The sequence below is a fragment of the Urocitellus parryii genome, chromosome X (assembly GCF_045843805.1).
Source record: "Urocitellus parryii isolate mUroPar1 chromosome X, mUroPar1.hap1, whole genome shotgun sequence".
NCBI classification, from domain to species: Eukaryota; Metazoa; Chordata; class Mammalia; order Rodentia; family Sciuridae; genus Urocitellus; species Urocitellus parryii.
The window spans coordinates 70,284,366-70,356,454 of record NC_135547.1 but is presented as its reverse complement, the minus strand read 5'-3'; the positions used below and the strand labels follow the sequence as shown (position 1 = coordinate 70,356,454).

Sequence of the window (72,089 nt, the reverse complement as noted above, 5' to 3'; positions counted from 1 at the left end):
AGCAACTTTGTGAGGCCCTAAGCAACTTAGTAAAACTGTCTCAAAAAAAATAAAAAGTGTGGATATGCCCCTGGGTTCAATCCCCCTTACCAATTCAAATTTATCTGAGTGCCCTGTGTTTTATTTACTAAAACTGGCACTCAGATAAATTTAAATTTGAGATAAACAAAAAATACATTTTTAGTATAAGTATGTGTCATGTAATAATCCTGGGTATTAATTTTTTAACTTATCTCAAATTCAAATTTAACTAGGCATCCTGTATTTTAATTGGTAACCCTGGCCCTAGTGGAGTTGGCATCAGCTTAGCTACCCCTTCCCTTCAAACTCTCTGTATTGGTGTCCTCTTCCTTCCCTTCATGTACTGATTGATTTATTATTATTCTTAATCTCAGATTTCCTTATTGCTATAGTCTGAATGTTCAGGCCTTTCCAAATTTTACATATTGAAACTCTAACACCTAAAAAGATGGTTCTACAACAATAGCTAGAAACTTCAATACACATATTCAATAATATGATAATTAGATAGGAGATTAATAAGGAAATAGAGGGCTTGAACAACATTAAAATTTAACTAGATCTAAAAGACATTCTCTGAATACTCTACCCAAACATCAGATATATATATTATTTTCATATGAAAACAGGATATTCTCTAGGATAGATAATACTCTAAGCCAAAAAAATAAGTTTCAGTGAATTTCAAAAGACTGAAATCCTGCAAAAATGCCTTCTTTGATCAAAATGAAATAGATACAGATCAATAATAGAAAGAAAATTGGAGAAATTCACAAATGTGGAAATTAAGCAACACACTCTTAAAAAGTCAAAGAGGCAATTGTACAGATATTATAAAATACCTTAAAATAAATGAAAATTAAAACACACCACATCACAACATATGGAATATAGCAAAAGCAAAACTCACAGGGAAAGTCATAGTATAAGTATCTACATTAAAAAAAAACATATATCTCTGGGGCTAGGATGGGGCTCAGTGGTAGAGAGCTTGCCTAGCATGTGTGAGGCACTAGGTTAGATTCTCAGCACCACGTACAAATAAATAAATTAAATAAATTCATCAACATCTAATAAAAATATTTTTTAAAAAAGACATATTTCAGCCAGGCACAGTCACACATGCATGTAATCCCAGTGGCTCAGTAGGTTAAGGCAGGAGGATCATGAGTTCAAAGCCAGCTGCAGCAATGGTGAGGCACTAAGCAATTCAGTGAAATCCTGTCTCTAAGTAAAATACAAAAAATGGCTGGGTATGTGGCTTAGTGGATGAGTGCCCCTGAGTTCAATCCCTAGTACCCCCGCCCCGCATAAAGGTAAAAAACTATATCTCAAATAAATAACCTACTTTTATTGCTTTGGGAACTGTAAAAATAAGAGCACATTGAAACCAAAGCTAGCAGAAAGAAGGAAAAAATACTGATTAGAGCATAAATAAATGACATGATAAATATAAAAACAATAGAATGAACAAAACTGAAAGTAAGTTCTTTGAAAAAAATGATATTGAATATCTTTTCTTGTAATTAGTTGACATCTATATATTCTCTTCAGTGATTTCTTTGATGCATTTGCTAATTTGATTTCTTTCTCTTAAAGTCTGAGGGATCTTCATATATTGTAGATATTAATTCTTGTTGAATACATGGTTTGCAAATGTTTTAGTCTATAGCTTGTCTTTTCATCTTCTTTCACAGAGAAAAGGGTTTCAATTTTCATAAAGTCCATTCTATAAACTTTTCCCTTTATAGGTAATACTTTTGGGGTCAAACTTATAATTCTTTGCTTGGACTAGATCCTGAAGAGTCTCCTAGTTTTATTTTTCCTACAAGTTTTATATCTTATATTTAAATCAATTATTGATTTTGAGTTAATTTTTGCATATGATTTTTGCATAGTTAAGTTGAAATTTATTTTTTACCTAAACCAATCTATGTATTATAGGCTAGTAATAACTCCAATGATAGAACTTCTACTGGTTTTTTAGTTCTTTCAGTCTTCTGATGATGAACTTGAATGTGATAATAGAAGTGGTATTTTAGGTCTAGCTACAATTTTCCTGAAGGAATCTCTGTGTCAGTTCCCTACAACTTGTTTTATCATCTTGGTTTTGCTACAGGAAGACCAAGAATACATTATATTCTGACTGATTTAAATTTTCTTTACTATTTTCTAGAGGGAATGACCATAGCAGACCCCTTATTTACCAGTGTTTCTGACTATAGGACTTTCACTAATGATTCTTACAGTTAGGAAATAACTTTTCAAAAATGGACAGGAATAGAAGAATCCAATTTATCTAGTCAATGATATCTCTATACAAAGCATAACTCCCTCTGAAAAGAAACATGTACTTCTTGTTATCCAGTAAATAAGCAAATTTTTCTGTAAATTTTTCTATAAATTCCCCAACTAACAATGCATTTGGGAGGCAGATTTGAACTTCTAGCTCCTGACCTCCTTGCCACTTCTTTTTGCAAAAATATGGCACCATAGTGTTAGTTTTTATGTGTGTTGCACAATAGCCCTTGCTTAATAACACTTCTGTGTAATCCCAGAGCTCACTATTCATCCCTCCATTATAACACTGCATGCATTGTATTGTCATTGTTTATTTACTGGCCTGTCTTCAATTAAGCTATGAACATCCTAAAAGCTGGAACTGTTTTTATTTCTCTGGATCTCCAGTCCCTAGAACAAGGAGGGTACTTAATAAGCATGAATTGATATGAAAAGTTAGGAAAGAAGACATCATTTCTTGACTACCTCCCCGCCAAGAAACCCAAATCATTCAAATAACTTTCCAAAAAGCTAATCTAAATTTTAAGAAGGCAAAATTAAAGTATAATTAAATATTTAATAGCATTCAATAGAGCTAGCATATTAATTTTATTTGTTCTAATTAGTTATACATGACAGCAGAATGCATTTCTGTCATTGTACACAAAGGGAGCCCAGCTTTTCATTTCTCTGGTAGTACACAGTATAGAGTTGCACCATATGTGCAGTCATACATGTACCTAGGGTAATGATGTCTGACTCATTCCACCATCTTTCCTACCCGCATGTCCCTTCCCCCCCTCTCCCTCCCCTTTGCCCAATCAAAAGTTCCTCCATTCTTCCCATGCCACCTCCCCATTATGGATCAGCATCCACTTATTAGGTAGAACATTGGGTCGTTGGTTTTTGGGGATTGGCTTACTTTGCTTAGCATGATATTCTGCTTGTCTCACATGCACAAGGCCCTGGATTCAATCCCCAGCACCACAAAAAAATAATAATAATTTCTATCTAATTTAGGATAGAGTTGAGATGTATTTTTATGTGCTAATATGCCATATCTAGAATTCATCTGATATTATTTAATATGAATAGTATGTCACGTAATCAATATGTGAAGTAAAAGTATGGTTACTTTATAGAACTGGGAACATGATTTTCCTTTTTTTTTTTTTTTTTTAACTAGGGATTGAACCCAGAGGCACTTTACCATTGAGCCACATTCCTAGCTCTTTTATTTTTATTTTATTTTATTTTTAAATTTTGAGATGAGGACTTGCTAAGTTGCTTAGGACCTCACTAAGTGGCTGAAGCTGGCTTTGAACTTGCAATCTTCCTGTCTCAACCTCTGGAGCCAATGGGAATATAGGCGTATGCCACCATGCCTGGCTTATTTTCAAATTTTTAAATGATGTCGATGTTTAAATTTGTTTTAGCCCTAATGTTGTGATAGATTAGTCATAGCAATGGCGCACGCATTTGGTAATTTCTAAGTAGATATGTGTGATTATGCTTTCAATCCTTTTGATTTAGAGGATGATAGGGGAGTTGGTAGGGGAACTAAGCTGCCAATGATGAAAAACAAGGATGTGATCAGAGCATTAATCAAAGAATATCCATTTTAATAATAATAGCAAACACTTCTATAGTGCTTACTATGCTGCTTAAAGTCAGTTCTAAATATTTACTCAATTTAATTTTAATTACAATGCTAAGAGGTAGTTACTATTGCTATCATCCTCATTTTCCAGATAAGAACACCAAAGCCTAGAAAGGGGAGGTGATTTGCCCATAGGTCAAATTGCTAAATTTAGCTGGATGTGGTGGCACACTCCTGTAATTCCAGGGACTCAGGAGGCTGATGATGGAGGATTGCAAGTTTGAGACCAGCCTCAGGAACTTAGCAAGGCCCTAATCAGTTTAGTGAGAAATAAAAAAGGAGATTTTTGAGGGCTCAAGAAAGGGATATCTGCATTTCCATCATCTTCCAATCTGTTTACTTGCTGATGTCTGATGCTTCATTCATTGAAATTAATTTCTTAGTCTTGAGATTTGATCCACTGTTTACCATGCAACAGACCCTTCCATGGGATACACTAAAACTCGGGTGTTATTTTTATTTTCCCAGTCTGTTTCATTTTTGCATTGAGTGTCAGTTTTCATTGTACAGTTTCTATCTTTATATAGATGAATCTGTCCACCTTTTCTTTTAGGATTGCTTATCTGTCATCATAGCTTTATAAGTTATCATCTTCTAAATCTTTACTATACTTGATTCCATTTTTTTGCCCTGGACTCAGGGAATACAATGTCTCCAACCTTCATATCAAATACTGAATTATTTTAGGATTTCTAAATGAAGACTCCATAACTGTCTTTTCAAGCATAAATCAAGAAAATGTATTGTTTCTAAACTCTGCTCTTATTTCTGTTCACTGAATTCTGTCCAATTTTGTTTGCTCAAAGTCAATCTGATATTTGGGGAAAGTGGAAAAAGGAGGATTAGCATGTGTTGAATGCCTATTATATTGCATTCATTGTTTTAGGTGCTACCTCATAATTTATCTTTTTTTAATTTAATCCTTGAACAGCCCTATGAGGGAGAGGAGGGCCCCATGGGTAGTTCCACAGTATTAGAACATTTTATAGGAAATGAACCTGGCAAGATTCAGCCCAGGCCCATATTCTATCTAGGTGATAAAAAGCAGGCTGTTAGAAATGAGGATATGAAAGTAATTTGAGATCGACAATTAGTTTTGGTCACTCTCAAACAAGTGAGAATTGAAGGACTGGGGAGGGAGTGGTGCCAATTTTCCAAGAAAGATAACAAAAAAAAAAAAAAGAGACTCCATGTCAATACCTTGGGAATTACTTCTATTTTAAAGTCAGAAGGGGAAAAAGCAAAAGGAGCGAAAGGAGAATTGCATTCCTTTAGCAGGCAGTGAGGGCATAATGTGGCTTAAAAGCCAATGGAAAGAACCCCATATCTGTGCAATATCATCTTGCTGAGTATGGCTCTGACTGTCTTCCTGGGAGGCATGTGCCTAAGGATACCCAGAGAGACAGTATCAGAGTGTGGATTTTAATCCAAGTTCCTGAAAGTAAACATGTCTTCTCCTTTCTTGAGTTTTGGAAGAAGCTGTTGATAGTTACTAAGAAAATTCAACAGATATACACCAGGCTACTTTTATAATTGGGTTCTTCAGACTAGGGCTTACAGACTTGGAGAAGGGAAAAGTGGGGTTCTCCCACTTCCACTGACAGATCTTTGTTCCCTGTAGTTTGCACTTGGGGGATCTAGGTCAGTGATATTGGGTAAGTGAGAGAGAATAGAGGAATGAAAATTCAGTGACATAAAGCCATCAAAAATAGCAAGAATCTCAGTTGAAATACTGCCAGAGAATACCTAACACAATCTATGTAGGCAGATGCAAATCATGTTAATCACCCACAATTCCCATCTACTGGGGTAATTTTAGGTAAGGCTCCAATTACCACTCCCCTCACAGTTGAAGGGTTGATCACATGGAGCACATGATAATTTTCTGGGAGATTGTTAAGAATGGCATTACTTATTTAGCCTTTTAATTTCCTAACCCAGTCAAGTCAATTTCCATTTCTGATCTTTATTTTTTTCCATATATTACATGTAGGGACACTTCCAACTCTAACATCTATGTTTCACTTCTAGTCTTTCCTGTCTCAATCAATGGCACTACTCTATTTCTCAATCCAAAATCTAAGAGCTATTTTATTATTTTTAAATTAATGTTATTTGTTTTAAGTTTTATTTTTGATTGATACGTAATTTTTGTACATATTTGTGGGGTATACTATGATATTCAATACATGTATACACTGTGTAATGATCAAATCAAGGTAACAATCATATCTGTCCCCTCAAACTTTTATCATTTCTTCATAGTAAGAACATTCAAAACCCTCTCCTAATTGTTTTGGAATATGCAACATATTATCATAAATTATAGTCATCTAACTGTGCAAATAGAACACCAACACTTATTCCTCCTATGTAAGTATGACATTGTATCCATTATAGGAATCCCTTTAGCTGCCCTATCTCTCCCTCTGTGCCTCCTCATTACATTCATGATCTAGTCATATCAAAAATCTATTTTTTTCATATCTACTGGTACTTCTGTAATTCCAGCTACCATTACATCTCTCCTGGACAATTGTAATAGCCTTCTTTACTGGTTTTTCTGCTTCCACTCTTACCCCAAGTACAATCTATTCTTACAACAATCAGAAAGATTTGTGTGTCGTGGAGGGGGTATATTTTTTTATTTTCCTCTTTTATTAGTGCATTGTAGTTATATATAACAGTTTGCTTCATTTTGACAAAATTGTATATGCATGAAGTAATCAACTTCATAAATCATACTCCATTTTAGTCCCTGGTGCCCACTCTTTTTACATCTCCTCCTTTCCCCAATTCTCCTTCCTCTACTCTACTGGTCTTCCTTTTCCTTGTTTATTTATTTATTTAATTATTTTTGATTGGTTATATGGTGGTGAGTAAAATAAGCCAGACTCAGAAAATCAAGGGTTGAATGTTTTGTTAATATGTGGAAGCTAGAGTAAAATGAGGGGGGAAAAAGTGGGGGTTTGATTGGATATAATAAAAATATAGGGAAGATCAGTGGAATACAAGGAGATTGAGAGAAGAGGGACAGGAAAGAGAAGGAAATGTAGAATGAATTTAACAAAATCATGCTATGTGCATAAATATACCGGTGATCTTTACAAACTAAATCATGTTGCTACCCTGCTTATAATAGAATACTAACTCATCACCAGGGTTTACAAGATCCTGTTTTTTTTTTTCCCTGCTTATTTCCTCACTCTATTACTGCTCCCCTCAATCAGCCAATCCTGAATATTTTTCCCCAAATCAGCATTAAGCATGTTCCTGCCTCAGGACTTTTGTAGTGTCTATTCCCCTTGTCTGGAGTAATCTTGCCCTAGATCATTATATGAATGACTCCTTCCAAGGTATCTGCTACAATGCCGTTTCTTGCAGAGAGGCCTTTTCTGACCATTCTGCCTAAACCATTCTCACTTCTACTACAACCCTATTCCATTGTCCTTGTTTAGAGTTTTTATTGCCTTATCTCCACCAAATATTATCATATATATTTTTGTCTTTTTGTGATTATCGGTCGAGTTTTCCACTTAAAATATAAATTTCATGAGGATGGGCATCTTAAGGAATCAATAGAACAGACTGACTAAGACTGTGATGGCTTCTGGAACCAAACTAAATTCAAATCCCCGTTTTGCCTCCTACTAGCTGTGTATCTCTGGGCAAGTTACATGATTTATCTGTGGCTTAAAAATTCCTCTTCTGTAATATGAGAACAATATGGATGTCATAAGGTTATTGCAAAAAAATAAACTAACAGCACATGTAAAATGCTATATTCCTAGAGCCTAGAAAAGTGTCTGTCATGTATTAATTACCCAATAGGTGTTTGGTGAACGAATTAATTAAAACTTGATACCTCCTGCTCCTCTCCTCTCTTTCTGCCTAGTTTTTTTTTTTTTTTTTTTTAACTGAAATTTTTCTTCAGGAAGCTTTTCCTTGACTGTCTCCTTGGACTAAGTTGCTTCTCTTCTAATGCATGTTCACAGGAAGCTAGACTTCTTATTCCAAGCCCTGATCACTTGATGTAGTTATATATTTATGTTATCTTTTTAGTAGCTTGTTTCTTCCACTAAACTTGGTGAGGGCAGGGCCTTATGTCTATCATATCTACAGTGGGATCTCTACTGTCACATATGTATCTGACACATAATAGATAATAAATATTATTTGGATGAATGACTTTTTTCTCTTAGAAATGCTGATTAAGAAACATGGTATTTGGGCTGAGGATGTGGCTCAAGCGGTAGCGCGTTCACCTGGCATGTGTGCGGCCTGGGTTCGATCCTCAGCACCACATACAAACAAAGATGCTGTGTCCGCTGATAACGAAAAATAAATATTTAAAAAAATTCTCTCTCTCTCTCTCTTTAAAAAAAAAAGAAACATGGTATTTAATTCAGTACTTTTTATATTCGTTATTTTTAGCTATCCATGACAGCAGAATGTATTTTGGCATATTATACATACATGGAGTATAACTTATTCTAATTAGGATCCTATTCTGCTTGTACATGATGCAGCGTTACCCTGGTGGTGTATTCAAATACAAGGCTAAGGAGTTATGTCCGATTAATTCTACTGTCCTTCCTATTCCCATTCCCACTCTCTTCCCTTTGTTTCCATTTGTCTAATCCAATGGACTTCTATTCTTCCCCTCCACACCCACCCTTATTGTAGGTTAACATCCACATATCAGAGTGAACATTTGGCCTTTGGTTTTTGGGGATTCACTTATTTCACTTAGCATGATATTCTCCATTTCCCTTCATTTACTGGAAAATGGCATAATTTCATTTTTTCTTTTTAGCTGAGTAATATTCAATTGTGTGTATATACCACATTTTCTTTATGCATTCATCTGCTGAAGGGCATCCAAGTTGGTTCCATAACTTGGCTAGTGTGAATTGAGCTTCTATAAACACTGATGTGGCTATATCACTGTAGTATGCTTATTTTAAGTCCTTTGAGAGTAGACTGAGGAGTGGGATAACTGGATCAAATAGTGGTTCCATTCCAAGTTTTCTAAGGAATCTCCATATTGGCCTTTTCATAGTAATTGCACTAATTTGCAGTCCCACCGGCAATGTATGAGAGTACCTTTTTCCCTACATCCTTGCCAACATTTATTATTACTTGTATTCTTTATAATTGCCATTGTTGACTGGAGTGAGATGAAACCTCAGTGTAGTTTTAACTTGTATTTCTCTAACTGCTAGAGATGTTGAACATTTTTTCATATATTTTTGACCATTAATATTTCTTCTTCTATGAAGTGCCTATTCGGTTCCTCTGCATATTTATTGATTGGGTTATTTGGGGTTTTTTGGTGTTAAGTTTTTTTGAGTTCTTTATATTACCTGGAGATTAATATTATATCTGAAGTACAGGGGTAAACATTTTCTCCCATTCTATAGGCTCTCTGTTCACATTCTTGATTTTTTTTGCAGTGAAGAAATTTTTAGTTTGATACCATTCCATTTACTGATTCTTGATTATACTTCCTGTGCTTTAGGAGTCTTGTTGAGGAAGTTGGTTCTTAAGCTGACATGATAGAGTGTTGGACCTATTTTTAATTCTAGTAAGTGCAGGGTCTCTGGTCTAATGCCTAGGTCCTTGATCCACTTTGAGTTGAGTTTCGTAGCACTACTTTTTGAAAGGCAATTCAGAACAAAGGCTGTTGTATCTCTGCCTCCTCTCATAGTTGAGTTCACTATTGAAGCATAGAGATAGACTGTGCATTCAAACATTCTGGTGTCCCCTTTTAAATCTTGATCTATTTCCTGAAAGTAAAAACATGTCAAAAATAGTTTGGCTTAAATTTTTTCTAATGTTTTTGTATTTTACGGCCAATATACCTGCCTTCCTTACTCATTTCTTAGCAGTAACAATGATGTTGACCCTGAAAGAACTAAGTTTTTTTTTTAATTCCTGCTACCTCAAATCAGTTTTTCTAATTAAATCATATATTAGAACTCAATGGTTGGCACAGTTCCTAAATATTGTTTCATCCATTACAAATTTCTGATCAATAGAGAACTGAACACTTAGTATGAGAAAGCTACAAGCTTGACATTGATATACTGTTTCAAATGTTGCTTCAGAAGGGGCAGAAGGCTATGGTTTCTTACTTCCCCCCTCATGCCCTATGACATTTTTCTCCCTCTCATTGCTAGCCTGGTTTCTTACAAACATAGCAAGGAATGGGTGAGACAACATTTCCTAAGGAGATCAAAGAGCTAAGGAAAACCCATAGAAATTAAAAGGCTTATCATTTTTCTTTAATTGGACATATTAATTGGTACAAATGGCATGGACCTTCATCCAAGTTCCAGGCCTCTTCTCCCAGACTAACTGCCATCTCCCTTCAATGTCCTTGTATTGGAAGCACAGAGTATGATTTGCCCTCTTAGAGCATTCTGTATTGGAGTACATCAACCAGCTGAAATAATAGAGGCATTCAGAATCCATGGGAGCTATAGCAGTTTATTATAGGCTGTATGGAGCCATAGGAAGATTGCATGAATCAGGTGTTCTGTTTCTGTCAGCCAAAGTGGGTGACATTGAATAAATCTTTTGCATCTCTTGTCCTCAATTTCTTCATGTGAGAAATAGGAATTTAGTGAGGCTTAAAATATATTTGCCAAATTACTGTGAAAAATCAGACTGTTATCCCATAATATATTTAATTTAAACAGATATATTACCACATCTAGACCCTTACCAGACCCATAGACATGGCAAAAGGTAAAGATTGATAAAGGAAGTGGATGGTGGGAAAAAGACCATTCCCAAACTGCTTCCCACACATATCCATATATACTGTACGCTTTTCCCCCAAATAGTTTACTCACTTTTCAAGCACTTTATGTTCATCCAGCACCTCATTTTACTTTTGATCTCTGTATTGTTTTCATATGCATTTCCTTCAATAATCTGCAGGTAATTGGTCCAAATTGACCTCAGGTCTTTGCTTTGTAACTTAGTGTGTGGCCCTGACACATTTTCTTTTCCTATCAGAGTCAATTTTCTACCTTGTTAAAAAGAATGCATCAGCCAAGGTTGGTAGAGCATGCCTAGAATCCTAGCACTCAGGAGGATGACAAGTTCAAGGTCATTTTGAGCAATTTAGCAAGACTCTGACTCAAAATTAAAAGCAAAAAGGGCTGGGGATGTGGCTCAGTGGTCAAGTGCCTCGGTTCAATCCCCAGGACCAAAAAAAAAAAAAAAAAAAAAAAAAAAAGCACCTGCTTATCCCCTTCATGGTGACAGTGAAGATGAAATGATAAACTATACATATAGCACATAGTTCTCAGCATAGCAGCCAGTATGGGCCAGGCTCTTATATGGACTTCTTCCTCTTTCTTTTCTATTATAGGACATTGTGGGGCCAATTTATGGATCCAGGTCCACAGGTATTGTGAGCAACCAGTTAAATGATCCTTAAGTGCCATCTGGATAAGGACCTTCAAAACTCGTAGAAAAATGTTAGGCTCCATACCAGGAAGAATTTCCTGTTATGAAACTTATTAAGTCTGGAGTAGAGAGAAGAGAAATTCTTCAGCTCCTTCTGTGGAGAAGATTTAAGTCATGTGGACATCTAGAATGGCTTGAGATCCATTACTCCATGATGTATAGAACAGCTGTTTTCCTGTGTTACTAAACCCATGTTACTTCATTTTATAAAGCACTAATTTGCCATAATCGACTTCATTTTGAATTTAAGTGCCAAAGTAGAATGACCCTCCATCTTTTTTCATACAAGTAAACAACCAATATCTGCCTAGTACAACCATAAGTCACAAGTTGATAACTGTGGTAATAAAAATGTCTACCTATGAGGGGATGGGATTGTGGCTCAATGGCAGAGTGCTTGCCTTGCATGTATGAGGCACTGGGTTTGATCCTCAGCACCATATAAAAATAAATGAAATAAAATAAAGGTATTGAGTCTGAGAAACTGATGTGACCCCATTTTTGAAAATAAATAAATAACAGCAGCTTCTACCTCAAGGCCTGTCCTAAGGAAGGGGGCGTGACCCTTATCCTTGGAAAAAACCCACAGAGCCTTTCTAGGCAGATAGCTGCCCTGCTGAGTTGTTTGTAAGTAAGTAATAGGAGAGATCTGTGGCGCCAGGTGTCTCTGACTTAGTTAGGCTAGGTGAGGACACATAGCAGCCCCAATCAGCATGAGACAGGGAAAATACCTGGGATGCCAGATGACCCCCAAGTAGTTTATGGTAGTTGATAACATGTTGGGAAACCACGAAGTTTAGCATGTACACCCCTTATGGCTTAAACCATGTTTCAAAGGAATCCCCCTCCTGTACTAACCAATCACCCCTACCCAACTTGTTCCCGCCAGTGAATGTGCTAATCTATGTTAAGAGTTGTTGTTTGATTTTCCCATGGTATGGAATGATTTGCTGTGTAATGTTGTGACGCATAGAGTACCCTCAGAAACCTATAAAATCTCACTGGACAAAGGGCTGGGACTCAATCCCTGGGACCCTGCATTGGAAACGGTTGTAAGTCCAGGCTCGAACTTTCAATAAAGACTCTTGTGTGATTGCATCGGTTTTGGCTCCTGGAGGTCTATTGGGGTCCCATGAATCTGGCATTACAGTGTCCACCAACAAGCAAAAAAAATATTTTTAAAAAGTCTACCTGTGAACTTACTGATTTAATCAGAAGCATGTGTATGTTGGGCATATCAAATTCATATCAGAAAAACCAGAGCCATTAGCTCTTTGAACATACCAGCCTACTGCATGAAACAATACTCTTACTCAAGGCCCATATAAGGAGGAGCACCTTGAGACTAGACACTGGGCAGCACCCTGATTCCATCACCTGGTCACTCCTCAAGGTGAGCCTTGCCCAAGGAAATTTTCACAGTGAAAAACTTCTGAATCCATGCTCAGGATTCAGCTGATTGTGGTTTCTTATGCTGAAAGACCCTAGCCCAGTTAGCCCAGTTACCTAAGGCCAAGATATGAAATCAAGATACCGGGCATGTCATAAACAGGCTCAGGCTCCGGATGTGCTTTCCGCATAACCGGTTGAGAAAGAACAGAGCACTCACATCCAGGAACAGATAAGCAGGAACAGAAAGAATGGAATGCAGACCTGTGGTTTTTGGAATGCAGACCTGTACCCCCTAGGTGGCCTATATGCTAGATTTAAAGAAACCAATAAGAAACCTGTTGCTTCCCGCGCGGGAAACCTGTCCCAAACCCTATAAAAATCTCTGTATCCCCAAGCCCAGTGTGCCAGTTCACCAAAGCTCCGGCTGAGGTTCTGCTGGGCACCCGCAGGCACCTGTGTCTCAATAAACCACCTCTTGCTTTTGCAGCCAGTGTTTCCTGTGATTCTCCTTGGACAGGGATTCGGGGGTCTTTCAATGCTTGTGATGACCACACACAGCCCACTCCAATTTGACATCTCAAGCTGACTCACCAAGCTTACACTCTGCAACTGTCTTCCATGACAAACCTAGAGTGAGTTCCTGCACTTTGACAGCTCTACACCATGAACAAGTGTGATTTGTGACTTGAGTGGAATAAAAGAACATTGAATCTGCCCAGCTTTTGACTACCAGATTACCCACAAATATTTAAAGAACTGCCACCCCATGAAAGTGGTGTGGCCTGTGAATTGTTATTCAATAAATTCTGACACTATGGAAAAATACAAATGTGTTTGGTCTCTCTTAATGACAGCTTGCTCACAGCACTCAGAAAAGGTGAGGCTCAATCAGAGAGAATGAGTTGGAATTCCTTTAGTTTCAACTAGTTTCTTTAGTTGGAATTGTGAATTAAAGACAACCTTTTGTGCACAGCTCAGCTCTCTGGGGCTGTGTTCTTTCATTAACTAACTCCCTCTTGCCTGATCTCAACTCTTCTAATCATTGTCCAACTTGCTTCCACTGTCAACTTACTAAGATAACCTTCCAACCTTTTCACTGCTGTACTTTTAAAATTATTTAATTTAGAATAATCTGGTAGTGTACCTCAATGCTAGAGTGAATGCTAAGCATGCACGAGGACCTGAGTTCAATCCCCAGAACCAAAAAAAAAAAAAAAAAAATTCAATATAATTCTGCATTGTTTGGCACAAAATAAGCACTTAATAAATGTGTACTGGATAAATGTGTGCCTATAGGATTAAGTCAGAATTCTTTAGTTTGATATTCAAAGTATTTCACAAACTGTCTCCAGTCTCTCTCTTCTAGTCTCCCACTTCTCTTTCTCACCTTCACACCCCACGTAAGAACCTTATGCTTCAGGCATCCTGAACCACTTGTCCTTTCTTTAAGTGTTGTATCTTGTCCTGGAAAGCCCATTCCTTTCTAGGGTCTGGCAAATTCTTAGTTACCATTTGAGACTTATTTACATCTTCTCTTCACAGTTTACACCAATCTATCCACATATTAGGATACTTTACTGTACTGTAATTAATGGGTTACTTTTCAGTCTCTCCTGATTCTCAAAGGCAAGGACCTGCTTTTATATTTGCCTATCCCAGTGCCTCCCTTCAGTACATTCTTCATTGACTTACAATTGACAGTCTGAGCTCAGTAATCATTGAATGAACTGGCAGCTGCAAGGAAAAACGTCCCTCCCCAACCCCAATATATCCCAGTTTTTGTATCAACCCCTCCTCAGTTACTCCTTTTCCCACCTCTGATCCACTTCCATTTGAATACCAAAGCCACTAGTCTCCTGGCAGCAACTAAAGCACTTGACCTCTAATTCCCCTGCAGGATTTCTCTCCTAGACCAATGCTTGAGTAATTAGCGAGTCCTGGTAACCTTTTGCCAATAGCTAAAGCAAGAGGGTCCCTCGAGGGGGTGTGAATGGGTGTATTTCTCATCTTTCTAGTTGCTTTTGGTAATTTTAACCCCATTCTTCCGCACAGGGTAACCCCATACTCTTGCACTTCTCACAACCTTTGACATAATTATCGGTGACAAACTGATTTAAAGTGCGGCTGCAGGAAGAGAAACAGGCATTAGTCGCTTGGCCTTCTGGGAGTTGTAGTTCTGCAAGCCCCTGGGATGCCTGGCTGGCCCTGGAGCTGCGGACTACAGCTCCCAGCCCTTCTCCAAGCCCCTACCGCACAGACTCAGAGCCCCAAGCCCCGAGGAGGTGGCTACATTGTATCCATTGTATCCCTTGGCTGGTGTATTTGTAGGTTTCTCGGGACGTGAAATTGAGAGTGAAAAGCATGGCAGATGAACAAGAGATCATGTGCAAATTGGAAAGCATTAAAGAGATTAGGTAAGTAGCACGAACAGCATTCCCTGCTCCACCCTCCTTGAGATCCCCCTCTCCCCGCCCCAATCCCTCGCTAAGGGAGAGGGCTTTACCTATGGAAAGTATCTATTGTTGGACTACTTGCAGAGGGGATCTGGAAAGGGGCGCATTCGCCACAGGTAAGGTGAGGTTCGGAGAGCGGGGTCTGGGGATATTTGGAACCAAGAGTAGTAGAAACAGGGAGAGAAAGGAAGGGAGCGCCCTTGCCAGTTGTGACTGAGAAAGCACAGATGGAGACACTAGAGGCTGGTCCCAAGACAGCTTTATTTTTCCTGGGCTGGGGGGTCAAGGTTGGCATTTACAGATGCATTATTTAAAAGTACTTGTTGACTTTAAGGTGTCTTTGGCGTCTTGCTGTTTTGTTGAGATTTTCTTTTCCCTGTCTCCTGTTTAACTTCAGGACCTGGAGCTCAGGAAAGCCTTTGATAGCCGAGTCTACCGCGTCAAAGCTAGTGGTGGCTGCTGGTGGCCAGGGGACTGAGGGTGCAGAGGAATCCTAGCGGGTGGGGACTGGGAGGATGGCGCGCACTGGTTTTCATTTTACTTAGTTGCCACTTTCTTTCTATCCCGCCTCAGTTGGGGGATGGGAGCTATGGGATTGAGGATGGGGTCACCACACTGAGATGACGACAGCAGCTCTGAGAAGCTAGAGGAGAAGGGTGGGTGGCAAAGTGGGAGTTGCGAAAGTCCACCATCCCAGTTACTCCTGGAGCAGCTTTGTCAAGGCGATGATGTTGTCCTTGCTGGGAACATAACTGTGCCTGGTGGGCTGACTGTGTGGGCCAGCATTATGCTTTCTTTTGTCTTCCCTGCACTGCCTTAGCCCCTACTTTGACTCCCACTCTCTGAGGGTGACTTAAGTTGGGTTGTCTCCGTGTCTCTGTGGCGTGTTTTTCAGTGAAAATGGGTGGAGGATGTTAAGTGAGTCTCTTTAAGAAATACGACCATGAGATTTAACCCTGGGAGTGCCTAGTGAGATCTGTACATCCTTCTTCCTCTGAAGAAGTTGCATCTCTCCTTCTGCAGGGGAGGGGAAGGAAGAAAATTATTATTTATTGAGATCCTGATGTGCCATACACTCTGACCTACTTTCATTCATTTCTGCAAATCCTCTGATCTTTGTACTCCTCCTTTAGAGCTGGAAAATGGAGGCTCAGAAAATTTGAATATCCCAGAGCCACACAGCTTGAAAATGCCACATTTTGGTTTGTGATATTGGGAATTGAACCCAGATCTTCACATATCCTAAGGCAAGCACTCTACTACAGAACTATATCCCCAGCCCTTTTTATACTTTGAGACAGGGTATTGCTTAGTTGTCCAGGCTGGCCTCAAACTTGGGATCCTTCCTTCCGCACCATGCTCCTTGAAAATGCCATATTTTGACAGGAACTCAAGTCTGCCTACAGAGAGGCCCTGTTTTGCCTGCTATCTCCCACAGAAGGACTGGAAAGGTGGAGGGAATTTATTTTTCTACAAAAGCATCAGTTGGTAGGGAGGGAGAGTCATTGTTGCAGGAGAGTGCTAACTGTCATAACAATACAGCTAATAAGATGTCTGGGCTTGGAAATGGAAAACCAAGTTGTCTACTCTCACTGGGCTTTAAAAGAAGACTATCTCATCCCCAGAGAAGGACCATACCACAACAAGGACTTTCATCCCCAATGAAAACAGACCACACCCAAGGGAGAACACCTAGGGAGCCATGATTTCTACCCTCAAGTGCTATCTAGGAGGTTTTCCTCTAACCAGTTGGGATGGGATCAACAGAGATTTAGAGAGAAGGCTGAACTCCTGCCACTAACCAGCATTAACAAAGATGATTCACCCTGGAAGTCAAAAGAGACCTAATGGAGAAACTGAACTTCTGTTGAACTTCCATGAAGGAGATATCAGAGGAAGCCTGCTGAGACAAAAGATGTAAGTAAGACCCATATTGTCCAACTTTTAATGAAAACCCACTTACCATACCAACATAGCAACTTGAATGAGAATATTTATGTATTTATTTTGGGAGGGGTGCCAGGGATGGAACTCAGGGGCACCTGACCTCTGAGCCACATCCCCAGTCCTATTTTGTATTTTATTTAGAGACAGAGTCTCACTGAGTTGCTTAGGGCCTCGCTTTTGCTGAGGCTGGCTTTGAACTCATGATCCTCCTACCTCAGCCTCCTGAGCCACTGAGATTACAGGTGTACACCACTGCTCCTTGCTGAAAAGGATTTTAAAATATAGATCATAAAAAATGTTGCAATGTACAACTACAACATACTTGAAATAAATGATAAAAAAGAAAATTACAACAAATATGTAGAAAGTCTCAACAACAAGAAAATAAAATAAAGAAGCAGCAAAAGAATATTAGAATTGAAAAATATAACAAGGCTCTAAAAACTCAATGGGTGATCTCCATAGCAAGGTGGAGAAGAGAGGAAATATATTAGCTTAAACATGAAACAATAGAAGTGTCTGCAAGACTATCACAGAAACTTTAACATTGATACCAACAGATTCCTAGTAGGAAAGGAGAAAAGAAACAGGATTGGTAAAGAACTTGAAGAAAAATGGCTAAAATTTCCAAAATTGTGTGAAATGACTCACAAATTCACAAAGGGGATTAAACACAAATAGAATCAACAAAAAGAAATTCATTAAGATGTGCTGTAACCAACCTTCTGAAAAAGAAGAAAAAGGAAAAACTCTTGAAGGGAAGTCAGTCTTAAGAGAACCAATACCTTACCTATACCTACAAGAAAAAAAATAGAATGACAGATTTCTAATCAGAAACTGATAAGATCCTAGCAGCAAGTGGCATATTTTTCAAGTGTTGAAGAAAAAGAAATGTTAACCCAGAACTTTATGACCAGTGATAATATTTTTTGAATGAAGGCATAATCAAGACATTCTCAGATGAAGGACAATTGGGGGAATTTATCAGCAGATCTATCCTGAAAATGGACAAAAGTTTGCAAAACAGAAAAAAGAAGGAGCCAAGGAAGGAAGAACAAATACTGTAAGCAAAAACATAGGTAAATATGGCATAATTCCCTTTTTCTTTTCAAATTTCTTAATAATTTTTATGATTGAAGGGTAATTAAAAATTATCTACTGGAATTTCATGTATGTAGATGAAATATGTATGACATTTATAAATGGGTGCATGAAAAGAAAGAAAAAGGAGAAAAGCTTTCTGTACTTAACTAAGGCTGATGAAATGATGATGTCAGAAGATGGTGATAAATTTTGTGTATATAATGTAGTACTGAGATCATAACACTAAAAACCTATATAAAAAGATGAAAATAAAAACATTAAAAATAAATCTTTGGGGCTGGGGATGTGGCTCAAGCAGTAGCGCCCTCGCCTGGCATGTGCGGGGCACTGGGTTCGATCCTCAGCACCACATAAAAATAAAATTAAAAAAGATGTTTTGTCCACCGAAAACTAAAAAATAAATATTAAAAAATTTTCTCTCTCTCTCTCTCTCTCTCTCTCTCTCTTTCTCTCTCTCTCTCTTTTAAAAAAATAAATCTTAATGGGATTCTGAAAAAAGTGTAATTTACTGAAGGAAGGCAGAAGAAAGAAAACTGAGAAACAAAGAAGAGAGAAAACAAACAATAGAAAAATAAAAAGGCGGATTTAGTTTAACATCTCAATAATTATGGTAAATAAAAATAATGTAAATAGACAAATTAAAGTGGAGATTGGCAGAGAGGATTTAAGAAAAACATAATTAATTTTATGATGTCATTTAACCAACTCACTTAAAAAATAACGATATAAGTAGCTGAGATTAAAAGTATGGGAAAAGATACCATGAAAGAATTAATCAAAAGAAAGCAAAAGTGGCTTACTTATTATCAAAGAAAACAGATACCAGAGTAAAAAAAAAAATCCCAGAGAGAGGTAGGGACGCTGCATAATGAAAAAGGGTTAATCAACCAAGGAGATATGATTCCAAAAATTATATGTTTCAAAAATGACTTAAAATAAATTGTTTTGACAATTTTACATTAATATACAGCATTTAAATCCCTTGGTTTATGAATTTAGAATGCAGAAAGTATTACAAATATACACTTGATGTCCATAGACAAACACATATGAGAGGCAGAAGGAAACAGCAAAGGAAGCAGCCAGAAAGAACTAGGAAAAGGAACAAACATTTGCTGAGAATGTACTATTTTAAAAGCTCTTTTAAAAGCTCATTTAATCTTCATCCTTCCCAATGGAAATCTGTGCTGAGAATTATTATTCCAATTTTATACACAAGGAACTGAGATTTACAAGAAGTTAGGCAACCAATCTATGGTGACACAGCTATGGAAAAAAGGGTATCCTACTCACATGGCACACATTTTAATGACATTTAATACTCTTACGAATGCTGTAATCTGATTACTCATGGCTCATGGTTCTTCAACTGCTCTAAATTATAATTACCATTATCCCAGATTTCTTAATTTATAAGCAAAGCAGCCTGTTTCTGTTAAAAATGGAATATTCTTGGGGCTGAAGCAGTGATAATGATGGCATCACCACCTAAGGAATTCAAGCTCAGAGCCTTTCCACACACAGAGACCCAGAAACATACCCAGAACTCAAACACACCAATGGTAGAATTTGCATTGGGAACAGCCTCAGGAATGGATTCTTTCATCTAAGCCCATTCCCTGCTCCTGCTCTGACCATGTGCCAAGCCTAGCACAATCCTACTCCAACACTATTCTTCAGACCTCAGGCCTTCTCCATCTATTCCTTGGGCTTTTAAGTGGTAAGGAAGCAGCATGTGGATACATGGAAAAGGAAAAACAAGAATTGAAGAAACAGAAGGTGGATTAAAAGAGGGAAAATTCCCATTGTTCACAGTGTCTTTTTGAAAATACAGGCCATTGCACATGGTTAGCTTTAAATCAAATTAAGTCAGTTGCTTATTGTATTATTGAACTTTAGTTTTAAAAATAAGATGGAGATTATCAACATAAGAGTTGGTGGGCATATGATGGGAAAGATTTTGTTACAGTTTTGTGTGTGTGTTTGTGTGTGAGGTAATGATGTGAACTTCATTTCTCACTTAGGTCATTTCTTAGTCTTTATCTGTTGGACAAACATTTGTCCATCAACTTTACCATGGCACTCAAGACTCTGCCCCACAAATCACATCTAGATTCGTCATTTCCACTTATATGCTACTAATCCTTTCCTTCACTCTGTCCTTTAGCCATGGAGAAGTTCCTAATTCATAACTTCCATTCCTCCTCTTCCTGTGTAGATGCCTCATTCCACATTCTAAATCTGTAAATCCTACTCATATTTCTGTAAATCCTACTCACATTTCAAGAAATTCCCAGAAGAAATGCCACTTCTCTCAAACTTTCTCAAAGTCCCCAGAGCAAATGAATCAGGCTCCCCCAGCCCTGCATGCTCTATGGGAATATTTATTCTAGCACTCACATCAACCCGTCTTACTTTACAGTTTTGTCATGTGTCTCAATCCTTTCCACCCTTCCTTCCTCCCTTTGTCCTTTCCTCCCTTCTGTCCTCCTTTTTCCTCCTCAGCCAGCACTCTGGCAGGCTCAGCAGGCTCCTCTGAGGGTGGGCTTCAGAAGTGACACTGGGGCTGTGCCTAGTCAGGAGCAAGGCACAGGACAGCTGGGAGCTCTGGGACTTGGGGATGGGTAAGTTAAGCCAAACAATGCTGACCTCAGCAGAAAGCATGGAAAGGAGTGAGCATTGGTGTTGAGCTGTATAAAATCTTCAAGCGGACTACATTATGAAACCTGTTTTCCCACAGCAGCGGTTTTCTCAGATGAGCAAATAAATATTAACTGAAAGAACACTTGTTCCTTAAGCAATGATCTCACATTCCTGGAGGCAGCAGGATAGGCTGACTCTTTATTCACACAGTGGCATTTACAGAGCACTTATCCTGGGCCAACACAGGGCTATGCTATTCTGTGGAGTTTTGCCACTTTGGATGAATAGCACCTGATCTGAACGATCCTCCAAAAAAATTCAACAGATCTGAGCTATCCCTAGTTCCAGACTCATATATTCCACTGCCCAGTTAACCTAGCACACTGCATGTGACACTGGTATCTCCAACAGAATTCTCAGCTCCAGACCAATCATTAGCACAGTGGGATCAAACTTGATCATGATTCAAGTTATACCTGGAGGGCCTTTAAATTATAGATTACTGGGCCCCATCCCCAGGGTCTCTGGTTCAGCAACTCTGGGGTGGGGCCTGAGAATTCACATTTCTAATAAGATCCTAGGCAATGCTACTGGTGCTGCTGCAGCAACCATCCTTGGAAACCACTGCATTCATAAGGCCTGGTGAGTTGTACCTCCACAATATAATCTGGATCTGTCCACTTCTCCCCATGGCCTTTACTCATCAGTATACACAGGAAACTCTCCATCCCCTTCCACTAGCCAGTGTCTATTCACTGATCATTCCTTATCAAATGCTGTAAGTCCCAGCTCTGCTGTCCTGCTTTTTGAGTGAGCATTGGTGCTGAGTCACCTATGAAGCTGGGTCATAGGTGAGCCTGCCAAGGTTGTCCCAGGAATGATGATCCATATCCCTAGCCCCTCTTCTTTCCTCCTCTATGATAGCCAGCAAGGAGTCATTGGGAAGAAAATAACCAGGAGAATGTTTTTGTCTTGGCCAGTGCTTGGAGAGGCAGTGGCCCAGGAGAAGCTCAGGAATCCCATTTCAAGGTTCAACACAGTTCCATGATGTGTCCTATTTCACCCTAAAATGTGTGGCTGAACTAGCATAAGAATTCACCCTGTTGGCTTGTTTTCATTGACTTTAAATCCATCATATGATGAAAATCCTAGGTGTGATGGAATGTGATCAGGCTCACAACACTGTGTCTTTTACTTCTTAAATTTTTAGTCTTAGGTAAGTCAATTTATTCCTTTCAATCTCAAATCCTTAATCTGTACAAATGAAGTTGACCATACTGCTTGTATTGGTATGATGAGAATTAAATTTCTTAGCCTATAAAGTGCCAGCACAGTTGCTAGAACATATTAGGCTCCACATATATAATAGGCATTATTATTAAGTGTTTTTATTAAATTATCTAGCCTTTCTGAAGACTAGATTCCTTTTCAGTTCCTAGCACTAATGGCTTCTTAATAAATTCTAACAAAATAAATGAAATCTTCCCAAACATTTACTTCTCCCATTCAGACCTACTTGTCTTCCTTCTCTGCAGCTATTGATGTTGTAATCAGTTCTCTATTTTTACCATCTATTTGTTCTCACTTATTATCATTCCAAATGTAATTAATTGTTCCTGTCCACTTATGGCCAAAACAATGTGATAAGTGATATGGAGGTTCAAAAGAGAAAGATGGCATGCTGCCATTCTTTAAGTTTCTTTTGTATATAATTATCTTCATTTCAAATTGCAGAGGACCCAGAGGATGGTGGCTGTGTAGCTTTTGATAGTTCCTTTCCCATTTGTGGACTTTGTTCATTATCTCTAGTATGAAGAGGATTTATTTAATTTGTTTCTTTGAAATAATGTTGTGAGGAGCCCCATAGGTTCCAGGGAGATTCATCTTAGACCACTCTGGTAGAATCAGGTGAGGGTGAACTTAAAGTGAGTATAATGACTCTGGGGTCCCATTTCTACTTCCTCCATAATAGTTTTGATTTGTATGTACTATTTATATATTTGTCCTCAATTATTTATTTGAAGCAAGGGGTCTTCTCATCATGAATGCACAGGAACCAGAACAGTGCTTGCTTTATACAGTGTTTGTCTGCTTGAGTGATGAAAGTTGTAAAGGAATTGAAACTAGTATTTGTGTGTATCTAAGGAGAAGATGGCATGAAGGTCTCTCTGTAAATCTGAGAATCACAACACTTTGATTCAGATTTAATCATTGCTCAAACTGCCCAGTTGCTTGTCAGAGTAGGGAAGTTTGAGCATAAAATACTATGTTGAAAGAGCATAGGAAATGCAAAGAACCTCAAGGGAAAAATTCTCTTTGTTTCTTTTTTCTTTACATTCTCTCTGTGTTTCTTTTTCTTTCTCTCTTTTTCCTTTTTCTTCTTTCTGTTCCTTGTGTGTATCTCCTTCAGCAGATTTTAGAATTTGTTTGTTTCTTCTATACATGCCTTTTGAACAAATCACTTATTTCCTGAAAAACATGAACAGAACAGAAAGAGATTAGATTTTGTGTTCATAAGGAGTTGTGGGTTTAACTTTGCATGCAGGACAAAGCCACTGTGGGTATTTATTGAGTCATAATTTACAAATCACAGAAACTATCTATTTTAAATATCCAATTTAATGATTTTTTAGTAAATGTATAGAACTGAGAAGTCATTCCTAAAATACAGTTTTAGAACATTTCTATCAGTGCTAACTGAGCTCTTTTTGCCTGTGGTTATGGTTCAGTGTTAGAGCACTGGCCTAGCATGTCTGAGACTCTGAGTTCTATCCCCAGTACTACAAACAAGGTAGCAAGGAAAGAGACCTCTTTTGTCTAGCTTCTGAACCCCAGGAAACAAGTAATGTATTCATGTATATATGGGTTTGTCTTTTGTGAACATTGCAGAGCTAAGTTTCACAAATGTGATCATTTGCTCCTCCCTTCAATCACATAAAATATATAGTTTTTGAGATTTATCCACATTACAGCACATATCAGTAAACTTTTCCTTTTTATTTAGTGACTATAATCTCAATGCATGAATATACTATATTCTGGTTGTTTACTTACCAGTTGATGAACATTTATTTCCACCTTTTTTGGCCTTTATGAATAATGTTACTGTGAACATATGTATACAAACCTCTTGTGGAAACAAGTTTTCATTTCTCCTATTTATATTTCCAGGAGTAAAATTTCTGTTTCATATGACAATTGCATCTATAACTTTTTAATATTCATTTTCATTTTTTTGGTTCTTTTTAATTATACATGACAGTTGAGTCCATTTTGATATAATTATATAATCATGGAATATATCTTTCTTATTCTAATTTGTACCCCTAGTACCTCTCCTTCCCCTTCTCTTTTCTTAACCCCTGTTCCCTTCTTTCTGTCTATCTTTCTGCCATTTACTCATAGTTATTTTTATTTATTTTTTAAATGATTTCCTGTGGATATACATGATGGTGATATTCACTGTGGTGTATTCATATATGTACATATATGAATATCAGATTCATTCCATTGTCTTTCCTTTTCTTATCCTCCCTCCTTTCTCTTCATTCTCCTTTTTAATATTCCTAAAAAGGTCTTTTCCAAACTGATTGTACCAACTTTCATCTCCAAAAGCAGTATATAAGGTTTCCAGTTACTCTGTATTCTCAACAATATGTTTTATTATGTCTAATGAAGACATTATAGCAGGGCTTGGTAATCCTAGCTACCTGGAAGGCTGAGGCAGGAGCATTTCAAGTTTGAGGCCAGGCTCACCAACTCAGTAGTTTCCTAAGCAAGTGAGAAAGAACCTCTGTCAGAAAATAAATAAATAAATAAATGGCTAGGGTTGTTTTTCAGTGGTTCAGGTCCCTGAGTGCAATTCCTAGTACAAGAAAAAATTAAGAAGAAGGAGGAGGAGGAGGGGTTGGGGAGGGAGAGGGAGAGGGAGGGAAGAAGGAGGAGGAGGGGGAGGGGGAGAAGGAGAAGGGGGAGGAGAAGGAGGAAGAAGGAGGAAGAGGAGGCATTATAGCCATTCTAAATTTCTAATGATATGAAGTAGTATCTCATTGTAGTTTTTTGTTTTGTTTTTTTTTTTTTTTTTGTCAATGGACATTTATTTTATTTGTTTATATGTGGTGCAGAGAATTGAACCCAGTGCCTCACACATGTCAGGCAAGTACTCTACCACTGGGCCACAACCCCAGCCTCATTGTAGTTTTAACTTGCCTTTTTCTAATGACTCATTTTTTTTTTTTAGTTTCTCTTTATGGGTTTATTGCCACTTCTCAGGAGAATTGTGTATATTAAAAACTTTTGCCCATTTTTCAGTAGAATTATTTGTTTACTGATTGTGAGTTTTGAGTATTTTTTATATTTTATGGATACAGGTCCCTCATCAGTCATTTGCTTTGGAAAGATATTCTCCGAAACCTTGACTTGACTTTTCATTTGCTTAACAGTGTCTTTTGAATTGTTGAAGGTTTTAATGTTAGAAAATGAATCTAATTCTTTAATATTTCACCTTTGAATTATTATGTGCCATATAAAATGGTTCTTTGCCTAACCCTTAGTCACATTTTCCCCTATGTTTTCTTCTTGAAAATTCCCCACTAAGATTGGTCTCTCTCTCTCTCTCTCTCTCTCTCTCTCTCTCTCTCTCTCTCTCTCTGTATGTGTGTGTGTGAATGCACACACACTTTGAAGTGCTTTGAAGTATTTTTTTCATAAACATGTTCAGTTGTTTCAGGACCATTTGTTCAAAAGACTATCCCTTTCTCTACAGAATTGCCTTTGTACTGTTGTCAAAAATCAGTCATCTACATATATGTGGGGTTATTTCTGAATTATTTGTATTCTCCATCGATCTACTTGTCAGTCTTTCTTGCCAATACTTAGCTGTTTTGATTACTGTTCCTTAAGAATGATTCCTGAATTCAGATAGTAAATATTTTCCAACTTTGTTATAATTTTTAAGTGTTAATTTTGGTTATTTTAGGCCCTTTGTATTACTGTATGAATTTTAGAATCTACTTATCAACTTCTGTAGAAAATATACTGTGATTTTAATAGGATTTCATCGTATCTATATAATAATATGTTGAATTTTGTCAGTGTGAAACCAAATAGGGTCCCATTTCTATTCCAGCATCTAATCCAAGTTACCACATTACATTTTTGTGAATCCATTTTTATATCTTTTTTGGCTTATTGTATTTTAGTTGTTGCTTTATGTTTTATAGTATGTGTACTTATCCTAGTTTACCTGAAACTGAGCTTATTCTACTGTAAATTCAGTGTAAGAAACTCAGCAACAGGGCTGGGATTGTGGCTCAGCGGTAGAGCGCTTCCCTAGCAGGGGCGGGACCAGGGTTCGATCCTCAGCACCACATAAAGATAAAGGCACTGTGTTGTGTCCATCTCCACCTAAAAAATAAACATTTTTTTTAAAAAGAAACTCAACAACATTAAAACGTATTTTTCCCATTCTGAAATCATGCAGATTGTTGCACTTTCTTGTTTAAACACTTAATTGTCATTTTTTGCAGTTTTATCATATTTTCTCTGAAGTAACCATTTTCACTGTTCTTTGTTCTTTTGAATAAATAACATTTTCCCCTCTGCTATAATTTTGCTTCTGCTTGAAGGACTTCCTTTAACATTTCTTCAAGTCCAGATTTGCTGATGATGTAGCATTTTAGCCTTTCTGCATCTGAAAGGTTCTCATTTTACCATTGCTTTTCAAATTTATTTTCACTGGAAAAAATAATTTTATATTGTCAGGGACTGTGTAAATAGAAATGATACTGGGAAAAAAATTGGTATCCATATGTAGATGAATGAAACTAGATCCCTATCTCTCACCCTGCACAAAAGCCAACTCAGTGGATCAGAAAACTTAAGAATTAGACCAGAAACCTTGCACTGCTAGAAGAAAGGAGGTTCAACACACCAACATATTGGTGCAGGTACAAACTTCCTTAACAAGACTCCTAAAGCACAAGAAATAAAATCTAGTATCAACCAGTGGACTGCATCAAATTAAAAAGTTTCTGCACATAAAAGTAAACAATTAAGCACATAAAAAGAGAGCCTGCAGAATGGGAGAAAATCTTTTCCAGCTGCTCTTCAATAGGGGGTTAATATCCAGAATATATAAAGAACTTACAAACTTAACACCAAAAGAACAAATAACCTAATTAATAAATAAGCAAGAAACTGAAAAGACACTTCTCAAAAGAAGAAACACAAATGAGCAACACATATATAAAAAAGTGTTCAACATCCCTAGCAATCAGGGAAATGTAAATCAGTTTTGAGATGTTTCCAGTAAGAATGGTACTTATCAATAATACAAATAATAATAGATGCTGTCAAGGATGCAGAGAAAAGGTACACTTGTACATTGTTGGTACGACTGCAAATTAGTACAACCACTTTGGAAAGCATTATGGAGATTCCTCAAAAGACTAGGAATGAAACCACCATGTGAGCTAGCTCTCCAACTCCTATTTATCCAAAAGAAGTAAAATAAGCCTGTGATACACTCACATTGGTATTTATAGCAGTGTAACTCATAATAGCCAAGTTATGGGAACAAACTAGGTGCCATTCAAAAGATGAATGGATAAATAAAATGTGATTTTATACACAATGGAGATATATTCAGCCATAAAGAAAAAATGAATTATGGCATTTGCAGGTAAATGGATGGAACTGGAGAATATCATGCTAAGTAAAATAAGCCAAACTCAGTCAAGGGTTGAATGTTTATTCTCATGTAGAAGCTAGACCAAAATAAGGGAGAAAAAGAGGGTGTGGGAATCTATGAAAATAGAAGGGAAATGAGTATAGCAGAGGAAAGGGATTGAAGGGGAAGCAGAGGGGATGGAAAGAGAGGATCTTTGGAATGAATTTGAGCAAACTATGCTATATACATATATGAATATCTCACAGTGAATTTCACATTTATGTATGTCTATAAAGAACTAATTTTTAAAAAGTATAAATGAGTAGAAGAAAGTCCAGTACAGTAGAAGGGGGAGAGGGGAGGGAAGTAGGAAGTAGTAGGGACTGAAGTGGAGCAGATTATATTCTATGCATGTGTGATATGTCAGAATGAACCCCATTATTATGTATAACTATAATGTACCATTGTCATGTTGCTTCAATCATTCTTTTTTCCTCTGTATTTGATATGCTTTTTTTTCTTCTTCTGGCTTATTTTAAGTCTTATTCTTTGTCACTGGTTTAAGTGATTTGATTGTTATATAAGTTTGTGTAGTTTTTTAAATGTTTCCCATGCTTGCCACTTATTGATCTTTGGTGGGGGGGGGCACCTCATATCCAAACCATCAAAGAACTAAAGGAAGAATTAGATATACAATTATAGTTGGAGTCTTCTACACACCTCTATCAACATTTGATAGAACTGCCAGAAACCAGCGATAATATGGAACTCTAAATCACCATCAACCAACAGGATCTAATTGACATTTGTAGAACACTTCACTTAACCACAATAGAATGCATATTCTTTTTAAATGCCCATATACAATACACCACAATAGATCATAGCTTGGGATATAAAACCTAACAAACTTAATAGAATTGAAATATAGGATGTTCTCTGACATTAATGAAATCAAACTAGAATCCAATAAATCATAGAAAAATACCAGGAAAGTTGACATGCATTTGGATTCTAAGCCACATACATCGAAATAATTTACATTACAAAGACAAAGACTCAGGAAAAATAAAAAACACTTTGAACTGAGTGAAACTGAAAATACATCAAAATTTGTGGGATACAGCAAAAACATTAGGGAAAGGGAAGTTTGTAATACTAAATGCTTACATGTATGAAATATGAGATGTCAAGAGCTTTGTAATGTTGTGAACAACCAATAAAAAAAAAGAACAGAGGAAATTCCTTAAATTGATAATCTAAGCTCCCACCTCTGCAGACTGAAAAAGAAGAGAAAAATAAGACCAAGGCAAGCAGAAAAAAGTGCATAAAGAATCAAAATCAATGAAATTGAAAACAGAAAAATAAAAGAAATCAATGAAACAAAATCTGAAAAATCCAAAAACCTGTTGCAACACTAACAAAGAAAAAAGAAGATATAAATTTTTGATATCAAGAATGAAGCAGAGGGTTATCCGTACAGATCCCACAGACAACAAATGATAACAACTATGAACAGCTGTGTATATGTAAATTGCATAACATATATAATTTGAATCAATTCTTAAAAACACAAACTATCACTATTAACCTCCCATGAAATACAGGCATACCTTACTGATATTGTGGTTTCAGTTCCAGACCATTATAATAAAACAAATCTCAAGATAGAGTCACAAATATTTTGGTTTCCGAGTGAATATAAAAATGACATTTACTCTATAATGTAGTCTATCAAGTATACAATAATACTGTGTCTACAGAAACAATGTATGTGACTTAGTTAAAATTACTTTATTAGTAAAAATACTAATTATAATCCAAGCCTTCATTGAATAGTAATCTCTGCTGGTTACCTCAGTGCTAATGGTTGCTAACTTTTCAGGATGGTGGTTGCTGAAGGTTGGGATGGCGGAGGTAATTTCTTAAAATAAGACAGCAATGAAGTTTGCCAAACTGTTTGATTCTTATACTCATGAAACACTTCTGTGTAGTATGTGATGCTCTTTCATAGCATTTTGCCAGCACTAGAACTTCTTTCAAAATTGGAGTCTATCCTTTCAATCCATGTTGCCATGTTGCTGCTTTATCAAAAAGTTTATGTAATATTCTAAATCTTTTCTTGCTATTTTAGTAAGGTTCAAGGTATCTTCACCAGCCATAAATTCTATCACAAGAAATTACTTTTTTTTTGCTCATTCATAAAAAGCAATTCCTTATCTAGTTAATTTTTATCATGGGATTGTATCAATTTTAGCCATATCTTCAGGTTCCATTTCTAATTGTAATTATCTTGCTATTTAACTACATCTGCACTTACTTCATTCATTGAAGCCTTGAACTCCTCAAAATCATCTATGAGGGTTGGTATTAATTTTTTCCAAACTCCTGTTAATGTTAATACTTTGCCCTCCTTCCATGAATCCTGAATATTCTTAATGACATCTAGAATGGTGAATCTTTCCCAGCAGATTTTTAATTTATTTAGCTAATATCTATCAGAGGAATCACTATCAATGGCAGCTATGGCCTTTTGAAATGTATTTTTTAAATAACTTTTTTTTAATGTAGTGCTTTGGATTGAACCCAGTGCCTCAAACATGCTAGGCAAGTGCTCTGCCACCAAGCCACAGCCCTGGCCCTTGAAATGTATTTCTTATATAGTGAGACATAAATGTTGAAATTACTCCTTGATTTATAGAATGCACAATGGATGCTGCATTATCAGGCATGAAAACAACATTAATTTCCTTGTACATCTCTATCAGGCTCTTGGGTAAAAAGTTGCCTTGTCCTTAAGCAATAACATTTTGAAATATTTTTTTCTGAACAATAGTTCTCAATAATAAGCTTACAATAGTAATATTGTTGTAAACAGACATACTGTAATCCAGTCTTTGCTATTCATTTATAGAGCACAGGAAGAAAAAAAAATGTAATATAATTCTTAAGGGACCTAGGATATGTGTAATATTAAACAAGTATTGATTTTCACTTAGAGTCACTAGCTGCATTAGTCCATAGCAAGAGTTAAACTGTTCTTTGAAATGGACATTGACTTCCCTCTAGCTATCAAGTTTTAAAAGGTGTTTTCTTTTTAAGTAAAGTCTATTTCATTTACACGGAAATATGGCCCCTTTTATCAGTTTTCTTTAATCTCATGAATTACTTGTGTAGCTTCTACATTGACACTTGATTATTTGTCTCACACTGTTTTTATGGAAATGACTTCTTTCTTTAAACCTCATGAACCCACTTCTGCTAGATTCATATTTTTCTTCTGCAACTTCTTATCTTTCTCAGATAAGAAGTTTCTTCAGAGAACTGAAAACAGTTAGAAATTTGCTTTGAATTAGGCTTTGACTTAAGGAAATGTCGTGATTGGTTCAATTGGCTAACCATACCACTAAAATTTTCTCCATATCATCAGGAAGGCAGTTTTACCTTTTTTGTTTATCAGTTATGTGGTCCACTGGAGTAGCAGTTGAAATATCCTTCAAAAACTTCTTTTGTATTTTCAACTTGGCTAACCATTTGTCACAGAGGCCTAACATTGTCCTATCTTGGTTTAATCATTTCTAGCTTTGTATTTAAAAGTTAGAGATATTTGACACTTCCTTTCACTTGATCATTTAGAAGGCCTTGTAGGATCATAGATATATTAATTGGCCAAATTTCAGTATTGTTATAGCTCAGGGAATAGGAAGAGAGAGATGGGAAAATAACTGGTTGGTGGAGCAATCAGAAATATACAACATTTATTGATTAAGTTTGCCATCTTTTATTTCTGTAGTTTGTGGCACCCCAAAACAATTACAATGATTACTGGTCACAAATCACCATAAAACATATAATAATAATAAAAACCTTTGAAATGCTGCAAAAAATATGAAAATGTGACACAGAGACATTCAGAAGTGAGCATATGCTATTTTAAAAACTTATGCCAATAAGCTTGCTTGATGCAGGGTTCCCAAAAACCTTCAAACCTTCAATTTGTTTTAAAAATGTAATTTCTGTGAAGCACAATAAAATTAAATAATAATTTGAATAACCCTATGTAACTATTTAGGAAATTCAATATGTAATTTAACAACTCTCAAAAATGGAATCTCTGGGTCCAGATGGTTTCACTGGAGAATCCTTCCAAACATTTTAAAAAGAATTAACACCAATGTTTCACAGTCTCTTCCAGAAATTAGCAGTGTAAAGAAAACTTTCCATTTCATCTTCTGAAGTTCTTATTACCCTGATATCAACTCCAGGCAAAAACAGTATAAGAAAAGAAAGTTACAGTTTCATATCCATAATGAATATAGATGCAAATATATTTATCAAAATATTAGTAAATATAATTAACAATGTATAGAAAGAATTTTACATTGTTAAAAACTTGGGTTTATTCTAGAGATGCAAAACCAGTTATTTATTCAAAAATCAGTGTCACTTATGGTACTAGGGTTAAAGAAGGAAATTTGCATTATCATGTCAATTGATGAAATTAAAACACTCAAGCCAGCACAATTCACAATAGCTAAACTGTGACACCAACCTAGATGCCCTTTAATAGTTGCATGGATTTTTAAAAAAAAGTGGTATATATACACAATGGAATATTACTCAGCAATAAAAGAGAATAAAATCATGGCATTTGCATGTAAATGGATGGAGTTAGAGAAGATAATGCTAAGTGAAGTTAGCCAATCCCCCAAAACCAAATGCTGAATGTTTTCTTTGATATAAGGAGTCTGATTCATAGTGGGGTAGGGAGAGGGAGTGTGGGAGGAATAAATGAACTCTAGATAGGGCAGAGGGGTTAGAGGGAAAGGAAGGGGGCAGGGGGTTAGAAATGATGGTGGAACGTGATGATGATTATTATCCAAAGTACATGTATGAAGACACGAATTGGTGTGAATATATTTTGTATACAACCAGAAAAAAAAAGTCATTTGATAGGACTTTCAACATTAAATCAAGGAAAATTAAAAAAAAAAAAACATGAGAATTCTGCTCATATTTATGATAAAATATTTTGGAGAACTAGGAATGGAGGGGAACTTCTTCAACTTAATGAGTTTTAGAATTTGACATTATTGACTTCAACAAACATCTACCCACATTTGTTGCCATCTTAATTGAATTAGTTATAAATTAGGAAGGCTTGGCTTGGCTCCATAAAATATCTTTGTATTGACATTATAAGGTTGCTTATGCTAATGATTGCTATTTTGGTCTTAGTAATTAGTAATATAGCTAAATAATCATACTGGTACATGTACCTACATTCATGTGCAAGTGTGTACACACACATACACACAAACACACTCTATGCGCTGTAAGGTCTTTATAACAAATTCCAAATCACTGTGGTGAAGAAGATAACCATGGCAGAAGAGTTGGGCAGAATGGGGAGACAAGGGTATTAGCATTTATTGCCTGCCTACTGTGTGCTACATAATGTATTTGGGAAATTTACATGTGTTAGCTCATGTAATCCTCTCCACATAATCTGTAATGTAGGTGTTATTAGTGAGGAAGTCAAGGCTGAGAGAAGCAAGGTATGAATGATTAGATAATGTCACTTTGCTGCTGTTTAAAATTCTAAGATCCCTCTACCTCTGAGGAACAAAGGCCTAATTCATCCCAGTTTCTAAGCTGTGTTTTGACCTGTGCCATTCTCCACAGTTTCATCTAGGTCCCTCTTCTTTTTGCAGTACATAATCATGCCATACTGGTCTTTGTTTAGTATTTTTTTTTAATGTGTCATATTTTTCTGCTCTAGGGCTACTACTGTTCATGCCATTCTCTCTGTCTGGATTACTCTCCACTGTGTCAGCCTGTACTCCATTCTTCAGGACTTAGTTTAGATATCACATCCTTGGGTTCTCAGGGAATCTTTTCCTGACTGCATCCTTGACTCTACAGTATCCCTCAGACTGTGTTAGTCCTCTTTGTTGTGTTCTTCTATTACATTGTTCATCTCTTCCCTGTTATTCTTCATATGGTTTTACATATAACCATATGTTCAGGGTTGATTTTCCTCATTAGATGAAGCTCCTGGTTCATATATTGTTCTGTTCTGTGCTCAATTCCTAGCAACTAGTACAGTGCCTGTCATATGATAGGCATTCAATAAATATTTGGTTAATGAATATACACATAAACTTTCTAGTGTTGGTACATAGTAAGTATGCTAGATACTTAAGCTTTAATCATAGTTGTTGTTAATGTCCAATAGCAAATAGCTTGTCAAAGGCAGAACAGGTATTTATACCCAGATTTGAGTCTCCTTTCACAATATGACTCTGCCTGCAGAAATAGGTTATTGGCCCAACACTGTCTTTATTGCCTATATGAATTCGGGTAAGAAATGATACAAGTCTGAATATCAGTTTTCCATCTATAAAAATGGGGTAGGAGTAAGCAAAATTAGATAGGAGAGGATCTAAATAAATAAATGATTAACCAATACAAATCAGTAACAATCTTCTGCAAGACAGTTGAGCAGTTATACCAAAAACCCTTGGTATGTTTATGCACTTCAGCCTGGTACCCTCAGTCAAAGTCAGTGTGTAGAAGTGAGTTGTATGTAGATTTTGATGTCAGAGAGCCCTACATTCAAATTCCAACACACAATTTAGTAACTGTGTGGTCCTAGACAAGTTACTATTCTGAACCTCAATTTTCTTCTCTACAAATGGGATAATATTCCTTTCTAAAGTAAAAACAAAATAATAACACAAAAAGAAAAAAATGGAGCATAGAAAGAAAAACTACCATTATTCTATGTACCTAACACTATTCTTTGTGTGGTTCTGTGTACTTGAGGGGCACTTGTTGAAGGAGACAAGAGACTCAGGCAGTGCTGAAAAAGGAGAAAGGGACTGCAGACAGAAGCTGGCTGACATCAGAGGCCTGAGGCCAGGGCATGGTGCTGGAGTATCCATGAGATACTCTGGAACAGAGGTGAAAGCCAGCTATTGAGGCAGAAGAGATGCCAAATATGTGTAAATGGCTAATGGCTAGGCAGGTCCTGAGAACCAGGGAATAGGAGGCCAGTGGGAGGATAACAACATGGCTTATTTGGTCCTCCTTTCAAAATGTGAAGCCCTCTCATGTAAGCAGGCTTCAAATGATTTGAAAGGCCCTTGAAACTACATCTTTCCAGTTTCTTTTCTTGTTTAATCATGTGAAAATTTATTTTGAAATTGTAACCTTAGGGTAGTGTGATGACTACCATATTCCAATTTTGCTGATAGGCCAGAAAACACATCTCAATGTATTAACTTTTTGCTTGTTTGAATTACTTCCTTAGGATAAACTTCCAGGTATGGGATTGAGCCAGAGGGTATACAATTGAGATTTAGCAACCATAACCAGATTTTGGGTTTTTCTTTCCTTGTCTTTCTCTTTTCTTTTCTTTCTTTTTTTTTTTTTTTTTAGAGAGAAGTGACCCACAATGATTCTCTTCTAAAATTGATGGGTGTGCTGTGATGTTTGAGAGACATTAGTCATATGTGATTGTTTAAATAGTTCAGTTCATTGAAATTTTTAAAAAAATACAGAACTCGGTTGCTCAGTTACACTAGCCACATTTCAAGTATTCAACAGCCATGTGTGCATAGGGCTACCATATTGGAAACTACAGATACAAAACATTTCCATCACTGCAGAAAGTTTATTGGAAAAGTTGTTGTCCTCCCACTGTTGTCCGTCTCTATGGTTTCTCAAGAGGTCACTGTTAGCATCTTGGGTGGGAGTTTTGTGGTGTGGGATTTTCCTGTGCATTGAGAAGTTATTTAGCATTTCTGGCCCATATCCCCTAAATAACAGTACTGTTCTCTCTTGAATCTAGCTAATATCCAAAACCTGACTCATGTGTGCAAGTACCCCAAGGGAACAAACTAACCATGTTTGAAACCCACTGAGCTTTTATTTTGAAAGAAAGCATATCCTGCATTGGGGGTGGGGTGGCTTGCGGTTGGTTCTTCATGGAGAGAGGGACATTTGGAAAGATGACTTAGAAAGAAAGCCCTGCCTCAGGACCTAACTCTGTCCTCCATCTCCATTTTCCTTCCTTCTTTTGATGGCCTATTTAATGCTTTGGGGGGATTTCAGAAACAAGACCCTGCAGATGGAAAAGATCAAGGCCCGTCTGAAGGCTGAGTTTGAGGCACTTGAATCAGAGGAGAGGCACCTGAAAGAATATAAGCAGGAGATGGACCTCCTGTTACAGGAGAAGATGGCTCATGTGGAGGAACTCAGACTGATCCATGCTGACATCAATGTGGTATGTGGTTGGCTGCCTGGAGCCTACATCTGGGCCCATTAAGGAAGAGGTATTAGTGATTATTGTGGCCTCTTTTTAGATATGGCTGTGGCCACTCTGGGGGAACAATCATCAGGCTATGATGAGGTGGAAGAATCCATGATTTTTGAGATGAGTACAGGGTTTGTTATTGACTGACTCTGTTACTGGACAAGTCTCATCTCTCTGTCTCAATTTTTCTCTGCACTATGGGAAGAACTCCATAATCTCTAAAGGCTCTTTCAGCTCTGATGTGCTCTTGTTTTGGGAGTCTTAAGAGTTAATACCTATACTTTTTAAAAAGTACAGTAGTCACCTGCCTCTGGAGTACAGCTCCAGGTGCTCCAAAGCTTCCAACCAGACCAAATAAATAAAGTTTGCCTGCCTACTAAGGTGGGGCTCCCTCATTAGAGTGTCTTCCCTGGAGACTCTTTGGAAATTGGAAAGTTAACTACTAAAGTGATACGCTTCTCTCTCTTTTGAAATTATTCATGCAGAATTAGGGATGGTGTACTGATGATTCCTTCACTAGGAAGAAAGTTGGAGGTACTGATCTATAAGGTCCTTTGCAATTCTTAGAGCCTATGACAATAATTACTTTTTAAAAGTTGACATTTGAAGGAGCTAAATTTCTGCTTTTTGGAAACACATTTATGTAGCAATACTTATTTCCTCCTGCTGTCAAGCCTTAGATCTTAAAAGAAATATAAATGAGGTAGGCACTTGGAATTTTCTATGTCAAAGATCACAGGATTCTGGATCTAATGAGGAATTGACAGTTTTTCTGCCAGCTAATCAAGGATACAGAGCCAGTGAAATGAATAAGATATTTTCCTGAGACGGTCTGCAAATCTAGAACAGTGGATCTCAGTCTTGAGCATCAGAGTCACCTGGAGGGCCTGTTAAAACACATATTGTTGAACTCTACCCCATAGTTTCTAGCTCCATATATTTATGTTGCAGCCTGAGAATTTGCATTCATGAGTTTCTGAATTATACTAATGCTAATGATCTGGCAACAATATTTTTTGAAAACCATTGATCTAGAGACTTTTCTAGAGAAAGATCATTGGTCTTAGAGACAGAAGCCCCGAAATTTTATGTATACTTTGTCTTAAGAAGTATTTCCCTAAGAGAAGTCCATTCTTCTCTCTAAGGCTCAGTTCTCTGACCTGCAAAATGGTGGTAAGGTGAACTAAAATAGATTCTAAAGCCATCCAGCTCTGAAATGATATGTTTGAGCAATAACTATCATTTATTGAGCCTTTGTTCTTCTAGCCCCTGTGTTGAGTGCTTTGTATGAATTTGACCATTGAATCTTCACCAAGATTACATGACATGTTCACTATTAAACTATCATCATCATAGAGATGAAGAAACTGAGGCTTGACCATTCATTGTAGAAAGTATGTGACTGGCTCTAGAGTCTGTGCTAGTATCCACTCAGTTTTAAAGTGTCTGTGAGAATTTGGTCTTTTTTTCTCTGTGCCTATCCTGTTCTGCTTTGCAGATGGAAAACACTATCAAACAATCTGAGAATGACCTAAACAAGCTGCTAGAGTCTACCCGGCGCCTGCATGATGAATATAAGCCACTGAAGGAGCATGTGGATGCCCTACGCATGACTCTGGGCCTGCAGAGGCTCCCTGACTTGTGTGAAGAGGAGGAGAAGCTCTCCTTGGAGTAAGCTGCCTGCCCTTGTCCCTATAACATAGCACATAAGAACATACACACTCACATAGGCACAAAAATCTGGCCTGAAAGTCAGGATACTGAGCTTGGGTTTGTCAGTAGCCGATTCATTTTATGATTTTGAACAAGTCTCTGTGGTGGGCTCTTACACCTGAAGAAGGATGATTAGACTAGAATTACTAGATTACTTTTAAAATTGTTTATGTGATTTTGACAATACAGGACTTTTCTTTTTTTAATATTTAATTTTTTTAGTTGTAGATGTTCACAGATACCTTTATTTTATTAATTTATTTTTGTGTGGTGCTGAGGATCGAACCTAGGGCCTCACACGTGCTAGGCAAGCAGCTCTACCACTGAGCCACAACCCCAGCCTGACAATACAGGACTTTTCTGTGACTCTTAAGGGGTTACTTTCTAAGTCAGGGTTTAGAAGGGGTGTTCATAAATCTTTGAAAACACAAAAGGCTTAATTTTCTTGGTCCAGGGACTAGCTTGGGGACTTCATCTCAAAATCTAAGATTTGGAGAAGTAGGCTTGCCTTAAAGGGAGACAGAGTTCAGCCCAGTCAAAGGAAGCATAAACGTAGAGCAGATTGTCTGTGGAAGTTGTGAGCTTCCTATTCTTACAAGTCCATACACATAGACCTGGGGACACTTAATAAGAATACTGAAAATAATCATGGGATGGAGAATAGAAGTAAATGTTCTTTAATGACCTTGCTATCCCTGAGATTTCTTTATCATCTGAGTCTGTCAGAGCCAAGTAGCAGAAGGGTTACCATTCCTAACAGACAATAAGCCTGGTACCCAGGGAAAATACCTTTGTGCAAAGGAAGGTACAGGAACTTTCTAGAGTAAGCCACAGTCCAACTCTTGGTTCGGTGCCATGGAGTATTTAGGAGGGGCAAGGTTCTCCTTGCTTTCAGAATGATCCAGCCAATGTTTCTCATCTCCAAAGTTACTTTGAGAAGCAGAAAGCAGAATGGCAGACAGAGCCTCAGGAGCCCCCCATCCCTGAGTCCCTAGCCGCTGCAGCTGCTGCTGCCCAACAACTTCAAGTGGCTAGGAAGCAGGACACTCGGCAGACGGCTACCTTCAGGCAACAGCCTCCACCTATGAAGGTGAGTGAGCTAGAGAGGGGCTTTGGAGGATGCAAAATATCTTCCTATGGAAGGACATGGAATGCTGAGTCTGGAACTTTGGTCTAATTTATTTTGGGTCTTTCTTAAGCAGCCTTTGCTTGGCACACACACAAAGAGTTGTTCTGTTGGCCCTACTGGTTTGTTGTTCCTCATCTCAGAGGGAACAGAATGCAGGGAGGTTTTCAGGCTTTTGCTGAAGTACAACTTTCTAAATTTAGAAGTATAACTTTTACACAAATATATAGTGAGCATGTGTCATTAAATGTGGGAGCCAACAGAATTACAAAACAGCTTCCAAGAGCATTTGAGAAACATATATTTATATAATCAACAAAAGAAAGGGATGCTGACATAAATTTGCCAAGTTAGATACAGAACTGGTTCATGTTCTACAGGGAAATAAATCTGTGATCTTTATGGTTACCTTTTCTTTTGAAAAGACTAATTTGCATCTCTATTGGGCAAAAACCATTTGCAGTTTATCAGGGTAACATCTCAGAATCTGATCAACAGTAAACAATCAACCAAAGAAACATTTTCCTAGAGTAGAGGCCAGCAAACTATAGCCTATGGTCCAAATCTGAACTGCTACCTGCTTTTTTAAATGATTTATGGGCACACATTTTTTTTATGTATTGTCTATAGTTTCTTTAATGTAAAACAGTTGAGTTTTTGTTTTAACTGAGACCATATAATGAAAAAAGTCTAAAATATTTAATGATCTGGCCTTTACCGAAAATTTTTGCTAAATCCTAATCTAGGAAATTAAATAATCCTTGAACGGACCTGTTAACAGTGTTCTAGTATAATGCTGAATGAACATGTAGTCCTCATTTTGCATCATTTCCACATTTTGCAGACATTTTTTCAGCATCCCTTTTAATCTGATCACTCTAATCCTTCACTCTCATCTTCTATTGTCTCTAAGAACACTGATCTCTACTTGGATCTTAATGATTACTATTATCTTCTGATGGGAAATCATGATTGCTTTCTGGGCCTCTGGGTATTAGAAGTCTGAGCCAAAGCCTAGAAAAATCTGACCACTAATTTTCTTTGTCCTGTGCTCCCTCACCAGGCCTGCTTGTCATGTCATCAGCAAATTCACCGGAATGCACCTATATGCCCTCTGTGCAAAGCCAAGAGTCGGTCCCGAAACCCCAAAAAGCCTAAGCGGAAGCAGGATGAATGAAGAGGGGGGAAACATGTGAAGCTGTGCTGATCATAACCCCTCCCTTTGGCCAGAGTGATAGATGTCCTGATGTGAAAACACCTTTCCCCACCCCCACTGTCTCCTATTTAATGTGACAGAAGCACAACCCCTCTCTCACTTTACTCATTTCTTTTTGCTCTTGGCATTTCTGGTTTAGGAAGAGATGTGGTTCAGGTGCTAATGACTGTGTCTCATGATCCCTTCTCTCCCACCCACATTTACACTGCTGCCCTTATTTGGAGCTAAGGGGAGGCTAGGAGCCCAGATGTAATTCTCTGTCTCATGTGCCTGAGGCCTGGAATCTGAGGAGATGTAGGTTCTGAGGGCTGGGGTAGGCCTGTATTTTGTTTCAGGAAAATGCTCCAGTCTTTCTCTTCCCTGTACTTTTTTGCCTTAGGTTTTGAAGGGACAACAGTCTTCTTGCTGGGCTTCCTAACAGGCTATATGCATATATCCTACCCTCATCCTTAAGGCCTAGAGGTAGATTGGACAAGCCTTCGTTTATATATTCATTTGTGAGGCCTAGCTGTTATTCTATAGCTCGTCCCACTCACTTATATATACTAAATGTCTCAGGTACCAGGCCATGTCTGGGTATCCTGAGATCTATGGGTCTTTCCTCCATACCTCCAGTCTTTGAAAATCAGTAGACGTTTGCCACAGTGAATTTAGGGAGCCATACCTACTCTATAAGTCTTACTTAACTCACTGCTTAAAACCCTGGGGCTGAGGCCTCTGCTATAGAGGCTGCCTTAGGCTGAGGAACCCCAGGTTGACATTTAGATTGGCTTCTGTTCAAAACTATTACTCTGGCACCAGTTTGATGGTGTTTCATTGAGAGGAGAGGAGTGGATTTAGATTCAATTGAGTGTCAATCACTTTACACATGCACATTGGTAGGGCTTCCCTTCCATTCATCTCTCCCTCTCCTGGATCTGTCCACTTCCATAAAGCAGCCTCAGCTCAGGACAGCTTCTAGCCACCCTTTTCCTATGGACTGTATGGGTGGTCTTTCTTCCTAAAAGAAATGGCACTGAGCTCCCAAGCCCCAACAGCTCTTCTCTCCACCAAAGCTATGTCTCCTTGTTAAGTCACTCTTGGATTTAATGAAGGCAACTGGGGGCTGGCTAACTGAAAAAAGTTTTAGCCTCGGGTCTCAGTCCCTGGCTATGGAGGGGGAATATTTTTCCTTCTTTCTTTAACTGTAGTTTTCTTGCCACAGTGTATGTGTTAATATAAAACTTTCCTCTGCTCTTTGAAAGTAAGAGTGTTGTCGTACAAATTCTTTTAAATAAACATTCATTCATTGGAGTAAAGGTTGACTGAGTGCCTACTGTGTGCTGGATAATACAGAAGATGTAATACCATTTATACTTCTAGGTAGCTCTATGCTTTTATTCACTCCAGCTTACAATAAGAAAACCAGACATCACGGCACAATAATTTATCCAATTATTATAACAACTTCCATTTATTTAGCACCTACTCTATGCCAAGTATTTTATACAAACTGTTGTATTTAATTTTCAAAACAACTTTATAAGCTAAGTATTCTTTAGGTATATATATACACACACACACACACACATATGTATATATATATTATTTATATACATAGATATGTATATACATACATATATATATTAGTTATAGATGGACATATACATTTTTATTTTATTTTTCTATGGTGCTGAGGATTGAACCCAAAGCCTCACATGTGCCAGGTGAACGCTCTACCACTGAGCCCCAGTCTCACCCCTAAGCTAAGCATTCTTATTGTAGTTTTCCAAAAAAGTAAACTGAACCCCAGAAATGTTAAATAACTTTAGCTTTTAAGAGGACATTTCAAGATTTGAAACCAGATTTGTCTAATTCCAGTGCTTATTTTTTCTACTTCTCCATGATCATTTTTTTTTCTCTTTAAACATTTCTCCTTTTGGGAATGACTTGATGATGAAAATGATTGGAACAACTCTCAACCTGAAATCAGGGATTAACTATCTAGTGTCTGATGCAGGGGTGTAAAGTTCCAATCCCCTATAGGGACACAATAAAGAAGAATTAAGGGGCACCCAAGCTTTAGAGATCCTCAAAGGGGTTGCTGAGGGGTCCATTATGACTGCATCACAGTTTAGCATCTCCAATTTCATCCCCATGTCTTTTCTCTTATGTGAATATTGCTCCCAAGGGTTTCCTTTACTACCCTATTATTACACTGTCTCAGTGCTTCCCAGACAGCCTAAATACTGACAAAAACCACTCTACCTCATTGCCCTCATTTGGAAATAGGGAAAACGATAGCACCTACTTTAGAGGGCTGTTATGAGCAATGTCAGGTATATAATAAGTACTCAATAAATGTTAATTTCCTTTTATTCCCTGTGCTTCTGAGATCAAGTAGATCAGATGAGCAGTCAAAATAAATATTATTCGTCTTTCTTGACATTACTCCATCACCTCAGGGTTTGTTCAGCCATATCCCTGTTTTCTAGATAGCCCAGGCTCACTGGGCAAAGGGAGGGTACTCATCTGTGTAAATGAGGATACATCTTACCCAGTATAGGCCTTGGTGAGCACCACTTGGATGGGCACTACTCTCATTTATTTTATATTTTGTGAAACAAAGTACTCCAAAATGTACTGGCTTAAAACAACCAACATTTATTTGCTTATGGCTCTATGTTTTGAGCAGGATTGGCTGAGAGTGATGAACTTCTATTCCATGCACTCTTCAGACAGCTTGGCTGGGGCCAGAGGATCCTAGATGACTATACTGTAATCTGGCCCCTCAGCTGGAATAGCTGTAGGCTGGAAGCCTATCCTCTTTTTCTTGTTTTTTATCCTTCAGGGTCTTTCTTTCTCCATATGGCTTCTCTATCCAGTAGAGTAATGACACATTTCACCAGGCAGCTGGCTTCTAAGAAGGTGAAACCCAAAGCTGCAAGGCAATTCTTTTGGCATAAAACCAGAAGTCATATAGCAACAGTACTGCAATAGTACCATATTGAACAAACTGTCACAGGGCCAGCTCAGATTTAAGAGGTGGGAAAAGTGGGAGGAAAAAGACTTCTCCTTTTAATGGAAGGAGCTGCATGCATGTTAAAGATGGGAAGAATTAGTTTTACATTTGAAGGCAATCTACCACATTTTCTGCCTACAACTTTGCAAGGAAGGTAATGCAGTGTCCATATTATTTAGGGTTCTCTAGAGGAAAAGAACCAACAGGTTCTGTTTATATATGATTATAAAAGGTGATTTACTAGATTGACTTAAAGTATCAGCAGCTGGATTGTCCCACAATGACCTTCTGCAGACTGGAGAGCTGGAGGAAAGAGTAGCTGTTCAGTTCAAAACACTGGAGCCTCAGAAGAAAAGGGATCAATGATGCAGCCCAATTCTAGGACTGGAGGATGCCTGGGAAACTCCCTGGAGAGTCATTCAGTGAGAGTCCATTTTGGAAGAATGAAGGAGCTGGTGTGTGACGTCCTCAGGTGTTTGAAGCAGCAAGCCAAGCACCCATCTGAGAGTAAAAACAGCATCTGCATGTGCTCTTGCTTCTCCTTCCTCTGCCCTCCTTATTACCATGCTCCCAGTTCATTGAGCTGCACTACCCCACACTTAGGGTGGGGCTACCCCTCTCAGTTTACTGTTCCACATATCAATAATATCTGAAAACATCCTCATCAGCTCACCCCAAAGTCTCCTTAATCCAATCAATAAACAATCTATATTAATCATCACAATCTTCATTTTTTTACAGATAATAAAACATTCAAAAAGGGTCAAATAATTGCCCAGCAAAATACTTGGATGGGGAAAGCCAGTTCAGACTCAAATCTCTTTGCCCCTAAACTGGGTTCCTTTTTGCCTACCTAGGTGCAATACTGCAGGTAAGCCCAAAACCTGATTATAGGAAAGTAAAGAAGGGAGTTAAAGGAACAAAATAGAGTGAAATGAGACAAAGGGGATGGGGGCAAATAAAAGGGATAGGAGGGGAGCAGGACTAAGAAAAGTCATCATTTATATTGATAATATACTTGACTCTTAAAACACCTTCTTCAACATTCCCATTTACTCACATTGACAACACTGTACTGTTAGTAGAATATTTATTATTATCTACCTTTTAAAGATGAGGCCCAGAGAAGGGAAATTACTTGCATAAGGTCACATAGTAAGTTCAGAGTAAATCCACAACTACCATTTTTGCCTTCCAATCTGGGAATCATAATCTAGTCTGGAAACTTCTTTTCAGAAGCTTGACCCAGGAGCAATGAATTGTAGGAATGCTTTGTGGTGCCAGAGAGTTCTTACTATTATGTTGAATGTAAGAGCTCACTCCACAGGGAAAGTTATGTAATTTTAGCAGTTTGGCTCTTAAAGTCCAGTTTCCTGTTCTGTTGTGCCTTTAGCTTTCCCATAATAATTAATAATATTTTATAATGATCAACATATCCCAGGGTGAACTCCAGTAAGGCTATTAGTTCAGGGCCACATGCCTTTGGTTACTTATCCTGTGGGCCTCCATTTCTTAACACATGAAGCAGGAATAGTAAGTCCTTTCTTGATAACATTGTTTTGAGGATGAAATGAGCTAATACATGGGAAGTTCCTAGAATAGCACCTGAAAAGAATTGAATAAATGGTAGCTATGAAGAAGATGGTTGGCTTTCTGAGAATCCAAAGATGATGATAATGATGATGGTGGTGGTGGTAAAGGTTTACTTAGAAATCCAAATGTTCAAAAAAGTTAGAAGGTACAATAGGTACTAGGCTGTTCCTGTGTAGGGCCTCCCATAGAGGGAAAGTTGATAGCTGGGATTCCTGAAGATTGTGGAAATTTTGAGACTGCTTCTTCTAGCCACCAAATCTGTTAAAAGGTTCATGGCCTTCTTGGTAACTAAGTGGAAGCCACTCTGTTCAGTAAGTGGCTGGGAAGGGAAATCATTCTTTTTTAACAATTTTTTTTATTTGTTCTTTTTAGTTACACATGAGGGAAGATCATTCTTAATCAAGTATCTCCTATCAGTGGTTTAGACCCACGTGCACTTCAGTGGTCCCTATACTGCCTAGTGGAGGGAAATGATACACACAGAAGCCAATTATTCCTTGGTTCAAATTGTAGATCCCTTATTTACTAACAGTGCATTCTTGAGCAGGTTATTAAACTTCTTTGAGCTCCAGTTTTCTTAATTATAAAAATGGAGATTGCAGTAGGAATTTCAGTGAAATTTTTTAAAATGAAGGAGAGTCACCATTCATTAGGTGCCCATAATGTAGCAATACTGCACTAGGTGTTTAATTATACTTCACAGCTTAGTTGCTAAGAACATGGATAATAAAGCAAGGTGGTCTGAATTCAAATCTTAGCAATGTGATTTGCCAACATAACCTTTAGTGAACTCACCTGACTTCTTGAAACCTCAGTGTTACTGTCTATAAAATGGAGATAATAGAATTTATTTGGCTGGATTGTTATGGGGATTAAATGAATTACCACTTGTAAAGTGAACATAGAAAGCATTATTGAGTGTTTGATTAAAAAACTAAATGAGTAAAATCTTTTGAGCAAAATTATGTGTTATCAACTTAGAGACAAGAGGTCGGGAGAAGTCAAATGTCTTGGTTCTGTGTGACTAATATGCTAATAATATGTACCTAAAACAGAACCTGGTAACAAGTAGATCCTTGGTAACATCCCTTTCCTTTCTTGTGAAGGCATGAGTGTGAATTTTGCTCCGAGTCAATGAAGAGAGGAGGAAAATTGAGACAGAAGCAAAGTTACATTTCAATAAAAAGCCTCTGGAAGCTATTCCTTTCTACATAAAGTTCAGGCTAGCCTTTGCCGTCTTGGCAGGCACAATTTTGGCAATTTCTCTGCTTGTCTGCCTTTATTCTGTACTAAGAGCTGAGCTCCCTGAGAACCCAGCTTGTATCTCCAATTGCTTAGGCAGTCTCCATTGGGAGTTACCGAGTTGTTGAAACTGAAAATGTGTTATCAACTTAGAGAATACCCCAGACAGGCTCCCTCCCTCCTAATAAATAGTTTTTCATCTGGCTTGCAGCTGGGGTCTCTAATTGAAGCTGTAGATAGGAATGTGAGAACTGGCAAAGATCATTTACTAGGGAGATTTCACCTAAATTAGGCTGAAAGTGGGGAGGAGGATAGACAGGAGGAGGTAGGAGGGGGCACCATCAATCATTCAATCTCAGGCTTGCTTCTTTCCAGCTGTCCTGGTACTAACCAATTAAAAGGAAGCGACACCATTCCAGAAAGGGAACAACTAGAACTAATTCAACTTAATTAATGGTTGCCAGTTCGTAGTGCATGCCTTACCAATCCAGCCATATGTGCACACTTGTGCACATGCTCATGCACAGATCCACACACAGGCGTGCATGCACGTGCGCACACACACACACACCAACACACACACATCTCTCTTCACACAGAATTGGCTTTTTATATCCTCACATCCCTCATTCCCCAGTTCCAATATCAGGCTCTTTTTTTTAAAAGAGAGAGAGAAGAGAGAGAGAGAGAGAGAGAGAGAGAGAGAGAGAGAGAGAGAGAGAGAGAGGAGAGAGAGAGAGAGAGAGAGAGAGAGATTTTTTAATATTTATTTTTTAGTTTTTGGTGGACACAATATCTTTTTTTTTTAAAGAGAGAGTGAGAGAAGAGAGAGAGAGAATTTTTAATATTTATTTCTTAGTTCTCGGCGGACACAACATCTTTGTGGGTATGTGGTACTGAGGATCGAACCCGGGCCGCACGCATGCCAGGCAAGCGCGCTACCGCTTGAGCCACATCCCCAGCCCCTGGACACAATATCTTTATTTTATTTTTATGTGGTGCTGAGGATCGAACCCAGTGCCCTGCGCATGCCAGGCGAGCGTGTTACTACTTTAGCCACATCCCCAGCCCAGGCTTTATCATTTTTACATCAAGAAATTCATATGATACATAAAATATCCCTATTCCTGCAGCTTGTTTCTCCACAATTTTTCTGTCTTCTTTACTTTGTCACTTCCTGAAGACCTGCCAAATGTCATGTGCAATTGACCTCCTGCCCTGCTGAGCTCTGGAGGGTAAAAGATATGGGACAAACTTCCCTATATCCACACATACTCTTCTCTCTGGTATCTCGACCAGACAAGGCCAATCCCTCTACCTTGTTCTGGATCAACTTTCTCCTCCTCAGGCCCTACTCATTTTATCATCTATCCTTCTTCTCTTCCCCAACACAAACCTGTGCCTTGGCTGCTTCTCTTCTTATTAACAAGCTCCATTAGTTCTTATCTTTTAGAAAAAAATACAACTAAAAAAAGGAGAAAGGGAAAGAGAATGGAAGGAATAATAAAAAATATAAATCCCTCTTAATACTTTCTCTCATGTTCTACCCTTCTCCTCTTTCAGCCAAACTTACACATAGACATCTGGATAGTCTGAGCCCTCTGTCTTGCTCATTTATTTTCTTACTACTTCAGTTTACTCTGCTTCTTGATCCATGGGGACTCTCTGAGAGACCTCAACTAATTTTCACCTTGTTAAAATTAGTGGACCTGAGTTGACCCTAATTGATCTTTCTTTGCCTCTTGTATCATTAACACTGTGTATTGTTGCCTTTCCCTGGCTTCTCACAATGCTTCATATTGATTCCACATCCTGATGTACCTTCTGGAATACACCCCCACTCTCTTTTTTGTTACTGGAGATTGAACCCAGGGATGCTTTACCACTGACTAACACTCCCATCCCTTTTTATGTTTTATTTCAAGACAGGGTTTCACTAAATTGCTGAAGGTTTCTTTAAGTTGCTGCAGCTGGACTTGAACTTGTGATCCTTCTGCCTTAGCCTCCCAAATCACTAGAATTACAGGTATATGCCACCATTTCTAGATATAGCCATCTTTTGTATTCTCTTTTGTGAATTATTGTGTTTTTGCTTGCTACCTGAAGTTCCATGTGGTTCCTCAGCTCTTCTCTCTTTGAATTTTACAATAAAGTCTCTAAGAGAGATTATCTACCACCCCATCCTCTGGTTTCAACAGCTCCTTGGCAATAATCACTGCCATATCTGATCTGTCTCCTCCTTGGGCTACAAAGAAATAGGAGAATAACAACAGCTGGAATTTATTGAGCACTTGCAATGTGCCTAGTACTTTACATAAATTTCCTCATCACAAGAGATTTATGGGAACAGGGATTACTCTTATTATCTCCCATCTTAATGATTTACAAAATTAAAGCTCAAATAGTTTAAGTAGTTTCTTTGACCCTGCACCTTATGAATGTTGGGATTAGGATTTGAATTCAGGTCTGCCAAACTTCAGAATCTTTTTTCTCAACCATTTTGTTCTATCAGCTAGAGAATGATGTTTTCAGAGAATGATACAAAATTCTTCCAATGAAGGTTTTTTTTTTCCAAATGTTGGCAGAAAGACTGGGAAATTAGAGATAAATTCAAGGAGGTAATAGCTTGAATACTGGGGGGAAAATTGGACACGTTGTACTAGAGAATAAATGACTTTCCAGGCTAAAGGAACAGTGAATATCAAAGGTCAAAGATCAGACAAAACACATAGTACTCATGTAAAATAAAAGAGTTTGTTTTATTTCAGAAGATTTTCTCATAACAATGTGGATAATTGACATGAGGGATAGCCTGAGGAAGATTGATCCTCTGAGTGCCTACTGTAATAGACAAGGCAAAAGGCAAAAGTGCTTGAACTAAGGCATTGCATTAGGGATGGTGTGAGAGGGACAGATTCAGTTAAAATTCAGGAGGGAGAAAAAAGGCTCCTGGGGAAAAGGAAAGAAGAAATACTATGCCTAGGATGACTGAGAAGGCTTATTCCAGACTGAGACCTAAAGTCTTCTCTTTAAGTTCATCAAGGGACAGAGTTACAGTCATGGATTAGAACATTTCTGGCCTGTAGCATTAAGGAGGAGGAATGCAGGCTTGCCAATTCTAGAATTCATTCCTAGTTCCTTAGGGATGTTCTTGTTTTCTCTGAGGTTTAAATGAGACAGTTATGGCAGAAGTACTTTTGCTAATTGGGAACTGTGACTTCTACAATATAATCAATTGCTAGGAGCCAAAGTACTTCTCCCAAGGAGTCTCCCCATAAAGAAGTTTTCTGGATTAGCTATTGTAGGTAGGGAAGCTGAGGCCTAGCTGAGGCATGGAGAGAGACAATTATTCCCCACAGAACTCTGGGAGCCCCTTGATGCTGGGACAGGAACTTCCCTTCAAAGAAAGGCCTGGAGGAATGAATGGCCAACTACTCCCAGAGGCCCCCTGTGGGCAGTGGGATTTGGGTAAGTGGTATGTGGGAGAAATTGGAGCTGAAAAAAATGTTTACTATACTTTAAACTTATAAATTGTTTAGGTTTTATTAATCTGATTAATTTTTGTGGTATGGGGAATGGAAATGAGGGCCTTGTACATTCGAGGCAAGTGCTCTACCAATAAGCTAACACCCCTATCCCTGAATTGTTTTTATTTTTAATAAGTACATTTGACTTTTGTAAATAAAACTAGACTATGCAAGCCAATACATGCCCACTAGAATGAATAATATTAACATAAATGATAAAAGGGTGGTGGCTTGAGATGTCATCATTACCCTAGGTACATGTATGATTGCACAAATGGTGTGACTCTACTTTGTGTACAACCAGAGAAGTGAGAAATTGTGCTCCATTTGTGTTCTATGAATTAAAGTGCATTTTGCTGTCATGTATAACTAATTAGAATAAATAAAATGAATGATGATGCCAAATATTGGTGGAAATGTGGAGCAACAAATATACACTGTAAAATCTTTAAATCTTTGTAAAAAGATATAATAGTTTCCTTTAAAATAAAATAGTCATCTACACTTTGATCCAGCACTACAGCCCAGTAGTATGACCACCCCCCCCCTCTCTCTCTCTCTCTCTCTCTATATATATATATATATATATATATATATATATTTAAGTAAAGAAATATGTTTTTACACATTTCCATTAAAATATTTATATGTTCATAGCAGTTTTATTCATAAAATTCTCAATCTGTAAACTGCTCAGGTGCTCATCAATAGAAGAATGGGTAAAGAAAATATGGCTTATTTGTATCCTAGAAAACTATTCATCAGTAAAGAGGAACAAACTATTGATGCTTGAGAGAACATGGATGAATCTCAGAAAACATGCTGACTGAAAGAAGTCAAGACACAAGAGTACATACTGTATGATTCTATTTATATGACATTATAGAAAGAGGCAAAAGCAATATATGGTGAATGAATTAGCACAATATTTGTTTCTGGAGGATGAGAAATGAGGATTAAAAGGAGAGGGCAATGGGAAAAATTTTGGCAAGATGTTTGTGTTGGGAATTCTAACCTGTTGACATGGGAATTCACCCTACATTAGGTGATTTGTAGAAAGGCTCACAAAACTAGGAATACAGTCATAATTGTGATTATGATTTGTTACAGTTAAAGGAAAAGGATGAAATCAGCAAATAGAAAGTAAATAAGGTGAAGTGTAGAGGAAACCAGGAGTAAGCTCCCAAGAATTCTCTCTCAGTAGAATCACAATTGGGACACAATTAATTCCCCAGCAATGATCTATGACAACACTATAAAAATCTTGTTGACCAGAAGCTTATTAGAGACTCAGTATGAGGATTTTTTTAAATTGGGAATTTGTCATGTAGCCACCCTTTGCCTAGCATGTACCTAAATGTCATACTCCTCAGACAAAAGTAAGTATGAGCATAAACCATATTATTTGCACAAACAATCTAGGCAGAGTGATCCATTCTCATCACAGAATGATGGGAACACTCCAAAAATTCAAATTCCTAGATGCCATCCAAGGCTCAATTTTTAAGCAGTCCTATCAAAGGAATGAAGTCAGACTGACCATGTTAACTCTTTTCTGTACAGTGCTGGTGCTCTGTACTTTTCTTAAATTTCTCTTTTAAATATACCTTTATTTTATTTATTTATTTTTATGTGGTGCTGAGGATCAAATCCAGTGCTTTACATGTGCTAGGCAAGCACTCTTCCACTGAGCTACAACCCTAGCCCTGTTCTATATCTTGATAGGATTTGGGTTAAATGAGTGTATTCCAATGCCAAAATTTAGAGGTTAATACCCTTAAGATTTATAAATTGAATTGTATGTAAATTTTTTCAAAAGAAAAACCTGTAAACAATATTAATGCTTATGTTAATATACATATTGATATTAATGATATCTGTATTTAGGGATGGAATGTACAGTTGTGTGCAACTTATTTTGAAATGCATCAATTCTTAGGTGGATTTATGGATGGATAGAAGTAATAGTGAACAGACAAACACAAGCAGTGAGAACATGAGTTTAAATGAATAATTCTTTAAGCTGGGCCTCAGAAGGCTTAGGCAGAGGATCAAAATTCAAAGCCAGTATCAGCAACTTATCAAAGTCCTAAGCAAATTAGTGAGACCCTGTCTCAAAATAAAAGTTTTAAAAGGGGTGTGGATGTGACTCTGGTAAAGCACCCTTAGGTTAAATCCCCAGTACCCCCCCAAAAAAAATTCACATACAAAAAAGCAATTTACTTGCAGTCTTGCCTGACTTAAATCAATAGGATATATTACATTCCTCAGCAAACTAACTTATCTGGAGAAGAAATGCAAGCCTGAAATATTAATAAAAAGTACACAAGTTATCTTGAAAGAAAGGATGGGGTAGTGGTGGACTTTTGTGACCTTTTCACAGACCAAAGCCCAGAACTCAGGAATATAAGGATAGCTTCCCCTAACCATAAAATATGTAATAACACGTTCCAATTAGAACTGGACACATGGGCCAAAGTGACCTAGAGTTGTCATGCTCAGTGGGGACTTGAAAGTCTGATGTCATCCTGCTGTCAGTCAAAAGTCAAAGGTGGGGGGCTAGGGCTGTAGCTCAGTGGTATAGCACTTGCCTAGCACGTGTGAGGCACTGGCTTTGACTTTTAACACCACATAAACACATAAAATAAAGGTATTCTGTTCATCTACAACTATAATTAAAAAAAAAGTCAAGAGGTAGACCTAGGTGGGACTCTCCTAAAATTTCAGGAGGGGCATACTGCCCTTCTCCTCTCAGAGGACCCACTGTATCCCTTGAGAGTGTCCCCTTTTCCCTTTTCCCATTCCTTCAATAAACTCTTGACTGCTAAACAGTGTGTGATGTGTGAAAACTTTCTGGAATGATCACAAGAATCAGTGTGAAGTGGTAGGCCTCTGTGGCAGCCTCAGTTTTGCAGCAGACTGATGCCCTGTAATAGGACAGATATGTGATAAAAAAAATCCTGCAAAATGCTAATTGCAGCATCTAGGTGGGGACATATGGGTGTTACCTATATAGTTTGCTATATTTTATTGTAATTTCATAATAGTTCATAACAAAATATTGGGGAATGAAATATATGTATGGTAATATTGTTCTGCTGCCTAACATCATTGGTTTGCTCCCTAGCATGTAAGACACTTTATAATCTGACTTCTTAAATAATCAGCATAATTTTCACTGACCCCAGTGGAATTGACAGAGCACCAGGGAGTAAATAATGAAGAGAGGGTGATAAATCTGCACTCCCACCTAGGGTGACCAACTTGCCCCAGTTTTCCTAGGACTGCCCTGGTTTTAAAGTGGAAATTCCTCCATATTGGGAAACACTTTAATTTTAGGCAAACTGGAATGGTGGATAATCTTACTATACTTTTGGACCCAGCTGTGCTGTGAACTTTCTTATTTTTTTTCTGGTAGTGTTAAGAGTAGCTGCCACCTATTGTTTCTAACCCATGTCATAGCATGCTGGGGGCTCCAGACAGGCAGTTTGAGGTCTGGCCCTGACTCACTCATTCTGCCATCTGGGCGGATGTTTCCCCCGTTGATGAAGAAGAGCACTTATTGCAGACCTCTTCCCACAGAACTCTCCACATCCAGTGCAGTGGCAGTTATAACTTCTCCTTTTTCTTCCACACTTCACTACAGTCCTGGCTCTTTATGCCTGAAATCCTAAACAGCTCCACCATCACCAAAGGCACTGAAACATCGCTGCTGGTCTCCAGGTCCCATTGGTAACTCTGACTCAAGACATTGATCACTTAACCACACTGCCCACCAGGAGGCGTCTAGGTTCCATTCAGAAAGAGGAAGAACTACACAGCAGGCAGGTACTTATGTTTATTAAAAAAAAAAAAAAGGCAAGGTATAAATGTCATAGTTGGAAACACCTAGGCGAAATGAAGAGCAAACTCAGGGGGTCCCCAAATGGCTGCTTACGTATTTCCAAGAGAGAAGTGCACAGAGAGGTACACTCCTTCTGCCTAATGTTACTTTGTTAGTTAAAAAAAATTACATCTACTTAAAAATAGGAATTGCTAGAAATTTTTGATATTCCTGCATTTGGTCTGATGCTTTCCAGTATGTTTCCCTCTGTTACACCTATTGGGGGTAAACACAGATCTGCATGAGATAAAATATCACAGCTTTTCTTATTGAGTGAGCAGTGAAAGCACTGAACTATGTGCTTCACATAATATTCATTTTAACCCTCATAGCATTCCAAAAATGTAGTGCTATTATTCCCATTTTACAGAAAATGGAATCACCAAGTGATTGAGTTTCTTGTCCAAGGTCATGCAGTAAGTTGCACAGTTGAGACTCAAATCTAAGAAATCAGACAGCAAAACTTGAGTGCAAAACCAGCCTCCCACAAAAAGCTATCATCTGATTTTCAATGTGGAAGTGCTTCTGGACAGAATTATCATAAACTTCACAACAGAGCTTAAGTTCTTCTGAAGTTCACAATAGGATTTAGCAATGATGTTATAATACAAATTACTGCTCATTTCCTTCTGCCTCTATATGTTTCTAGTCTATCAACCACAACCCAGGAATAGTCATGGCCTAGAAAGAGAGAACTTCAGCTGCTAAACGTTTTACTGACAATAAGCTTGGTCTATCTACCTTACTAATGCTGGACCCATGCACATAATTGGCCACTGTTCTTCATTCTACCCTGATAACATTTACCTCTGCTGCTACCCTACCCCATAGCATATTACTATCAGCCTGATAGCAGTTGTTTGAGCCAAAAACCTTTAAAAATTCATATAAAACTCATTGGAGTTGTGGCTCAGTGGTAGAGTGCTCTCCTAGCATGCATGAGGCACTGGGTTCCATCTTCAGCACCACATAAATGTCAAATAAAGATATTGTGTCCACCTAAAACGTAAGAATAAATATTTTTTTAAAAAGACTCATTGGAGTTTACAGAGGAATAGTGCAAAACTCAGTACACAGGCATTGGGGAAGATAGTCTCCCTATAGAGCCCATTTTTATGAGCCATACCCCTGCAAAACACTGGAAAACAATTATGAAAGAAACAAAGTGTTTCCAGCTGCCACTGTCTAGGAAGATTCATTTATCTGCCATTTATAGCTAGCTGCTCTATCTGGCCTGCCTAGAGCCCATCCTCAACTTTTAGCCCTGTGTTCACCCAAATCAAACAGAAATGGAGAACTGGAAAGCAGAATGGAAGTGGTCTGGACTTTCACCAGCACCACAGACAGATCCAATGTCTGATGCAGTAAAGGATTATGAGCCAAATTAAAGCCTGTGAAAAGCCACTTTTCATCTCTACAACACTTAAGAATATATTACATTCCTTCACCAACAAATTCAAGAAGGCCAAGGGCTAGACCTTATCAGAGAAGGGCATGTATAGGTTGGAGATAGGAGTACTCCATTTTGAAAGGTGGACACATTCATCAAGGCTATTTATTACAAGCCCCTAGGCCATCCTAATACTTATTTCTTTTAAAAAAACATTTTCAGGTCTGGGATTGTGGCTCAGTAGTGGAGTGCTGGCCTGGCATGTGTGAGGCACTGGGTTCGATCCTCAGAACCACATAAATGTAAAATAAAGATATTGTGTCCACTACACCCACTACATGTGCCACTACACCCAGCTTGATCCTACCTCTTTTTCTTTCTGTGCCTTAGGGTTGGGGATAATTGAGTCAGTGATGGGAACCCAGTTCTCATCCTGATCTGATGCTTCAGTTCTCTATGTTCTAGAGGTTGCAGCATCTTTGAATGCAATTTTGGCCATAGTTTTCTAGACTGGGGGAGCCAGCCTTGACCCTACCTTTTGAGGAAGGGCAATAAAACACGTGTTCCTTTCACCTTTCCTTGCCCTGCCTCCCAATCACATCATGCCAAGCACTGCAACAGCCAAACAGTGGTACAGCTTTGGATGGAAATGACCTATGGCTCTCAATCTTTCCCCTCTTTGACTCTATGTTTTGGCAATTATTGGCAGGGGTATAGAAGCTGGTATACATCAAGGTTAATTCCGAGTCATGCCTTAAAACATCTCCCCATGTACACCAGCACTTAGCTCTGGAAACTATCTAAATTCCTATTTGAAAAGCATTCTGCAGATGAATCATGATCAGCATCAGCATGGGGGAGGTGATGAGTGGGGTTGGGGATTTAAGGCTATGCTAGAATGCCATATGAAGGGTAATTACTTGAAGATTGATGAGGATTTGTGATGCATTTATTTAATCCATCTTATAAATGCCAATTTAGACACACTCATCATTCTTTTGCTGAAGTTCAGGGTTGGAGGAGAATGAGAAATAGGAAAAACAAATTTGGTTTTGTCTGTGAATCAGAATATTATGATGCTCAACCAGCATGGGGATCTTGGAAGCCTGTATTATGTTAGCCAACAATTTGACCATCTTTAATATGAAGAAATTCATTTGTTGTTCTTTGTAAGCTTAAAGCTTCAAAAGTAATTCAGGAATTCTTGCATGATCTCATCAAGTCTCTTTAATAACTTATCAGACATTAGAACAGGTTTATTACACAACTGACTCTGTTATATTTGAGCCTAAGAATTTAGAGATAGAAAGATACTTAGAGGCATTTCATCCTACTTGTCCTTCTTTTAATGGGAATATTGAACCCAGAAGGAAAAGGGACTTGCATGAGGTAACAGAGGAAGGGGTAGAACCAAGGTCTCTTCCTGAGTTCCAACTTATATCAGGTTCCTAATGTCCTATGTCTTCTGATTCTTCTAAACAGCCAGATGTTTTCTTATTGAGTCCCTCATCTCTGAGGCATCCCCAAGTGGCCCTGTCCCCAACATATCCACATGAGCAATGGAAGCCTCTGGCAATTGTTGCTATACGCCATGGTATGTAAGGGATCCACACACCAGTCAGTTATTTTTTTTGAAATATCTAACCCGACCAAGGAAGTTCGAGAATTAACAACTCCCAGGAATAGGATAGTCATCACTGCTAAGGCCTAATCGTTCCCTCCATTTTCAAATTAAAGCCTGTTCAACTTTCATTTCTACTCCATCTCAACCCACAATACCCATATCTGTCCAAAGCCCAAAGGGCTCTACCTCTAAAATCTTATTCAAACTCAGATCAACCTAACTGCAGATTGCCCTTATCCCCATATTTATGCTACCTTAACACATGCAACTCAAAGCACCTACATGGCCTCTAGGTGGCACCACTCCTCTTCACTGAGGGTAATAGGAAAGTAAGGTGACTAGAGACTAACTGGGCAATGCTAAAAACCTAGATGATGTTGGTGGATTATGAATTTTAGTCATAGTTCATGTTCCAGCTTTGTCTTTCTGCAATACTTCTACCATGTTTCCTAGTTTTCCTCTTTTCTTTCTCAGTCCCTTCTGCCAACCTACCCCTAGATCTCACAGAAGTCTCAGCCTGGGATACTCTCCTAGTCCATTCACCTTGTCCTGCCTTCTTTCCAAAGTTTGAAACTCTTATTCTATTGTTTCAACATTTAGATTAGCAATACCATTGGCTTTCCTTGTGTCTTGCCCTTCCTTAATACTGGCGGAAGAAACCCAAATCAAGGACAACTGCTGTTGCTCTTTTGGGCAGCAAAGTGTTGTTGAAAAATCTCTCAGCTTTGTGTTGCCTGAAAAAGCTTAAAATTCATAGTTCCCCAACATCATCTAGATTTTAGCATTGCTTAGGCTAGAGACCAGTCACCAAACTTTGCTGTTACCTCAGTGAAGAGGAGTGGTGCCACCTAGAGGCCATGTAGGTGCTTTGAGTTGCATGTGTTAAGGTAGCATAAATATGGGGATAAGGGCAATTTGTAGTTAGGTTGATCTGAGTTTGAATCTTGGACCTTCTACTTATTGGTTGTGTGACCTTGAGTAAGCCAATAATTTCTCTTAAGCATCATTTTCTTCTTTCGTAAAATGTGAAAATAGTGTTGTGAGGAATCCATTTAAGATTCTTAGAAAAAATGTGTGGCCTGAGGTAGGTGCTTAATTAATGTTGGCTATTATTCACTACTGCCCATGGCAGCACTCTGCTTGGCAATACATCTTAATTACAAGTTTTATTCCTTAATATGTAGAAACTTTTGAGTGAGTTACTACCCTGGTGAGGACTGGCTCAGACCTGAGAATGGGCTTGGGCCTGCAGGTGGGCACATGAGGCTTCAACTAGACTGGGTGCCCAAGTCAAAAGAATCTTGATGAAATAATGCTAGAAATAGAAAATGGTCTCTGAGCAATGATCAAGGTTTATTTATGTCTCTATTTCACATTTATTCCAAAATAGTCTCCTGGAAGCAAATTTAAAACTTTAATGGAAAAGGAAAATATACCTGTAGATGTTGTTAGGTGCTCAATGAACATAGTAGCACAGAATCTTGAATTCAGAACAATTGTCTTATCTTTCTCTGAAAACCTACACACAACCCTTATGCAGCAGCCAAGGAGGTCTCATTCCTTGCTACACCACATTGCAATGTGGGTACATCAGTGTGGGAGAAAACTATATTCTTAATCTAAAGTGAAATTTTTTGGTATCTTGTTCTGAGTCCTCTTTATTCTACCACCTTAATCTATATATAAACCATGAACACACTCTTCTATGTGGCAGTCTTCCATATTTGAAGACAGATACTTCTGCCCTTGGCTTCTACCACCTTCATCATCCATTTTACCAAATAAAAATTAAATTTTATATTTCATTTTGCCAAATGGCAACAAAGAAATTATATGTTGAATTTCTCATGGAAACAATATTTCATATTTACCAAAAGAACATTTCATCCCCCAATTTCACTCACATAGCACATATAGTTCAAAGTTTTTTTATAGTTTTTTTTACTAATATCTTTGTTTTATTTATTTATTTATTTTTATGTGGTGTTGGGAACTGAATCCAGAGCCTTGCACATGCTAAGCGAGTGCTCTACCACTGAGCCACAACCCCAGCCCTAGATCAAAGTTCTTATGGACTGGTCAGTGGACTTGGTAGAGGAAAGAAGGATTAGTTTGCATATTCAATGAGATGTTACATTTCTGTGAACACATCAGAATTGTTGGGTGAGTGCTCTTGTTCATATAACTATCATGTGTAACTCTGGCCCTTTCTTTGTTGCAGTTGGTCTTAATTGAATAGTCCAGGTAGTTGATCATATTTTAGGGTAAATAAAAATCAATTCTTGGCAATGTTCTACACACTCTTCTGTGGATTAAGGTACTATAAGAAAAAAGCATTCTAACATTCTTATTTGATCAGACCTCTCCATTTGCCAGAGCATGTAAGTCACATCATGGTCTCCATGCAGTCTTGAAAGCAAATAGTTTTTCATCCATGGATGGTATGAAAGTAAGCAATATAAAGACTGGGTTGGGAGTGCCCAGTCTTAGAAAATTGATCTGCCAAAGTTTCCAAGAAAAGCTCTATCCACAGGGCTTGTGATTATTGGCCCTGATTTAGAGTTTAGGCTCAGTAGACAAAATTATCCCCAAAGCATTCATTGAAGTCTTTTAGTGACAATTGTTTTAACATTGCAGCTACCCAAGGCAGTGATACAAGTTGGGTCAAAGGATTTTTGCTTTTTGGTACTGTAGATTAAAACCAGGGTTTATCACTGAGCCACATCCCAAGAAATTTTTATTTCATTGAGAGACAAGGTCTACCTAAATTTTCCAGGCAGGCCTCAAACTTTTGATTCTTCCGCCTCAAACTTCTGAAGCACTAGGATTATAGGTAGGGAACACTGTGCCTGGCTAGCTGGGTCAAATGAAAGGTTAGTCTAAGTATTCCAGAAAATATGTGTAATGAGATGTTCATAGTGAGTTTTGTAATACTCCAACTTATTACTGGGAATCTAGAAAACTATGCATATGTTCAGCTATTTGTGTATACTTAATGAACACCTAAGAAACTCCTAATATAAAACCTATGGCTGATCATGAGTCTCTGCATAAGCAGGAAGTGAAAGGTAACACTGAATAGTCAACTTTCTTCCAGAATGGTGATGGTGTTCCCAAATCCACCCTCAATTCATTCAGCAAGGGCTGACAGGTTAATTTGTTCAAGTAATTAAAGACAATCTACATACTATCATTAGCTGAGTATTAAGTTAACTGAGAATACACCGCACTGGCTTCTCTTGACTTGAATGCAGATTTTACATAATTAGTCAAGGAAACTTGATAAACAAAAAACAATATCAACATTTTTATCATCATCATCATCATCATCATCATCAAGAGCAAAAAACAAGAAATGCTGAGGGATATAGGAAGTCGAATTTCCATAGTTGCCACATTATATTTTGGTAAATATCCTGTTTTCACCTAAAATTATGAGAGGCAAAGAAACACAAAATGTACAGCCCATGCACAAGGAAACAAAATCAATATAAATTGCCCTATGGAAGACCAGGTATTGGACGCAAAAAATAAAAACTATAAATCAGCTGTTATAAATATGTTTAAAGTATTTTAGGATACAGTATCTAAAGAATTAAGGGAATTCTGAGAATAATGTCAACAAATACGAATTTCAATAAAAAGAATAATTAAAAAGCATCAAATAGATATTCTGGAATTGAAAAGCATAATAACTGAAAAAATTCAATAAAGATGTTCAATATCAGGTTTTAGTTGGACGAAGAAGAATCACTGAACTTGAAGATAGGCATGTAAGGGTGTTAATGTCTCCCAAGTATGTGTCTATGTACTAATCTCTGTTTTTTTCTCTTTTTTCATTCCTTCCTTCTTTCCTTTCATTTTTTGATAATGGGTCTTTAATTAATTTAAGAGTCTCAATCTAAAGAGATTATCCTGCTGGGTCCTAAATGCCATCACAATAGTCTTTGTAAGAAGGAGATAGAAGGAGATTCATCACATTCATATCTCTCTCTCTCTCTCTCTCTCTCTCTCTCTCTCTCTCTCTCTCTCCTGTGTGTGTGTGTGTGTGTGTGTGTGTGAGAGAGAGAGAGAGAGAGAGAGAGAGAGAGAGAAGGTAATGTGAAGATGGAGGCAGAGATGGAAATACTGCAGCATAAAGCCAAGAAATATCAGCAACCATTACATGCTAGCAGGGACAAGAAATGGATTCTCCCATAGACCAGCTCTGTGACCACCATGATTTCAGACTTCTGGCCTTCAGACTGTGAGAATCTAAATTAAATATAAATATAAATTCTGTTGTTAAGCCATCAAATTTGTGGTAAATTTTTACAACATCCATAGGAAACCCTTACTCCAGATCAACTGAAATCACACAGTTACACAGTCTGAGAAACAGAAAGAAAAATGAATGAAGAAAAATAAACAGGAGCTGGGGCTGGGGCTGGGGTTTTAGATCACTGGCAAAATGCTTGCCTAGCATGGGTTAGACACTGGGTTCAATCCTTAGCACCACATAAAAATAAACTAATAAAATAAAGGCATGCAGCCCATCTACTACTAAAAAAATTAAAAAAGAAAAATAAACAAAACATGTAGAACTGTGGGACATCCTCAAACATACACATATATTTATAAGAAATGATCCAGAAATAGAGAAAGAAGAAAAGTTCAGAAGTCACATGTGAAGAAATAATGGCTTTTTTCAGTATTTTACTGCAAATTTGATGAAAAAAATGTGTAAATATAAGAAGGGGTCAAGAAGAATGAACACCAAGAATCAGAGGTAGACAAATCATATTAAAGCTACCAAAAGATGAAGACAGAAAAAGTATACTGAAACCAAGAGTGAAACAGTTCATCATATAAAAGTGATCCTCAATAAAATTAGAAGTTGATTTTTTTCATCGGAAACCATTGAGAAAAGAAGACTATGGAATGACTTATTCAAAAGACTGGAAGAAACTGTATGCCAGCCATGAATTCTATATACAGAAAAATATTCTTTAAAGCAAAAGAGAAATTACTAAAATTCCCATATTTTAAAAAATCCAAGACAATTTGCCATACGCAGACTTGTCACACAAGAATAGTAAATGGAATTCTTTAGGCTGAAATAAAAGGACACTGAAAATTCTAATACACATGAAGGAAAAAGGAACTCCAATAAATGTAACTATATGAGTACATAGAGCACCAGACATGGTGGTGCACATCTGTAATCTTTCAAGGTCAGCCTTAGCAACTAAGTGAGAACTTGCCTCAAAATAAAAAATAATAATAATTTTAAAAAGGCTGGGGATGTAGCTCAGCTGGGTAAAGCACACCCAGGTTCAATTCCCAGTACCAAAAATAAGTACATATAAAGGCAGTTGAAATGGACTTTTTCTTTGTAATATTTTTCTTCAATATAATATAAAAGACAACTATATAAAGCAATAATTGCAAAATTTTTGATAGGCATATAATTTATAAGATATATATGAAAATAACAGCACAAACAAGTGAGAAAATAGTGAGATATTGAAGCTAAGTATTTGTGGACTATTGAAATGAATTGGCATTAATCTGATTTGGATTGTTGTAAATTAAAATATTAATTCAGTCTTCACAGGAAAGGCTAATAAAATGACTCTAAATAAAGTAAGAGAAACAAAAAGTGATTAAAATAATACACTTGAAAATATCTAACATAAAAAGGCAGGAAAAGAGACACAGAGTAACAACAAATGGCAGAAGACATAAAGAAACCAAACAGAAAAATGGCAGACATAAATCTTGAGTACTTTTAGTAAATCTAAATATACTAAAACCTCTAACCAAAATGTATGGATACAAACATAATTCAATAATATTCTGTCTATGAGAAACACATTTTAATTTCAAAAACACAATCAAAGTATAAGCACGTGTATGAAAAATATATACCATGCAAAAAGTGACCAGAAAGGAGCTTAAGTGCCTGTAATAATATGAAACAAATAGGCATTATGGCAAAAAATGTTATCAGAGATAAAAAAATATATTTTATAATGATAAAATGGTCAATCCATCAAGAACATATTATCATTATAAAATATGTATACATCATGAAATTAGCCTCAAAATACATGAGACAAAATCTAACAGAATTGAGAGGAGAAATAGACAATTCAATGGCTAGAGATTTCAATACTCTACTTTTAATAATGAGTGGAACCTCTAGGCGGAATATCAATAAAGAAATAGAAGACATGAAATCACTGCAAATCATCATTGTGATGAAATTAAACAATATGCCTCTGAATAGCCTATAAATCACAAGAGAAGTTAGAGAAAATAGTTTAAGATGAATGAAAATAAAATCATAACACATCAAAACATGGGATGCAGTGAAGCCATGCTTAGAATGATAAATATAAATGTACTGATATATTATATTATATCAAATATATATAATATATATTTAAAAAGAATGGTCTTAGATCAGCAACTGAATCTTCCACCATAAAAGCTAGAAAATGAAGACTGAAATAAACCCAGAATAGGAAAAGAAGGAAAAATAAGGATTTGAGCATAAATCAATGAAATAGGGAATAAAAAAATAATAAAGTCAATTAAACCAAATAAATGTTTGCTCTTTAAAAAGATCAGCAAAACTGGCAAACCTTAACTATAGTAATGAAGATAAGAGAGAAGAGCCATATTAATAAAATCAGGAATGAAAGATAGTACTATCTTCCTTACAAAATTAGATAACATAGATGAAATGGTCAAATTTCTAGAAAGACAGAAATACATATCATGCAGGAATATAAATATTTTATAAAATGTTTTGGCAGTTTCACAAGACGTTAAGCATAGAGTTTATCATTTGATCCAGAAATTCTACTCCTAGGTATACCCAAAAGGAATGAAAATACGTGTCTACACAAAAACTATTCATAATAGTGCACAAAAACCAACAAGCCAAAATATCCACCAAATGATAAAAACATAAGTAAAATTCCCTTCCACATAATGGAATACTACCCATATCATTCCTTATAATAATATCTACATAATTCCATGTAACAGTTATTTTATGGAATATTATTTGGCAATAGGAGGACTGAAGTAAAACATAGACAAAACTTGAAAACATTAGGCTAAGTTGAAAAAGGTCACAAAAGGCAATGTATTTTATGATTTCATGCTATGATTTGGTTCCCAAATGTTCCCCAAAGGCCCATGTGTTGGCATTGAGAGGTTGTGTAGACATTCAGGGTATTAGAGAAATTCCCTTAAAGGGGATAGGTGCACCCCAGTCCCTTCCTCTTCCTATGTTATCCTTCCTGGCCATAGGGTGAGTATCTTGTTCTGCCATGCATGTCCTGCCATGATATGCTGATTCATCACAGGCTCCAAAGCTAAAGGTCAATCAATCATGATATGAAACCTTAACAAAATGAGCCAAAATAAACCTTTTCTCTTTATAAGTTGATTATCTCAGGTATTTGTTACAGTGATGGGAAGCCAACTAACATATTCCATTTATATAACATTTCCAGAATAGACAAATCCATAAAGGCAGCAAGTAGATTAATAGTTGAAAGGGGCTGTAAGGCTGAAGAAATAGGAGCAACTACTAATGTGTACTGATTTTTCTTTAGCACTGGCACTTTTTACAATTATATATGCAATTATTGTTTCATAACTATGAATATACCAAGATCCATTGAATTTTATGCATTAAAGAGTTAAATATACGATAGATAAATTATATCTCAATAAATAAAAATTCATAAAGAGAGGGGAGGCAAATAATGGTAGAACTGAAGGGCAGTAGCCACATGCTCTGAGGAGCCAAGGAAATAAAGGTAATAGGCTCTGGAGAAAATCCCTGCCCTGGTCTTGTCTGAAGTTTGAACAGCAGTAACTGAAGATTTCCTTATAATCACTATTTAAATCAATCAGAAAAGACAGATGAGCTCCATCTCACCTCAGAGTCCTCTGGAAGTATGACTGTGGGTCCAAGGGAAATCAGGCAGAGACTGAACAGAAATTCATTAAATGTGGCTTCTGATTGCTATCCCAGTTGAATCTTACTGCTACACCCAAAGCAGAAACAAGTGGAGTTATGGAAGTGGGGATGGGGGCGGGGAACAGGGGAGATTGAGAGAAGTGTTGTATCAGAAGCAGTTGCTGCAAGCTTCATTCTTGGAGGTCTGGAGACATTGCTGGGAGGTAGTGAAGAGAAAAGAGGTACAGAGAGATTCTGCCTTACCACATGGAACCTAAGGTGCTATGGCTGAGGCTCAGATATTCCCAAATTGTTTCTAGACCACCTTTCTCTGCCCACACTTATGGATTAAGGGCATCTTCAGCTCCCCTACCACATACTCACCTTGGAGCTCTCCTTGCTCTCCAGAGGACGCTACCAACAGCAAATGAAGTTTGGCTTCTTAGAGTTTTTCCTTAAAATATTATTAAATTCCTACAATGGTTTACAGACTGTGGTGGGAATAAAGCATTACATTTCATGTATACTTGCAGGCCAGTAGGGGAAGTGTTATTATCCCTGTTTTACAGATGCATTTCATTGTGATTGTTACTTTATCTTTTATCCATTTAAATCAGTCAACAAATATTTAGTGAGCACTTGGTGTATATGCCAGACATCTGTTCCAGGTGCTAGTAAAGCAGCAAAAAATCAAATAGAAAATATTCTTGACTTTTTGTGCCTACATTATGGGGGAATTGACAAATAAGTTCATATATATTAGCAGCATAGTAATATAGCACTGTGAATAAAAGTAGAGCTGGATGAACAAATAGAGTGATTGAGAGGTGATATTTTAGACAGGAAAGTCAGAAATGTGTTCTCCAAGAAGGTAAAGAGACACCTGAAGGAAGTGAGGGAGAGAGTCATGCAGATAGGTGGTGTAAAAGCATTCCTATCAGAACAGCAAATGCAAAAACCTCAAGATGGGAATGTAGGGGGCTGAGGTTGTGGCTCAGTAGTAGAGCACTTGCCTAGCATGTGTGAGGCCCTGGGTACGATCTTCAGCACCACATATGAACAAATAAATAAAATAAAGATATTGTGCCCAACTGCAACTAAAAAAGTATTTTAAAAAGAGATGGGAATGTGCCTTGTGTGTATATGTAACACACATTGAGAAATTATGCTTTTATTTTGTATTTATCCTGAAGGAGATGGTAATCACTGGAGGGATTTAAGCAAAGGAGTTGGGTTGGACAATATTGGACATAAAATTTTAACAGAATAACTCAAACTGTTCTCAGAACAGACTATAGGGGGCAATGATGAAATCAGGAATGCCAGTCAGGAAGTTACTGCAGATGAAGAACTAGATCTAGTGGAATGATATCCTCTTGTTCCCCTCCTAGTGAGATTGGTGAGGTTACCCACAGATAAAGATATATCCCACATGCAATTACTTTTAGGCAAACATAAAAATACATGAAGCCCAATACAAAGACGTAGTCAATTAAACATATGTACACATAGATATACAATGCAGCAATATAAGCGACAAGACCTAAACATATATGCACACAGATACTCAAGGCAGTATTGTAATTCCAGGAACAAATGTATGCATATAGAGGCACACTCTAAATGACACACAGAAATATTCATAGACACAAATGAATTCACATTACACACACACACACACACACACACACACATGAACGGAACTGGATAATATCATGATATATCATGATAAGTGAAACAGACCATCCCCAAAAAGTAAAGGTTGAATGTTCTCTCTGAAATGCAGATGCTAACTCAAAATAAGGGAGGTAGGGTAGGGAAGAATAGATGTACTTTGGATTAGACAAAAGGGAATGAAGGGAATGGAGGGGTAATGGGAATAGGAAATATAGTAGAATGTATCAGACATTACTCTCCTCTGTTCATATTAGAATACATGATCAGTGTAATTCCACATCATGTACAACCAGAAGAATGGGAGGTTGTACTCCATGTATGTATAATATTTCAAAATATATTCTCGTGTCATGTATAACTAAAAAAACAAATAAAAATATAAAATAAAAAGAATGTTTAGAAGTCTTGTTAAGAGTCCACAAAGCATATGTTTATAATGGTAATCTACAAAACATTATAATGAAAACAAGTACAAGTCATGAATGAATAAAACAGAAGAAAACCCTATGCCCATAGAAGAACTGTAAGACGTCTGCATAACAGTGCACCTTCTTTTACTACAACATGCATTAAATTCATAGGGTGGCACAGAAAAACAAACAAACAAAACTTTATCTCCCTCTCTGAAACACTTCACAGAACAATCCTACCCACCATACATGCTCAAATAAGAGTCTTGAGGAGGGGCTGGGGCTATGGCTCAGCAGTAGTGCACTTGCCTAGCATGTGTGAAGCACTGGGTTCAATTCTCAGCACCACATATAAATAAATAAAATAAAGGTCTATCAACAACTAAAAGAATATTTTTAAAAATGCTCCTCTTCTCGGGGCTGGGGACGTGGCTCAAGTATAGCGTGCTCATCTAGCGTGCGTGAGGCACTGGGTTTGATTCTTGGCACCACATAAAAATAATAATAAAGATATTGTGTCCACCTAAAACTGAAAAATAAATATTAAAAATGCTCTTCTTCTTCAAAATATCTTCTTATAAAAAAAAGAGTCTTGAGGAGGAAGAAAAGATAACTGTCTTCTTTTCTTTTGGAAAGGTTTATTGAACACTGAAAATATTTTTTAAACAGCAAATTTTATAGGTTGCATGTACAATTATAAAGCCAAAGTAATATTGGTAAATATATTTAACATTATAAATAGCAATACCCAAGCAAAGAAATATCAAATAGAAGGGGCTAGGCTGAAAATAAGAACGAATTTCATTGTCAAAACTAAGAACATTGGGCTGGGATTGTGTCTCAGCGGTAGAGCGCTCCCCTAGCAAGGGCGGGACCGGGTTCGATCCTCAGCATCACATAAAAATAAAGACATTGTGTTGTGTCCAACTCTACCTAAAAATATAATAAATGTTTAAAAAGAACTAAGAACAGAGGGAAGAAAGCAAAGTGTATGGGACAATGACATTATATGTGGCTGATACTCTTTTATGGCAACCTGCAACATTTCTGATGTGGGCTGTGGACTCCCAAACCTGCAATTCTAGTTTTAACCTCTTCCAGTGGACTGCATGGAGCTGGCTGGGGGATGGGGTCAGTGTGTATTTAATACCTCCTCAATTTACTCATGTTCCCTCTCTTAAGTCAGCTGGAATGCCATCAGCCATATACCTTTATGAAGCTTAGAATACCAGCAATATTGAAAGATCAGAAAATTGCACTTTAGGGTATACTCAGCCCCGAAAAAGAGCACACAACTTGGTAAGTGAAACGCAGGCTGGATATCATCTTTCAGTTTTTCCCTTGCCAGTGTCAATGCCACATCTGGGTCCTAGCACTCCATGTACCAACTTTGTGCCCCAGTACCTGATGTAGCATAAGGAATCCTAGGCAGAAGATGAATGGCCAAGAATAAAACATTTTACTTTGTAAAAAATTTTACTTACACACCCCCATATTTATAACAAATTTTCACACAAAGGTACTCTATGTTGATGTACTTCGATATTTTATATTCTGTTCTAAAATCCAGTTAGGATTAAAATGAATTCAGGATCCTTTAAATAGCTGTAATCTCCTATTTTAAAAAAATGCTAATTAACTAGGGCTCATAGAAATTACAATGGTTGCTGTGTAAGCTTGAGGGAGATGCAGAAAGCCTCAATTTCCTCATCTGTATGGAAGAGATATGTTAGTCAGTTTTCTATTACTATAGCAAATATCTGAAATAATCAACTTATAAAGAGAAAAGGTGTCCTTTAGCTCCCAGTTTGGGAGGTTTCAGTTCATGATCAATTGGCCTCATTGCTTTCCAATCAATGGTGAGGCCGTACACTATGGTGGGAGAATCTGCAGAGCACTGCTACTTATTCATTATCCAGTATTTTAGTCAGCTTTTTCACTACTGTGATGAAGAGACTAGACAAGAACAATTTTAGAGGAGGAAAAATTTATTTGGGGCTCATGGTTTGAGAGGTCCATAGATGGCTGACTCCATTCCTCAGGACCTGAGGTGAGGCAGAACATTATGGCCAATGTGTATGGCAGAGGAAAACAGCAGGGAACATGGCAGCAGGAAACAGAGAGAGACAGAGAGAGAAATCCGCTCAACAAAATATATACCCCAATGACCTACCTCTTCCAAGTTATTCTGTGAGACTCAAGCCAACTGGAGGTGTGAGCTCATATAAAATTAAAAAAGAAAATTATACAATTTAAAGATACACTGGTGGGACAGGCACTAGCATTTATTACTATTCCAGAAGATAATTGGATAATTGGGATTGGACCAATGCCCAACCAAAACATAGCAGGGCAAATGTTAAATACTAAAGCTCCATGTTCAGTATCTGAGGCACACTGGAAGTGGCATGTGTGGTCTCAAAGGCTTGTCGGTCCCACCCCCATATCTTTGCTGGTTGTAGCTCACATGGTTGCTATCTTGGGAAGGTTTTGCTCAAGCTTTAGCTTTCCCTGATAAGCATTAGCATATTACTGGATTATATATTTTCCTGAAGTTTCCATTTCAGCTTTGGCTTCATTTCCACAGCTCTGTGCATTTTTCTGTTTGGGTATGCTTGTAGGGACTCTCACCATGCAATATGCTGTCTGGCCTCCCAGTCTTTCCTTTGAAAACTCAGTGGTAGTCTGTATAACCCCATCAAAATGATGGATAAACCATGGTGAGCTGCACCAACCAGGATGAATGTTGCTGTGCCACAGATGGCCCATAGAGAACCTGTACCTGCAGGCCCCCAAATTGCAGATAATCATCAGGTACTTAGACAACACCACCCTGGAGAAGTCCCAGTAGAAGGAAGTGGGTGCCCACAATTCACAATGGTGGGCAATAAGAGCTCACATTCAAGTGGGCCAACTGATTTTCTATTCCAGATACAGTGATAGTACCCAAGTGATCTACATTAGCCTGGGTGGAAGATTCTATGCCACCAATGACCCACAGAGAACCTGTACTCACAGGCTCCACAGTTGTTGTTATGGGTGTAGATATGAGGTGATTCCTTTAATATCTGCTCACAGGTGAAATGATTAGGTTTTCAGAGCCTTAACTTAATCAGTGGATTGATCCACTAATATGTATTAACTAGGCAGTAACTTAGTCAGGTAGGATGTGACTGGAGGAGGTAGGTCACTGAGGCCAATGTGTGTGGCAGAGGAAAACAGCAGGGGACATGGCTTTATATTTTGTCCCAGGTGAGCAGTACTCTCTTATTTCTTGTTGCCATGTTCTGAGCTTCACCATGCCCTTCTGTCATGATGTTATGCCTCACCTTGGGCCCAGAGCTATATAGAATTGGACATCTATGGAGTGAAACTTCTGAAACTATGAGCCAAAATAAACTTTTCCTCTTCTACATTTTCTTGTCAATTCTTTTGGTCACAGTGATTAAAAAAAAGTAGACTAAAACGGTTACAGACATTTGCCAAGTGCTTAGACAGCACTGCTTCAATAAACCCCCAGTGTAGGAGAGCAGATGCCTGCAATTCACAACTGTGAACAGTAGAATGCACTATATTTTCAATGAAATAATATCAGAAAATTTCCCAAACCTGAAGAATGAAATGGAATATCAAATATAAAAAGCTTACAGGATCACAAATATACAAAATTACATAGACTCATACCAAGGCACATTATAATGAAAATATCTAGCATACAGAATAAAGATAGAACTTTAAAGCTTGCCAGTGAAAAATGTCAGGTAATATTTAGAGGGAAACCAATTTGGATCTCAGCTGATTTCTCAAGCCACACCCTCAAAGCTAGGAAGACCTGGAACAACATACACCAAACTGATAGAAAATGAATGCCAACCAAGAATCTTATATTCAGGAAAATTAAGCTTCAAATTTGAAGATAAAATGAAAATCTTCCATGATAAACAAAAGTTAAAAGAATTCACAACTATAAAGCCTGCACTAGAGAACACTCTCAGCAAAATATTCCATGAAGATGAAATGGAAAAATAAAAAGGGAAAACCAGCAAATAGAGGAACTATATTAAAGGAAAAGTCAATCAAAGGAGAAACTAGGTCAAATTAAAAATAAGAAATAAACCAAAATGACCAGGAATACAAATCTATGCCATTTATTTTTTTTAGTTGCAGATGGACACAACGTTTTTTATTATTTTATTTTTATGTGGTGCCAAGGCTTGAACACTGTGCCTTTCATGTGCTAGGCAAGTGCTCTACCACTGAGCTCCAGCTCCAGCCTTGATGTCTTTTATTTATTTATTTATTTATTTATTTATTTATTTTTTTATTTTTTTATTGTTGGTCGTTCAAAACATTACATAGTTCTTAATACATCATATTTCACAGTTTGATTCAAGTGGGTTATGAACTCCCAATTTTACCCCGTATACAGATTGCTGTATCACATCAGTTACCCTTCCATTGATTGACAAATTGCCTTTCTAGTGTCTGATGTATTCTGCTGTCTGTCCTATTCTCTACTATCCCCCCTCCCCTCCCCTCCCCTCCCCTTTTCTCTCTCTACCCCTTCTACTGTAAATCATTTCTTCCATTTGTATTATCTTGTCTTACCCCTCCTTTCCTCTTATATGTCATTTTGTATAACCCTGAGGATCGCCTTCCATTTCCATGCGGTTTCCCTTCTCACTCCCTTTCCCTCCCACCTCTCATCCCTGTTTAATGTAAATCTTCTTCTCAAACTTTTGTCCCTACCCTGTCCTTGTTTACTCCCCTTATATCAAAGGGGTCATTTGGTATTTATTTTTTAAAGATTGACTAGCTTCACTTAGCATAATCTGCTCTAATGCCATCCATTTCCCTCCAAATTCTATGATTTTGTCATTTCTTAATGCAGAGTAATACTCCATTGTGTATAAATGCCACATTTTTTTATCCATTCATCTATTGGAGGGCATCTAGGCTGATTCCACAATCTTGCTATCGTGAATTGTGCTGCTATGAACATCGATGTAGCAGTGTCCCTGTAGCATGCTCTTATTAGGTCTTTGGGGAATAGACCGAGAAGGGGAATAGCTGGGTCAAATGGTGGTTCCATTCCCAGCTTTCCAAGAAATCTCCATACTGCTTTCTAAATTGGCTGCACCAATTGTTCTGCAACTTGTGCACCCCAGAAAGGAAAGCAGTCCTTCACCCTTCCTCAGACCACCCAGTGTGACAACAGGTTACAATAACTCTACCTTAGACTGCTATACCCTCCACACACTCTGAAATATACACAGAGTAGACCACACTTGATTTGACAGTGCTGGATACACAGAGCTTTTCTTCAGTAGGGCACACATAACTACACCCTGTAACAAAGAATAACTAGACCATAAAATCATACACAATTTTGGATCATTTCCTCTGATCCAACAGAAAGCTATTAGATACCTAGACAAACCAAAGATCAGGGAAGAACTCCTAAAATTGTATTAGTGGTGAGTTGTTGAATTGGTGTATCACTATTTATACACATGGGGAAGAGTGATGGTGGGTGACTTCTAAAGGCTCCATGTTTTTTGGTACTGGGAATTAAACCCAGGGGCACTCAACACTGAGCCACATCCCCAGCCCCATTTAATATTTTACTTAGAGACAGGATTTTGCCAAGTTTCATAGAGCCTTGCTAAGTTGCTGAGGCTGGCTTTGAACTCATGATCCTCCTGTCTCAGCCTCCTGAGCTTCTGGGATTATAGGTATGTGCCAGGGCACC

General features: G+C 37.6%; 1 protein-coding gene across 2 annotated transcripts; it reads left to right on the top strand.

Annotated features, from left to right (window-relative positions):
• Window positions 1-15,095: 15,095 nt before the first annotated feature.
• Zc4h2 (zinc finger C4H2-type containing) lies at window positions 15,096-41,315 on the top strand. 2 transcript variants are annotated; one of them, XM_026381872.1, is made up of 5 exons: window positions 15,096-15,249; window positions 35,771-35,942; window positions 37,471-37,643; window positions 38,613-38,775; window positions 39,875-41,315. In XM_026381872.1, the coding sequence occupies exons 1-5, from the start codon at window positions 15,197-15,199 to the stop codon at window positions 39,986-39,988; spliced, it is 675 nt and encodes a 224-aa protein (XP_026237657.1). In that variant the 5' UTR covers window positions 15,096-15,196; the 3' UTR covers window positions 39,989-41,315. The 2 variants fall into 2 exon arrangements, with proteins under 2 accessions (XP_026237657.1, XP_077650009.1); XM_077793883.1 differs by lacking the exon at window positions 38,613-38,775.
• The last annotated feature ends 30,774 nt before the right edge of the window (window positions 41,316-72,089 follow it).

Bases quoted from the DNA above. Each gene is read 5' to 3' on its own strand.
- Zc4h2 (XM_026381872.1), top strand. From the start codon at position 15,197: ATGGCAGATGAACAAGAGATCATGTGCAAATTGGAAAGCATTAAAGAG. The intron at 35,943-37,470 runs GTATGTGGTTGG...TCTGCTTTGCAG, and splicing joins TCCATGCTGACATCAATGTG to ATGGAAAACACTATCAAACA. The intron at 37,644-38,612 runs GTAAGCTGCCTG...TCATCTCCAAAG, and splicing joins GAGGAGAAGCTCTCCTTGGA to TTACTTTGAGAAGCAGAAAG.